The 71,345-nt window shown below is 40.7% G+C and overlaps 5 protein-coding genes across 11 annotated transcripts; 3 read left to right on the top strand and 2 right to left on the bottom strand.

The window, feature by feature from the left end:
• Window positions 1-7,002: 7,002 nt before the first annotated feature.
• On the bottom strand, window positions 7,003-14,398 carry LOC147851980 (ABC transporter C family member 8-like). Its single transcript, XM_087333847.1, has 11 exons — window positions 12,764-14,398; window positions 12,127-12,447; window positions 11,943-12,029; window positions 11,174-11,785; window positions 10,873-11,037; window positions 10,497-10,785; window positions 9,884-10,098; window positions 9,411-9,716; window positions 9,262-9,325; window positions 8,408-8,647; window positions 7,003-7,663 (listed from the first exon to the last, which is right to left on the bottom strand). Exons 1-11 carry the CDS (start codon window positions 14,198-14,200, stop codon window positions 7,545-7,547), a joined length of 3,855 nt encoding a protein of 1,284 aa, XP_087189973.1. The 5' UTR covers window positions 14,201-14,398; the 3' UTR covers window positions 7,003-7,544.
• Window positions 14,399-33,678: 19,280 nt separating this feature from the next.
• On the top strand, window positions 33,679-40,724 carry SRD2 (snRNA activating complex family protein). 3 transcript variants are annotated; one of them, XM_087333871.1, is made up of 11 exons: window positions 33,679-33,802; window positions 34,560-34,770; window positions 35,546-35,604; window positions 35,784-35,850; window positions 36,078-36,230; window positions 36,807-36,904; window positions 37,656-37,740; window positions 39,169-39,264; window positions 39,650-39,775; window positions 39,888-40,076; window positions 40,276-40,724. In XM_087333871.1, the coding sequence occupies exons 2-11, from the start codon at window positions 34,561-34,563 to the stop codon at window positions 40,552-40,554; spliced, it is 1,362 nt and encodes a 453-aa protein (XP_087189997.1). In that variant the 5' UTR covers window positions 33,679-33,802; window position 34,560; the 3' UTR covers window positions 40,555-40,724. The 3 variants fall into 3 exon arrangements, with proteins under 3 accessions (XP_087189997.1, XP_087189994.1, XP_087189996.1); XM_087333868.1 differs by lacking the exon at window positions 33,679-33,802 and adding an exon at window positions 33,816-33,859; XM_087333870.1 differs by lacking the exon at window positions 33,679-33,802 and adding an exon at window positions 33,816-33,859 and having other exon boundaries at window positions 36,816-36,904.
• On the top strand, window positions 34,195-47,456 carry LOC147851982 (zinc finger transcription factor YY1-like). 4 transcript variants are annotated; one of them, XM_087333872.1, is made up of 7 exons: window positions 34,195-34,218; window positions 42,549-42,656; window positions 44,396-44,454; window positions 45,265-45,458; window positions 45,549-45,638; window positions 45,723-45,866; window positions 46,442-47,456. In XM_087333872.1, exons 2-7 carry the CDS (start codon window positions 42,553-42,555, stop codon window positions 47,117-47,119), a joined length of 1,269 nt encoding a protein of 422 aa, XP_087189998.1. In that variant the 5' UTR covers window positions 34,195-34,218; window positions 42,549-42,552; the 3' UTR covers window positions 47,120-47,456. The 4 variants fall into 4 exon arrangements, with proteins under 4 accessions (XP_087189998.1, XP_087190000.1, XP_087189999.1 ...); XM_087333873.1 differs by lacking the exon at window positions 34,195-34,218 and adding an exon at window positions 43,514-43,647 and having other exon boundaries at window positions 42,543-42,656; XM_087333874.1 differs by lacking the exon at window positions 44,396-44,454.
• A 1,383-nt stretch (window positions 47,457-48,839) lies between these two features.
• On the bottom strand, window positions 48,840-51,521 carry LOC147851983 (Ribosome recycling factor). Of its 2 annotated transcripts, none has more exons than XR_015531412.1 (8): window positions 51,140-51,521; window positions 50,634-50,771; window positions 50,433-50,551; window positions 50,259-50,350; window positions 50,147-50,168; window positions 49,978-50,063; window positions 49,430-49,498; window positions 48,840-49,173 (listed from the first exon to the last, which is right to left on the bottom strand). XR_015531412.1 is itself a non-coding variant. In XM_087333737.1 (8 exons), the coding sequence occupies exons 1-8, from the start codon at window positions 51,381-51,383 to the stop codon at window positions 49,093-49,095; spliced, it is 834 nt and encodes a 277-aa protein (XP_087189863.1). In that variant the 5' UTR covers window positions 51,384-51,520; the 3' UTR covers window positions 48,840-49,092. The 2 variants fall into 2 exon arrangements, 1 of the variants encoding a protein (XP_087189863.1); XM_087333737.1 differs by having other exon boundaries at window positions 49,978-50,046; window positions 51,140-51,520.
• A 16,509-nt stretch (window positions 51,522-68,030) lies between these two features.
• On the top strand, window positions 68,031-69,014 carry LOC147851984 (uncharacterized). Its single transcript, XM_087334397.1, has 4 exons — window positions 68,031-68,179; window positions 68,257-68,523; window positions 68,624-68,901; window positions 68,956-69,014. The coding sequence occupies exons 1-4, from the start codon at window positions 68,031-68,033 to the stop codon at window positions 69,012-69,014; spliced, it is 753 nt and encodes a 250-aa protein (XP_087190523.1).
• Window positions 69,015-71,345: the final 2,331 nt, after the last annotated feature.

The following is a 71,345-nucleotide window of genomic DNA, read 5'->3' on the forward strand; positions in this document are numbered from 1 at the left end:
AGTCAAAAGTTCAAACCCAGAATTCGTCTTGTCCGTACCAATCTATCAATCTATCTTTAATACTTCTTGCATGCGCTAGTCCTTCCACCGTTCCACTGTCTTGAACGATCCTTTCGATCCATGACTAACTTCAAACAAACTATAGAACCCCTTCTATCTAGGGATCTAAAGAAAACTACGACACCAAACTCAATGCCACCCTACACACCAATTCAAAATGGCGAATATGATGATATGTGACTTTGCAGAGTTCTCTCTGCACAAGTCACCCAATTCATCCTCCTTGGTCAAAGACCTCGGTGGTCCTGTTCGACCAACCCGTAGGCGCAGATTTCCATGACAACACCATTATCTTTATGGAAATCGTTTTGTGCTAACTATAGACCACGAGTCCTTGAAATATTTTTGTGATCAAATCTCTATGATCACCTTCGAGGAAAGTTTAAACCAAAGTAAAAAAAGCCACAAGTCGGCATGTTTGATTCCTTCGATCAGATGTGGGCAAGGAATATTTCTTGGACGAATTTACAGCGTATCTCCGAAAGGAAGGAATTCGACGAGAATTCTCGTGCCGATACACACCTTAGCAAAATGGAGTAGCCGAAGGAAAGAATCGGCACATAGTAGAGGTGGCAAGGGCAATGATGAACGAGAAGAATCTACCAAAATCATATTGGGCAGAAGCAGCTAACGCAACCGTTTATCTTATGAACAAATGTACAACCTCTAGGGTACGCGACGTAACCCCTCACAAGAAGTTCTTTGAAAAGAGGTTGGACTTATCCCACGTCAAGATATTCGACTCAATCGCCTATGTACATATTCCCGACGAGAAGCGGCAAAAGCTTGATTCAAAATCAGAGAAATGTATCCTTGTAGGGTACTCACTCGAACAAAAGGGATACAAATGTTACAATCCTTCCAACTGAAAAGTTCGAGTAAGTCGAGACATGGTTTTTGACGAGTCGGCATCCTGGTACTAACCAAAGACGTCTCCGATTCCAACTCCAGTTGACCCGGAATCGACCGAACAAGAGATAGAAGACGAAGATCGACTTTGGCGCCTATTTGAAGAAAGTCCAATTACGACACAAATTAGTGGACACAAAAGCCCCCGAGTGACCAAAGCACATCTCGATCGAGTCTGAGGCTAGAAAAAGGGAAGGCCAAAATGCCAGAATACGAAGATCAGATCGACAACGATTCAACTCACTCCTTTGGCAGTGAGTTTGAAGGTTTAGACGTCCCAATCATCAAGATGAATGGAGCGAAGAAAGCCTTAGTCTCTGCAAACGAGAAGTTCTGTTGCTCCACCCAAGAGAAAATCCTGGTTAATTGATTCGGCTACGGTGAGTATATGGTATATCATTATGCTTTTATGATGAAGGTGGTGATAGTTCGAGAACCGGAAACTTTTTCTAAGGTAGCCAAGCACAATGGATCGAAGCCATGAACGAAGAAATGGCAGCTCTATGTAAAAACGAGACTTTGGATCTCGTCCCCCATTCACCACACAAGAAACCCATCAGATGTAGATGGATCTACAAGGTAAAATATAATGTTGACGGTTCGGTAAATCGCTACAAGACACAACTCGTTGCTAAGGGATATGCTCAAACACACAAAGTCGACTGTGAGGAAACCTTTGCCCCGATGGCAAAGATGACGACTGTTTGGACAATCGTTGCTATTGCAGCTGCAAAAGGGTGGCACCTCCACCAAATGGATGTAACGAACGCCTTCCTACAAGGCGAATTAGAAGAGGAGGTCTTCATAATTCAACCACCCGGTTTCGAATCGAGCAAACACCCGACAGTAGTTTGCCGACTCAAGAAGCCGTTGTACGGACTCAAGCAAGCACCGCTTGCTTGGCATTCAAAGATCACCTAGGATCTTCACCAAATCGACTTCTGAATGCTGCAATCGAACAACTCCCTGTACATCAGAAACGAGTCGAACAACCCGATTTTCATCATCTTGTACGTGGATGATCTGGTCACAGAGGAAAGAATTTAGCCGACATTAATAAGGTCAAATCGCTCCTATGCAGTAGATTCGAAATGAAAGATATGCACGAGCTCCATTTCTTCCTCGGTATCGAAGTAATTCGAACACCAGTTGGGATATTGATCTCTCAATGACACAACATTCTCAACTTGCTCTACAAGTTCGGGATGACTGAGTGCAAACCTTTGTTTACCCCTCTCGATCAAAACCTCAAACTTGGTGCCGATTCGGGGACTGAAGATTGCGAGCCAACTCAGTATCGTCAACTGATCGGTAGCTTAATCTACCTTACCATCACACGACCCAACCTCAGCTATTCAGTCGGTTTACTTAGCCTATTCATGTAGAACCCTCAAAATGTTATCTTGATTGCGCTAAGAACGTACTTAGGTACGTCCATGGGACGATGGATTTCGGCATCATGTATAAGTCAGATACGATTATTCGGCTTGACGGGTATACAGATGCATATTGGGCCGGCTATAAGGCCGATAGACGATCACAGGATTGGAGTGATCTCCAGGAGCAGCAAAAAGCAGCCGACAGTCACATTGTCGAACATAGAGGCCGAATACAAGGGCGCAGTAGTTGCCGCATGCAAAGCTGTTTGGCTCAAACGCATATAATTTGAAGGATCTGGGCGTTCCCATCAAGGATCTGATTTGCCTATACTGCGACAACATGAGCAATATTTATCTAGCTCGGAACCCAGTGTTTCACGCGTGCACGAAGCATATCGAAATGCATTACCACTTCATCTGAGAGTGTGTCCAGGTTGAGGATGTCGACCTACGACACATCAGCACAAACCTTTAGGTTGCTGACATCTTCACAAAAGCCTTAGGAATCGACAAGCTCAGGCAATTTACATCGAACCTTGGTCTCACGATATTTGCATTGCCAAGCTTCAGGGGGAGTACAGTTGCAACCGATAAGTTGAAAGTTGACCAGAGGAGTCAAAGGATGATGATGACAATCGAGCAAAACAAGGAGCATGAAGCAATCGAGCAATCCAAACTGTCCTGACTAACCATCCGAACACAGAGCCGAAAACCGAATCCAGTCGAACAACCGAGCCATTTACCCCATTTCACTACCTACCTACTTCATTATTGTTTATTTCAATCCACATGTGTCTTTGCATCACCTATGTTCGTCGAAGAGATCACTCTAGCTTTTTGGGGAAAAAATAAATCACTCTAGATTGTGTCTTTTATATTCAAGTGTTATCATATTAATCCCCAATACATTTCTTTAGAGACAATAATGTATCTTCAATGGAACCCATATGACAATACTCATACTTGGGATATGATTCACTTATATTTGCCCCTATTTACAACTAATTTATCAAGCTAGGAAAGAAAGATAAAGATGTATCCTAAAGATCGTGCATTCATCCTTGCCATTAAGAAGGAAATACATAAGCACTATCAACATGTAAGTTTAGAATGAATTGGGATGTAGAGGGTGAGAAAAACATTTCAAGAATTCACATAGATGCCCTTAACACTATCATCTATTCCTAATAAAGTGGTGTTATAATTCATATTTGTGTCTCTATAGAGGTTACTGTGATTGTCTATTAGTAATGAAGAGGTTACAATTTCAGTATGCATTTCTATGCAATCTAGGACTTCATAGGCCATGATTCATGAATACACATGGGACGTAAATGTCATGTAACTTGTGATGTTAATCGATAATTGTTAATCACCTGTGTCAATTTACAAAGAAAGCTTTTTATAATAAATGTAGGACATGAATTCTTTATGAAAGTCAATTTAATTTCGTGCTAGCGGTCTCAACAATAGTAGACATTTTCTGTAGGAATAGACATTAAATATGGATAGTGATTTATGTTATCTTATAGTTTAATTTCGTGCTTGTTGAAGCTCAATTATTTACATGCTATACACTTCAACTTTCCCTACATTTACATTTATGTTTGTCTATTAGTTGTCACCTTTTCTTCATAGTGAAACATATTATACTTGTCTTAGTTGAGAGCCAAGTCCCCTTTAATTTCCATTAGGGATAGGATGCCTATTGAGAGGATGTTCTCATTTGCACCATGGGACTCGTGGAATGTTTTAACACACTCTAAGCCCCGTGTATTTACCTTTGGTCCCGTTCAAATTATTGTAATTATATAGTTGGCTCTGTTTCTCCACACATGCATCACTAGTTTCCATGGCCCTTCTCACACTCTTATTGTTCACTTAGAGCCTAATTCTCTTTCTAAAGTAACTCACGGCATTGCAAAAACTCGGCAACTAGTTCCCATCTCATCTTTCATGTCCTAGAATGGAGATGTACAATTCCACAAACACCTCCAAAGAAGAAGTGACAACAAGACAAAACCTTCATTTGTGGATTCAACCAGGATACTTTCAATTCTCTTCACCAACTTCCAATTTTCATAGAGTCAAAGTCCACTAAATAATTGTTCTTATTGTTATTGGGAAACACCAATATGCCCTTAGTTTTTTGTTTTCAAAAGTTATGAAGACACACTTTAGCCTTCATAAGATTAAGAAGGGTTGCCCACACTAAAACTAGCCACAAAAATTGTTTTTGAAAAAGATGTTGTTTGTTAGTACCACATAAAAACTAACCTTTCGTAGCACATCATGGTCAGTGAAGGAAGAACGTTAATATGTTTCCAATAATAATAGTTTCTGTAGAATCACCATACAAGAGAATAGAATTAAGTTCCTAAATAAATAGCGAGTTTCATAGGATACTGCAAACTTTTACATAAATAATAGAACTTAGGTTAGTCCTACAATCTAATAAAAAATGGATAACATCAATGTCCAATGTTTAAACAAGTATGCTATGCTATGAATAGAATGAAATTTAAATCAATAACCACCATTACATGATTGAAAACAATGTATTCCTAGGTGAAAGAGAATAAGCATAACATGTTATTGTTCTTTGAATAATGACAAAAATGTCCACTTGTTTGAGGTACACCGTACATATTAAAAATCCAAGCTACGAGTTTATTTTCACTCTTCTTCACAAAAATGTTTTCGTAGAGCACATGCTTACAAACAAAGCGAAAAAAGCAGTTAAATGATATTTTGCTAGCCCATTCAAAGAATTATTAAAAGTGCTTCTTTTTTTCACCCCTCACGTTATGATCATGAAGTTGCTAGCTTTCCGTCCCAAATATGTATCGTTAACTAATGGAACTCTTTGATATCTCAAATGCATTGAATATAGTACATATAAAGGTGGTCCATCAATATTAGTTACATGCCCACATTCTCCTTATGTATGATGTGATACATCCTCCACGTATTTTAAAAGAGTAACATGTACATTTTTCCAATTTATAAAGGAATCAAAAGTAACCAAAGAAATCCATATCACATGTTGTACCGATAGGGTCCACATCAATATATATGTGTTCATATGGGCATGAACCAAAAAGAGGTTTAATGGTAGCCATTCGAGTCGTGATGTTTGGTGTGATTTAGTGTTGGGACCATAAAAAGGATTTGAGACCAAGTGTCTCATATTTTGATAAGTTTTAAATCTCATAGATTCGCAATGTCAAAGGTATATTCATGGGACACTTGTCATGTTGTACCATGTAGCATTATGCCTACCGCATATCAACATTTTCATGCAAAAGTTTGGGCTCCTCCAAAAGGCTATTATACATACTAAAATAGCAAATAACTTTTACCATGGAAATCATGTACATATAGAATAGACCAAAAGATATTCCCTTTCCTTTAATTTCATCAAAAACTATGTGCAATAATATATTAGAAAAGTCAACAACATAACAAAGTCTATTTTGATTGTATAGATAGAAACATATTGATGGGAAGTAAGATAGGTATAGAAAGAAAGAAAGATATACTAACGTCTTCGAAGGCCAAAAAAATTGGCCCATGAGACAATTGGTGTACAATAAAATAGGGTGTCTATCCAATCATCGAAATATAAATAAATAAATAAATAGAACTTAAGTTAAAAGAGTTCTAGTATTTGTACAAAACGTGTTATGGTGTAACATATTCGATAAAGGAAATGACTTTGTACTAGGCCTAGTTTCATTTCCATCCAAGCCTCTCGAAAAGAAGTGGGAGGTCGAAGGGTTTTGGTGTGGGTGTGACCCATGGTCCCGATGTAGAAGGTACCCCAACCATAGCTTCCAGGCGGCGTAGCTCACGTTCCCTTATTTTCTTAATTGCTTCTACACCACATCGAGTTGCTTTGAAACCCGGAATCCGAGGGCGTTTGGTTCTTCTTTGGTTTTCTGCTTCATCAAGGAAGAGGCCAAGTGGTGCAAGTGTGTCCACATTCGTCGTATCCCCGTCCCTGAAAAACTTCATTTGTTACATGTTGGTGAATATTAGAAACGTTATTGTCAACATTTTGAAGTATATTCTCTCTATGTTGTTTTAGCTCTCAGATATATGTATTAGAGACTTGACATGAGCTATTCAAATGAGCATTCATTCAATCTTTATTGTCAGAGTGTTTGTCTTTCATACACGGATTCTTAACATTGCTTGGTTATCTTTAGCTAGAAACATATGATACTAAAATTCCTATTCAAAGCTCAACAAAGTAGGCAATCTTCTAGGATAGGTGCACTTTTGTGAGAACAAACAATGGTTTAGCATGTAAAGGGCAAATGATGATTTAATTTACCCGACTCTACACAACAGAAGGATTGTCATAAAGCTTATGTTTTTTAATTTGTAACCTATACATCTCAAGTTAAAAATCAAAATCTCGAAAATAATAAAAGTTTAAACAATTCATTCTATGCAACTCAATTTTTTCATATTTTATGCCAAATTATGTATGATGTGTGAAAGTGAGGTTTAAATGAGTGTTGGATTCTAGATATTTAGAACTTTTGTCTCGAAATGCCTATCACAATCATTTGATATTTACACGTGTGTAAACTCAAGGCTACTCTTCAATATTCATTATCAAACATGTCTATTACCTTTCATAGTCTTGACTAAAACTATGTTATCATTATATTATTCAATATACACACATACATTCTAGTAATGTGGTAAGACGTGGCTTGGAAACATCACACGATGTTTCCCGTACTTGAAACACATTGCTTTTTTACCACAAGAATTGCACTTCGTTGAACAAAAAGTGAGGCAGTTTTTACACATCTTAAACTTCATTGTAAAGTTGTATAACATTTTCCTTAGTGATAAATGGCATCTTTGAAATGAAGATGGTAAGATGTGGCTTGGAAACATCACACGATGTTTCACGTACTTGAAACACATTGCCTTTGGCCGCAAGAATGGCACTTTGTTGAGCAAAAAATGAGGCAATTTTTACACATCTTAAACTTCATTGTAAAGCGATAACATCATGTCATGACATCTTTGAAATGAAGTCAATGGCGATTTCTTCTTCTATGAATGTTTGCCATAGACAAAAGAGATTTTTCTCTAGATTTATTCCATTATTCAAAATGAATAACAACACTTCACCAATTCTGTTGTTCAAGAGAAAATGTGACAAAGAGATCACTATTGCTTGTTAGCACTGTTCCGACCAGATTGAGCCCAATACTCGGCAACCAAGAGTGCGAATAATGATGTTTTTTGCTCAATTAATTTCTTCGGAGAATCAAACTCCATAGCAACCCCTAAGCAGAGTAAGGAAAGGGAAAGAACAATTATCAACATGTCCATAATGGATCAAAATGAGCCCAGAGGCCTAGGATGGGGTTATGAATGTACAATGTATGTATGCATGGCATGTAAGCGTACGTACATCATATATGAGCATGTGTTGATACATGCATGCTCACATGTGTACATCATACATTCATGTATGTATGTATGCATGTATGTATGTATGTATGTATGTATGTATGTATGTATGTATGTATGTATACCAAATGTAGGTGTCTATGTGTATATGTATTTATGTGTGTATGTATGTATGTATACCAAATGTAGGTGTCTATGTGTATATGTATTTATGTGTGTATGTATGTATGTATACCAAATGTAGGTGTCTATGTGTATATGTATTTATGTGTGTATGTATGTATGTATACCAAATGTATGTGTCTGTATGTATATGTATGTATGTACACCATATGAATAATGTATGCATGTATTCATAATGTGTATGTATGTATACCAAATGTATGTGTCTGTATGTATATGTATGTATCTACATCATATGAATAATGTATGTGTGTGTATGTATGTATGTATGTGCATACATACATACACACCATATGAATAATGTGTGTATATGTATATGCATGTTATGTGTAAATGTATGTATGTATGTATGTATGTATGTATGTATGTATGCTGCATGCATGCATGGATGTATGTATGTATGTGAATGTATGTATGTATGTATGTATGCATACCATCTCGGAGAGCGAGCACCATGTCGCTATCAATGACAGTGGGGATGCGATGGGCCACAGTGATGACACTGCATGTACCAAACTCTTCTCTGATGACACCTTGGAGCAATGCATCAGTTGCAGAGTCAATGGAAGCAGTGGCCTCATCCAAGACCAACACTTTGCTCTGCTTCAATAGCACCCTCCCCAAACAGAACAACTGCCTTTGCCCAGCACTCCAGTTCTCTCCTTGATCGCTCACTGCAGGAAACGAACAAGAAAACCCATAGCCAAAACAAAACCAGATGCTATAAAAACAGAAGAAAAACAACGCAAGTGAGTTCTATTAGAAAAGAGGGTACATATGCTGATTATATCTTTTCAGTGGGTAGAGAGGTGAATTTCTCAGAGCTATTTCTTTTTCGGCACAAACTTTTCACATATGAATTAGAATTAGATAACCATTTTAGCCAATTCTGATAGATTAATTTTTTTAGCTGTGATTTCCGGTAATGAAAAATCATAAAGTTTGATGTCAGATTCTTCTCAAAGTGAAAAACTGAGAGATTAAATGTGCAAAACCAATGTCTATCTTTTCGAGAGACTTGGATGGAAATGGAACTAGGCCTAGTATAAAGCCATTTCCTTATAGAACATGTTTTTTACTAGAACTCCTTAGCTTAAGTTCTATTTATTTATTTTACTTTCAATGAATGGGTAAATACCCCATTTTTGTTGTAAACCAATTGTCTCATGGACCAATTTTGGTCTTAGAAGAAAGACGTTAATATATCTTTCTTTCTTTCTCAACACATGGAAGTGATTCAAAATAGGTGTATGGATTCAGGCAAGAAGTGAATATATATTATATATACCTGGAGACTCGAGGCCAAGGGGCAGCTTTTCTATAATATCTGCTAGCTGGGACCTCTTCAATGCCTGAATCATATAGATCTCTGTCTTTTAGTTTTTTGGGTGGAAACACATAATTAGATTCATGAACACACAAGTGTGAAGAATTCACCTCCCAAATGTTGATGTCTGAGTATTGGTTCAGTGGGTCTAGGTTGGTTCTCACCGTCCCTTGGAACAAGACTGGCTCTTGAGGTATGATCCCTAGTTTAAATCTAAGATCATGCAGGCCGATCGAACAAATGTCGATGCCATCAATGAGAATCCTGCCATTACAAGGCTCCACGAGTCGGAAAAGCGCACTGATGAGTGTTGTCTTCCCGCTCCCTGTCCGACCCACCACTCCTACTTTCTGACCTCCGCGGAAAGTGCACGTTATGCCTTTGAGCACCAAAGGAGAGTTTGGTCGATACCGAATCTACAACCAGTCAATATCAGTTTTAAGTACCAAATGGAGAAGACCTTACTCGTTTCAATTCTAAAATAATGTAATGTGACTTCTACAGAGTTCTTCATCATACTCTAGAAGCATTAACCGGATACTTTGGGTCAGTTAATTTGAGCATACAAATAGCAAACACCTACTTCTAGATGATCAAGGCAAACTTCTCCATTGGACGGCCATTCAGGTGGAGGCCTGTTGGATTCGATCACTGCCGGAGCCTCCCTTGGAAGATCTAAATATTGTTTAATTCTTTCCACCGATAAAACATAAATTGCCAGAAAGCATCGCCAGATCGAGAACACGGCTAACGAGCTGCCCAATGCAAGGGCGTAGGTGACTGCTAATCCTGCAAGCCCTGCACAATTCAAAAGGCAATTAAGGTTTCTCGAAAAAGGCATTCCATTTTCCATGATCCAAGAGGAACACAATATCCTTGCATTTTTGAGCAATCAGATTTTCAATTCAAGATCATAACGCTAAATATTTCACCTGACTTCATGAATACAAGGGTTGAAAACAATAGCATTAATTTTCCACACCTCGCTCAAATGCCCAAACTAAGGAACCCATGTTAAAACATCATTGCCATAAAATTCTAGTTTGAAGAGAGGTATCAGAAACATTACATTCAAGAATATTGACTCCTCAGAATTCATTTTCCACAACCCAAGAGTTGAAAACCATAGCACCACGTAGATGAGTGCACCGGAAGCATCGTGTTCATAGAGGTGATTCATGGTTATTAGAAATTACCTCCTGAGATGCTCCTTTGGAATAGGACCAGAGATGATGCCGCAATGAGGACACATGTACAGCCCAGCTCGATTCGGAGAACCATCCATTCTAGAGCTGCAAATTTGTAGATGTATGCACTCACATCTCGATCGATGAGCTCTAAATTGCGCTTCCGAAACCTCTCTGTCTGCTTGAACGCCCTTATGGTTGCACTCCCTGAAATTGTCTCAGCAGAGTTATTGATGATAGGCGCTTTTGTTACAGAGTTAATCCTGTTTAGCTCTCGGGCAGCCATTCCATAATATCTCTGCAAAAACCAACAAATTAACACAAATCTTGTCATTGGGAAAAAAAGGAAGAAGGGACAGGAGTAAACTAATTTTTATGGCCTTACCTGGAGAAAATGAGTTATAACAATCAATGGTAGTAGTATCAGTATGATTTGCCATGTGACAATGCATGTGACAACAATGATGCATAAAACATCAAACGCAGTGCCCAAAAGTGCTGAATTTGCAAAGGGTATGTCGAGGTCGATCACACTCATATCCACCGCTGCCTGTATCAATACATTACGAACAGTTTATGTAGTGTTCATTGACCTCAATCTGGATGAGCTAGAGTTGTTTAAGCATTCACTAGAACAATCTTTATGTAGTCACTTAATCTATTCGCAGATAGTAGAGATCATGTACCCGGTTGAGGATTCTCCCTGATGGAGTGGCATCGAAGAAGGACATGGGAGCTTTCATGATGCATGACATCAATTTTTGGAAGAACAATTTGGATGCTCGCAAGCCAAGCTGCACAATCATCTCGCTACGTAGCACGAAAGCAAGCACACAAATGGCAGAGATCCCTGAGTATACACCCACAACAACCTCTGACGAAATACTCGAGTTCGAGACTCCTTGTGCTAACCATAGATTGCTATAAACCTGAGCCCCAGAGAATAGAACTTGTGATAAAAGCATGATGACCACAAAACCATACCCTTTCGAAATTCGAACATAGTTAAGGTATGGTGCCAACCCTTCATTTCCCGTCTCCACAGATTCATTCTGCACTAGTTGTGTGGATTGTGTTGGCTGCACAATCTCAGTTAACGATTCCTCTCGACTTAACCTCTTTTGTATCTTCTTGAATTGATCTTCGTTTCCGCGAGTTTTGTCCTCGTGGTCTTTGTTTTCGGTCATTACGGTTTGCAGCGCCTCTTCATGTGCCGAGACAAGCTCCCGAAAAACATCACCAGCTGAAAACAAATCGTTGTAGGTTCCGGCCTGCTTTATCTTCCCCTCATGCATCACCTTTATGCACAAAATTTGGCTACAGGATCAGAAAATGTACAAAACAACTATTTTTACCCCTGCATTATTTTGACATACAAAGTTACTGTAACGTTTGCATTGCTAAGATTGGCAAAAATGGAATTTAGAGCAGATTAGAAGGGTGATAGTTACTCACCAAAATGGTATCCACAGAGGGCAAAAACTCAACTTGATGTGTGACTAGCACTACTGTTTTGTCTCTAAGCGCTCCCATCACACAATCCTGTCACATGAAGCAAAATGGATCTTCACTAAAAGCAATATATAGGGGAACAAATCACAAACTCTAACCCCAAATGTTCCCAGAAGAGAGTTTTTACATGGAACAAGATTGATGCTGTTTGTGCATCAACAGCACTGAAGGGATCATCAAGCAAGTAAATATCAGCATCATTGTAAACAGCTCTTGCGAGCTGAATTCGCTGCTTCTGCCCGCCACTCAGATTGACCCCCCTCTCTCCAATTTCAGTTAGATCCCCATGACTGAAGTTCTTTACATCTTCCTCGAGCGCGCATGCTTTCATTACTCTCTTATAACGAGCCTTATCATACGGTTTCCCGAACAAGATGTTGTCTTGAACCGTCAATGTTTGAATCCATGCAGTCTGAGATACATAGGCAACGCGACCAGACATTTGTACCTGTGACATTGGTCTCAAAATATGAGCACATACTTGACACACATCATGTACACATGCTGAAACCATAACAGTGACATATTCTCGTCGGTCATGGTTATCCAAAGGAGTCATCATGAGCGTACATAACCATAACTTAGCACTAAATATGCACTTGCGGAGCCAAATTAAGGCCAGACTATGCTATATGCAAACCTAGGTCTATGTCTACCCAGACAGCCAATGCTTGAATTGAAGAGATGGATCGACCTCATCCGCCTAGCCTATAGACTGGGGTTATGCATATGCTCACAATACTTACAAGAGAAATCTCACTTACCGAACCAGATAACTTGGGAATCTCGCCGAGAAGTGCAAGTAGGAGCGATGTCTTGCCCGCACCTACAGCTCCACAGACAGCAACCTTTTCCCCCTGCTTTACCACCAGGTTAAGATCCTCAAGAGAAGGCTTAACAAGGCCTTCAGGATCCCAGCTGAGAGTAGCATTATCCACTCGGATTCTATATAAATCCAGTGTTGAATAAGCCCCATTTGTAGAGTCGGTGATAAGAGATTCATCAACAGGCAGTTCGTCCTCTTGCAAGAACTTCTGGAGACGATCAAATGAGATTTGAGCTTGTATGAAAGTGGCCAACACTTCTGGTGCCATTCTCACAGGATCTTGAATGATCCGAAAAGTCGCTAAAATCGTGAACACTATTGTGGATGTGAGAGTTTTCCCCAGCAAAAGGCTTGAGATCAACACCGCACATGTGAGAACTGTAGGCATAAGCCAATAGATGTTAGTGGTATAGTTCCTCTTATGTTGTGTATCGGCAAGGTAATCATACTCGGAATGTCTTTTAAGCTGGATGAAGGCATCGAATTTTTCCTCCCAAGCTTGCAATTTGATGATTTTCATGCCTTGCAGGACCTCAGTGGTGGTCCTTAATCTCTCGTCTTGGGTAGACATAAACTTCAGTTGGGCGATTTGCATTGATTTAATGAGGGGAGAGACAGCCCCCATAATGACCACCACAAGGATAGCAGCTGGGAGAGTGGACATGCCCACCACAGAGAATGAGATTGACATGGCACCAATGAATATCACTATGACTACCCAAGACCAATGAAAACGCCAAGCAAACTCCAACAATCTATGCACATCTACAGATATATAGTTCACTATCTCACCAACTCCATGGTTTCTCCTACCTTTGCTAGATAGTTTTAGCTCCTTTTGATACACCGCCCCCATGATAATGGATTGTATTTTCCCTCCCAAAACCCTAACTCCAAAATACCAATGCCTCTGGCCTAAATTCTCAATTAATTTCAAGAAAGCTAAGGAGACCACAAGGATTGGACCTTCATTCTTGAATAGCTCATTTCCAGAAGCATAATCTACAAAGAAATAGAGGAAAATGGGGCCTGAGAGGACGCCCACACCTTTAAGAATAGCAAAGAACCCTGTTTTAAGTATGTCTTTCCATAGGCATTTCCAAAGAGCCTTCACAATAGAGCGTTCTCCATTGCTCTGCTCTTCCCAGGCTTGAAGAAACAGTTCAACAAGAACCTCTGACTTGCAAGAAGATGGGGCAGGAGGGAGGTCCTGGAGATCAAGGACTTTGCTGTTCCCCAACTTTAGAACAGGAAATGGGAAATAGAAAAAGAGGAAGCTGAACCAGCTACAATTAGTGAAGTAATCAGGGGTAGCGCTAGAATTGTGCCGCTGAAGTAGGGGTTCTTTTATCTGTGACGTTGAGGGCGGTGCCATTGGTTTTCTTGCCGGATCTTACTCTGTGTCTGTCGTGCAGAGAGGAACGGCTATGGCTATGGCTATGGCTGTGGTGGTTAAGCTTTGTCGGTTCCAGAGCTATACTGGCTCTGTTTCTGATGGTGGAAAGATTAATGACGATGGATGGCTATGGAGGAGAAGCTGCAAATGAGATAAAAAGTGTTGGGGTGTGTGTGAGTGGTACTGGTTGCATTGCAGAAAGGAGAGGAGGGGTTCCATCTTCTTCATCATCATCATCATCATCTTCTTCTTCTTATAGGAAGCTCGGTAGGTAGTGATTGATTGCCATAGCTTTGACTTGAATGGCGGTTTTAAAGGTGATTCTGCTGTTTCCTCAGTACACTGAAGCAGAAGCAGGAAGAAGAAGAAGAGATGGTGAAGAAGAAGAAGAAGAAGAAGAAGAAGCAAGGATTGCATGCAGATGTCTTAATCTCATCATTTCATTTCATTTCATTTGCATTTCATTTCATTTCATTTGCATTTATTGGAAGCAAAGGATTTCACAGGATGAATGGATGGTTGGATGCATTGCATTGCATGTATGGATGGGTACAGTGAAAATTTCAGAGTTTCATTGGATGGATGGATGCATATATGCATAGTATGAACCATACGCACCATACGAGCATTCGCATTCGCGAATGTTTCTATCATTGAAGTATGGTTATCACCCTCAAAGTAGGGCAAATACCATACTTTGGTATTCATTATTTTATTATAAGGTAAATTTTCTTTTAAGGCATGAAAGTTAAGGTAAAAAGTGTAATAAATATAAAAAAAACATAAGAATGTTTTGATTACATATGCATGGATGGATACGTGGATACCTGGATGGGATGGATACATGTATAACTGGATGGGATGGATGCATACATGAATGGATGGATACAATGAAAACATTCGGAATTTCATTGCATTGCATGGATGGGATGGATGCATGCATGCATGCATGCATGGAACACATGATGGGCAATCCTTCATCACGTGGATAAAGAATTTACATGGGATGGATGGGATACATACATGCTTAGATGGATGGATCACATGATGGGCAATCGATCCTCCATCATGTGGATAAAGAATTTGTTGGTTCTCCTTTTTCCATACTATTGACCAACCACCCCCCACCCCCCTTCCCTTTGTCTTCTCAATCTCAATCTCAATCACAATCACAATCACTCCTGCTCATAATGGTTAATGAACAGTGGTTAATGAACGGGAATGCGACAAGAGGTTTGTAAAAAAGCATACCCATTATAATGGACAAAGGGATTAAGCCACATTCATTAAATATAGAAGTTCTACTCTTTGCTTCTCTCTCTCTCTCTCTCTCTTTCTCTCTCTCTCTCTTTTTGTAAATAATGGCTTTCATTACGAAACAAAAAACACCATCATGACTAACTTACTACAAAGTATAGAACCCTTCTATCTTGGGATCTAAAGAATACTACGACACCAAACTCAATGCCACCCTACACACCAATTCAAATGGCGAGTATGATGATATGTGACCTTGCAAAGTTCTCTCTCTTCCTGGTTGAGATTTCGTGACTTCTCTCTCTCTCTCTCTCTCTCTCTCTCTCTCTCTCTCTACTTGTATAAATTGCTCTCTCAGAGTCATTATGTGCACTCTAAATTCCATGAATTAGTAAAGTTTAAAACATGAAGAGTCGTCACCAACTTTTACATGTATTATGTGAAAATAAATGTTTTATCAAATAAAATGAAAATTCAAAAAAGTGGAACATAGTGGCCCTTTGGATAGACCTACATCTCCGAAAACATACTTTCCCTCTTTGTTGGTATGGTGTGCCTTACCCCTCCTCAAGGTGCCACGTTTGTCTTCAATTGAATTTTACAATAATTGGCATTCTAAATTGCCACTTCGAACAAAGGGCTTCATTTGGAGAGTATTGATTACGGATTTTTTTATTTTTTCCAATAAAATTTTATTCTTCATTCATAGAAATTTTGCATACATGACGAAATGATTAAGCTGAAAACATTACAATAGTTCTAGCCATGATGATTTTACATTGGGATAAACTCTAAAGAGACGAAGAGACGTGCATTAGCAACATGCAATTAATTCTTTTGCATTTTTCAAACAGAAAATAATTCTCGTCGTTTCATACAATGTCTAATTGCTCATTAGATTTGGGTTTGCATTTTTGGCACGTTTATGTTGCATTCTTATTTGACATCAATGGAATGGGTGTTCAAACAATTCACATTGATTGACGTGAAACCACAATATGGGGGATTTTATCATGATTGGCATGTACACAATTTGTACATGATGATAGGGATGGAGTTAGAGCAAATATACAAAAGTTAAAGGGAGTACAAAGGTGGTACTTTTGGTTTTTGGAGCAAGTTCAATATACTGCAACGAGTCTATCATGGACATTAAAAAATCAATCAATCTTTTATCGTTTGTAATTACCTTCCCCTATTGGCAAGTTATTAGACCATTGATCCTAGTTTCTACTTCAAGGCTCAACTTTCACACCTCTCAATTACTTCCTAGATGATAGTGAAATGTAGGGGTTGAACGCACAAGGTTCAATGCTCAACTTTCACACCTCTTTATTGCATTATGCATAATACATCTTTTTCTTAATTACTAGATACCAACCACTATGGACTCTAAGGGTGAATGCATAACCTCCTCCTAGTCTTGTTGAAGAAAGACAACTTTACCAACTAAGCTTTATCCATTTGGGCCTTCACAAAACATGGTTCTCTACGGAAACATATGAATGTTCATGGAGAGAAGCAATTCATTTGTCATTTGTGAAGGTTGTGCAAAGGTAGTTTCCAATAAAAACTTGTTGTGCATTTACTACTATTGATGTTTTTAGCATGTGAAATTATGTAAATGTAGAATTGTACATCCAACTATTTCTTTCGATGTGCAGATATTGTGGCAGTCACATGGACCACACCCAATTTAGGCCTCTACCAAGCCCTCATAATTAGATGAGCTAATTGGAGCTGGGGAACACCCTCCACGCTAAGAGTAGTCTATAAAATGTAACTTGGAACGTAATGGAAAAGGAGGCTATTCTTGAGAGCATTTCACATCTTGAGCATTTCACATCTTGATGGAGAAGACGGGCAAAGCAACCCCAACAGCACACGCCCTGATGCAACACGGCAACAACGGCGGCAACGCAAACTCAATGAATCCGGAATTCCTACAACAACAAATTCAAGAACATCAACCCACATCGCCAATCGACCAACTAGTTCAAGCCCTATCCAACATTATTTTACAAGTTAACCATACTAACCAAGCCATGTTGTCATTTCTTTCAGCACGATCCAAGCGACAACAGAATCTCCAGGACCCTCGAGTTCGCCAAAAACCATTCTCCGGCCTACCATCGGAAGACATCCTCTCTTGGCTGGATCATTTCGAAATGGTGGCTAGTTACCACCAGTGGCCACACCCCCAGAAGGCAATGGAAATGAAGACACTCCTTGAGAATATCGCAACAACATGGCTCGTCCAACAACCCGAAGAGACACGCAACGACTGGGATCTGTTACAGGCAGCCATGATTCGGAATTTTGCTCATCAAGACTCTCGCCAAACGGCCCTACAACAGCTCGAGTCACTTGCCCAACAACCACGTGAACCCATCACCCAGTTCGTGGTTCGGTTTGTGTAGATCCTACGTCGGGTTGACGCCAACATGTCGGAAGACATGAAATTGTTTTCCTTTTGGCCGCGTATACGACATGACCTCCGTCGTCGTGTACGCGATCAAGGCCCAACGACACTACACGAAGCCATCCTCACCGCCCAACGCATCGAAGCTGCAAACGCGCACGACATGCACACACCAAGTAATCTCAGTCACGATCATACAAACACTATGCCAGTGCCACTCCCATGGACATCGACGTCCAAAACGCGCAATTACGCGCCAAGCGTGCATTGCCCGAACGAGACAGCCAAGGACGCCCCTGTTAAGGATTAGGTAATTAATTAGCGGCCGGTCGTGTTGACAGCGAACATTTTCTTTAAGTTCTCCCACGCCTCTTTAGGCGTCTTGAATGTGGCTAAGCATATGGTCGTGGACACATGTTGCCAAGAAATACATTACCCGACTCGCTCCTTGCTCCCACGTTGGGTAGTTGGCGTTTGTGTTGTCGGGCTTGTTCTCGAGTGCGCCGTTGATGTAGCTCCAATACCCTTGGCCGACAAGGTATTGGGTCATCTTGTACTCCCAAGATGAATAATTGCTCCGGTCTAGCTTTTCGCTAGGGAGCGAGCTACCCATTTGTGTGTTGTTTTGTGTCTTCCTTGTTGGCTCTTCTTTCTTTGATCACGTACTTGTGCTACGTAGCGGCACTACGGTAGCAGATGACCGAAATTTGTCATCGGCGTTTTGAACACACAATCACGGAGTGTCGGGTGGGCTTAGTGGATATGCTAAACCACATGCTCTGATGCCATGTTAAAGATTAGGTAATTAATTAAGGATTAATTATTACCTAATTATGTGATTAAGTTAAGCGATTATGTAGCGGAAGATTAAGTGATATGTGTGTGTATGTATGTGTGAGAGGAAGAGAGAGAGAAGTACACTTATGAACACAAAAACAAGATGGGGGATGATAAAGTATATTAAAAGGTAAATATCATCAACTATCATCAAATACAAAAATACCTTCAATGAGGTATATATAGGTTTCATGTGCAAGGGTGCACATGTGGTAGGAGAATATAGGTACAACGTGTATGTCCTATATTCAATGAGCATGGAGTGGTGGATCTACAATGTATCCCACTCGAGTACAAAATCCTATTTAAGGCTTTATGATCAACACACTAACTAGATTCTATCTAGGTAACTACTAAGTTACATGTGTTGATTAACTAACTAAACTAAGTTGAGCTTGATCTCTCAACAACCCCAAATGTTTCTACTGCAACAACTATGGCCACATTTGGCGTCACTACCGAAAATGGCAAAATCACCAACAGAAGCAGAAAGTCCAATTAGCCGACGCTGCCTCCCTCTTTGAGCTCCCGAAAAACTAATGCGCAGGGTGCCGCAGGGAGAGCCGCCCCCGCACGTCCATGCCTCCACGCCATCAACTTCTCCTGTTTCTCCCACGATCGAGCCACCCCTGCACGTCCACGCCTCCACGTCATCAACTTCTCCCGTTTATACCACGATTGAGCCGACCTCGCATGTCCACGCCTCCACATCATCAACTTCGCCCGTTTGTACACGTCCACGCCTCCACGCCATCAACTTCTCCCGTTTCTCCCATGATCGAGCCACCCCCGCACGTCCACGCCTCCATGTCATCAACTTCTCCTGTTTATACCACGATCGAGCCGACCCCGCATGTCCACGCCTCCACGTCATCAACTTCGCCCGTTTGTACCACAATCGCCAGCCTCCAACACACGCCCTAAGAAGTTCTCCTCGACTCCGGCAACAACATCTCTTCCATCAGCGTAGATTTAGTCACCCAATTACAACTTCACACGAGCCACGCACCGCCCATTAAAATCCTCTTCGGCGACCAACAACGGTTGTACCACTCACATACGCAAGTCATGTGCATGCTCACCATCAGTTCCACCCAGATCCAACATCGTTTCTACGTTGTCGTGGAGAAAACCGTCCCTAGTCAGAAACCGGGTATAACGTGCGTAAACCAGCCCTTACACATGGGCACAAGTTTTGTTGTATAGTACGTAGATAGGTACAAGTCGGCTGAGGTGAAATCCTAGGTAGCACGCATTCCTTAGGGGGAAAATCGAGGTGTATCCCTATCCGAAAGGACAGGGAATAAACATGATGTAATGGGTGGTAACGACCTCCCTCCTTGGGCTATAAAAGAGAGGGAGAGGTATTGTAAAAGGGGGATCACGTTTTGTGGAGGACGAAGTGCTACTGGACTGGAATCGAGCTCTTCTCCTTTGTCTTCTCCATAGTCGTTCTGTGCAGGTTTTCGGGAGGCTGACTCTACTCCGCGGAACGCCCGAGTGCTTCCGGCAGAGTCTCCATCTCGCGTTCTTTGCACGCGTGCGCGCGTGTGTGTGCAGGCATCGGAGCCTATCACTCGCTGGCTTGACGGTTGTAACTCCTTGATTTAAATATACATATATGTTCGTTATGTCTCCATTGTTCAGAGTTAGTTGCAACTCCTGCGAATCTATGTGTCTGTGTGCGTGTGAAATACATCGGTAGTTTCCTTCCCCTCTTCTCATTCGGTTATTTCTCGGTCCAAGGCCCCCGTGGTCACGCCTCATTCTCCACGCACGCGCGTAACAACGTGACATATTTGGTGAACCCAACGTGAACAGGCGGCAGAGGAATAGAAAGATGAGAGGGTCGGATCTTGTAGAAGCCATGGCTTCGGCTGTGGATCGGATAGTGAGTGCGCGCGAAGGCACAGGCGCCCTCGATAGGGCTATTGAAGCAGTTGTCGGCACGGTAAGCCGGTTCGGTGGGAAGGACGCCAAAAGCTATTTGGAGGCTTACTGAGCCGAAATGGTGATGAGGGACATCCCGGAGGACAGGCAACTGGCCGGATTCCCTTGGGCGGCGATGCCGAGCATCCACGCGGAGGTGCTTGAGGTACGGGCTGAGAGTCAGACCTGGGAAGAGTTTGAAGGTCGGCTCCTTGAAAAATACGGGCTTGATGATGCGCTTCAGCTATCGAAACGGGACTTCATGGAATGGGTGGAAACCCCCGAAAAGGGGAGAAACACGTCGGTGCTCCTTCGGGAGTTTGAAGAACGCTTCGTACATATTTCGGCGTTGGAACGGACCGTACTAGACACAAGTCGTGTCCTATTGTTCATTAAATCAGTGGACGTAAGGGACCGGGAGCAAGTGGGCTTCCTGTTGGAGACCGATGACGGCCTAACAACTGACTGGGCCGTGGTAAAGAGAGTTTGCGGCCATTTTGACAAACGGCGTGAGTGGGTCGATAAAGGCTTGACGAGGGTGGGTTCTATTGCGACAAGGACGGTCGAGGTACCCCCACCGGCGCGAAGGGAAGAGACCCGAGACTGGCTCGAGACCGGCTCAACTTCGACCAGCATGGTCAAAGGCTCGTCCGGAGGAGCGGCTTTGGAGGAGCTGACTCAGATGGTGAGGGACCTCCAGATTGCACAAGCATGGAGGGACGACGGCGAACAAGTCCGTGATCGAACGCCTCCGGTTGGGAACCGATGCTTGTGGTGCGACGCGGTCGGCCATGCCCGAAAGGACTGCGGGGACTTCGCCAAGCGATAAGAGGGAACGTGGTGTACCTATGGAACAGTCGAGTGCACGCTAGCGAGACCCGAAGGGCCTTGGATCTGAATGTCAGACGAGGAGGTATGAAACGGCTGATGGAAGAAGCGGCGGCTCGCCACGCGGAGACCGTCCACTACTCGGCGTCGGCTAGAATCCGGGTCGGAAGTGATGAAGTACAGAGGACGAAGGAAGCCGGATTCTGGCCGTTGATGCTGGAAGGCCTCGCTAGCGTACGGCTGAGGAAAGAGGAAACGGACCGCGCGGAAAGATGTGTCCGGGAGGCAACCGAGTGGAGTGACCCAGTCGAAGAGAAGACGGACTTCATTGAAGCCGCTTGCCAAAACTACGAGGTTCTGGTGGAGGACAAGCGTGCAGGTAAGACCGGAGGGGCCGGACCCTCACAACAGTATGAGACCCGGTTCGGGCAAAAGCAGAATGATGCCGGTGCGACCGACGCACCAGATAAAGCCAAGATGGCCAGGTACCGATTGAGCACGAAGATCGAGAGGACCATGAACCTGCGAAAGGTCCTCAAGGAACGTATCCTCGACAACAAAGTGGAGTTGTCATTGAGGGAAGTGCTAGGAATCACCAAGAAGGAGTTCCACGACTCCATCGTGAACTTGGTGAAGCGGAAAAGGCTTTCGACAAAGCCGGAGCCGGAGAAGCCGGTGGAGGTGCGAACGACGCACCTAGAAGACATGGCTCTAGAAGACGAGTTGGCAGAGAGCCACTATTCAAGGCCACATTGGGCCAGAGCAACCACGGAGACCCCCGTTAAGATCGGTGATGTTCAGGAGCCGGTGGTGGCGTTGGTGGACCACGGTTCAGAAATCAACTTGATTTCCATGGACTTCTACAAGAAGGGGAAGTGGCTGATCAACACCAAGCACGGGTGGAAAATACGGGCAGCAACGCGCGCCACGGAAGAGCTGCATGGAGCTTGCCCGAATGTACGAGTGAAAATCGGCGATGTCGGCAGGACACGTCCTCACATCCGATTATACTCGGGGAACCGTACATCACGGCGGCATAGATGGAGACCAAGGTGTTGGACAACGGTTCCACATATGCTCGAGTCAAGAGCCAGGATGGGCGTCACTCAGTCCAGTTCCTGACGATGCGACCGAACCATGAGCGTAACCACGAGACCCTCGGTGGCGAAAACTGAGGGGATTTTTAGAGAGGGCTATCAAGGCGTGGGGCCGCGATAGTCCGGACACCCCGGGAAAACCCCACAGATGTACTATAGGCAAAAAGACATGTACCATAGGTAGGAAATTTTGGTTGTCTGATAGTGGAGGTTGTACAATAACCGACGTAGTTGGCCGGGAAAAGAAGCGAGTGGAGGAGCGACTTCAGGCATGCGGAGTCCTTGGCCCTGAAGAGGAAATCAACGGAGCCGTGGAGGCGGTCTCTTTCGACAACACCTTGGGGAAGTTATGGGAGGTGTTCGGAGAAGGCCTTAATGAGGTCTCGAGTCGGATCGGACGGCTCGAGTGGATACGAAGTCATCGCCGACTTCAGTAATGGACTCGAGTCAAATCGGATGGATCGAGTGTATACAAAGTCATCGCCGACTTCAGTAATGGACTCGAGTAAGATCGGACGGCTCGAGTGGATACGAAGTACAAGATTGTGGACCAGAAGGTGAGGCCAGTTGTTGCACCCTTGCCAGAGGGCAACGAGTTACGGATAAAGGGGGTCGCGTCGGACCCAAGTTTACAAGATCCGACCAGCATAGGACACACATTCACCGACATAATGGTACGGAAGTTCAAGATCGGTGGGGGTGGCTTTCTACTGTCGGCGGAAGAGGACCAGTTTCGGAGAATGCTCGGGAGGCACGGGAAGGCTTTCGCATTCTCACCGGAGGAGATTGGGTGCATAGACCCGATGGTTGTGGAACCAATGGTGATCTTCATGGTACCGCATATGCCGTGGAATCTCAAACCGATTCCGGTACCCAGAGCTCACATTCCAAGGCTGATGGAGTTGCTGAAACATAAGGTGGAGATGGGCATCCTCAAACCGTCAAGTGCCCCATACTCGAATCGGTGGTTTATCATGCCAAAGAAGAACGACGCGTTGCACTTTATTCAAGACTTGCAGCCAGTCAACAAGGTGACCATTCGGAATGCAGGAATCGGACCGACCATAGAAGAGTTCACAGAGGCCTAGGGGTACAATCAGTTCCAACTAGCCGTGGAGAGCAGGGACATTATGATGATGCGGACTCCTCTCGGCCTAGTGCGGATGTGTACCCTCCTGCAAGGAGGGACAAACTCAGTAGCCCACATGGTGAACGCAATGAACAAAGTGTTGAGGGATTGTATCCTGGGCATCACCATGCCATTCTTAGACGACATCCTGATCAAAGGATGCTCGGTGGAGGAAAAGGACGAGACAATCGGACCGGACAGATGTCGGAAATTCGTGGCGACACACGTCGATGACTGCGAAAAGGTGCTGCAAAGACTAGAAGGAACGAGGCTCACCTTCTCCGGTGAAAAATCGGCCTTCGGGCAATCAGAGATCATGGTCGTCGGGCACCTATGCGGGCCATATGGTCGGAAACCGTCTCTGTCCAAGGTGGAGGCCATCTCCGCGATGAAGCAAGACTGCAATTCGGTTACGGAGGTTTGGAGATTCCTGGGAGCATGTGCGTTCTACCATATCTAGATCCCACATCACGCCCACGTCGCGGAGCCGCTCTATGGGTTGCTGAAGAAAGGGCGTAAATTCAAGTGGAGAGACGAGCATACGGAGTCGGTTCGAAAGATGAAAGAAGCACTTGCCGCGGCACCAACACTCCGAAAGGCTGTCTACAGCAAAGACACTCTGATTTACGTGACCGTAGACACGAGTCCCACCGGGATTGGATGGGTGATCAACCAAGAAGATGACGATGGCGCGAGGTTCCCCATCCGGTTCGGTGCGAAAGTCCTCAGTGAGCGACAACGAGGATACGCCCAGGTTAAACGCGAACTCTAAGGTATCGTTTCGGCGGTCAAGGCCGATAAAGATTACCTGATCAGCACACAGGTGATAATCGAGACGGACTGCCTGCCGATTCTCCACATGGTTTCCGGATGCGCGACGCCGGACTTGGCAATGCTCAAGTGGATAGCATACATCAAGTCCCTGAATCCAGAAATACGACACATTTCCGGAAAAGGCAATGCCATGGCTGACATGCTTTCGAGAGCGAGGTTTGATGACGAGGACAGCATGGTTTCGGAGGACGAGGAAGTCGGCGTGGACTTCTTCGAGGTGGCTTACGTAACAACAAGAAAGGGGAGCACTCCGGTGCTTAACGACGAGAGCAAGTACGACGGGGAGTGGCTCCAGATCAGTGGGTTCCTAAAGACAATGACACCGAACGCGGCGTGGACGAAGGAAGAGACCAATCGGATTCAGAAGAAAGCATATCAATTCTTCCTACGGGACGAGAGCATATGGAAGCACCCGAAGAAAAGAAACAACATCCCGCTCTGAGTGGTGGCAAAGAAAGAGGAACAGGAAGAATTGCTGACGGCATACCACGAGAGTCCCTAGGCCGGACACCACGGGACGTGGGCCACATTCGAGAAGCTAAAGGGGAAGTACTGGTGGCCAGGACTATACTGGGATGTGCATCGGTTCGTGACAACTTGCGAAAGCTGTCAGGTGCACTCCATAGTCCGACATCGAGACGAGTTTCACCCGACCTACCCTCCGACCGTCCACTTCAAGTGGATGATGGATCTAGTAACGATGCGGATGGGGGTAGGGCAGATGCGGTATCTGGTGCTAGCTCGAGAGGACCTTACGAACCAAGTGGAAGTTCGATTGTTGTAGAACAAAATGACCGCGGCCGTGTGCCGATTTCTGATCGAAGAAGTGGTATGTCGGTACGGGTGCATAGGTAAGATCGTGGCTGACCGCAGAGAATTGGACGCGCAAGAGGCGGAAGAGTTGTTTGACCGACTAGGGATTAAACTCTCGCTTACCACAACATACAATCCGGAGGCTAACGGGAAGGTGGAACGTGGACACGGGCCGATCGTCAAAGCATTAGTACGGGCGTGTGGAGGCCAAGTCGGGAACTGGCCGCGGCTCTTACCCTATGCGTTGTGGGCGGATCGAACTACGCATAGTTTGGTAACTAGGTTCATGCCGACAGAGCTAATGTACGGGCAGAAGCTGATCATGCCAACGGAGCAGAAAATCTCCTCATGGACCACGGTGGACTGGAAATACGAGATGAGTTGGGAGGAGCTGTTAGCGGCACGAATTCGACAGCTGGAGCAAAGATCGAAGGACGTGGACCGAGCCGCGGAGAAGCTACAGGTGGCGAGGGTAAAGAACAAAGGACGGTTCAACCGGACTCACCAACTGAGACCGAAGAAGATCAAGGAAGGCGACTGGGTTCTAGTGTATGACAGCAACCTCGACAACCAGCACAGGGCAATGCGGAAGTTTGCAAGAAGGTGGTTCGAGCCTTATGTGGTGACAAGCGCGAATGACAATGGGACCTACCATCTCACGGAGCTCGACGGGACAAGGATGGCGGTACCGGTGGCGGGGAAAAGGATCAAAGCATTCAAAAAGCGGCACGAGGCTGAACCAGACCCGAATGACCTGGATAGCAACAGTGACCGGCTCGGAACGGATGTCGATCCGGAAGACAAAGGATAAGCGTGGGCCGATCTTCTCCGGCAAGAGTCTAATTTTGGCGCATACCGATGGATGCGTGGTTAGGTGGGGGCGGATGTCGTGAAGAAAACATGATGTAACGGGTGGTAACGACCTCCCTCCTTGGGCTATAAAAGAGAGGGAGAGGTATTGTAAAAGGGGGATCGCATTTTGTGGAGGACGAAGTGCTGCCAGACTAGAACCGAGCTCTTCTCCTTTGTCTTCTCCATAATCGTTCTGTGCAGGTTTTCGGGAGGCTGACTCTGCTCCGCGGAACGCCCAAGTGCTTTTGGTAGAGTCTCCATCTCATGTTCTATGTGTGTGCACGCGCGTGTGTGTGCAGGCGTCGGAGCCTATCACTCGCCGGCTTGCCGGTTGTAACTCCTTGATTTAAATATACATATACATTCGTTTTGTCTACATTGTTCGGAGTTAATTGCAACTCCTACGAATCTGTGTGTCTGTGTGCGTGTGAAGTACATCGGTAGTTTCCTTCCCCTCTTCTCATTCGGTTATTTCTTGGTCCAAGGCCCCCGTGGTCCCGCCTCGTTCTCCATGCATGCGTGTAACAACTCAACTACGTCCTCCCGCGCTAGTTGTTCCCAATCACCCTGGGCTATGATTGGTTCCCCCATAGTCAAGCCTGTCTCGATTTCTCCTCACAATAGCTCATCCTCCCCAATCACCTTCCGATCGTGGTCTTCACTACTCCACGAGATACCACCCACATCAACAACACACAGTACCTGGTATCACCGACAGAGCGCATCCACGACATTCAACGGCTCCTAGCCACCTTTCCATCGCTGTCTACACCACCTGCAAAACCCCCCTCGGCCCGTTTTCCGATCCACCACACGATTCCTACAAGCAACGCCCGCCCCATCAACGCAACTCCCCGACGTCGCTCGCCTCTTGACCACGAGCGCATCGACAACGCCGTCAAAACTATGTTACAACAGGGGATTATCACACCTTCCAAAAGCGAGTAGATCTCGAAGCCTCACATGGTAAAGAAAGGGGATGGCTCTTACCGTTTTTGTGTCTACTTCCGACAACTAAACCATGTCAGCACCCATGACCGATATCCTCTCCCTTGTATCGACAACCTCCTCGACCAACTTGGCAAATCAAAGTAATTCACCTCCCTCGATTTGGCCTTGGGATATTGGCAGATCCCTATGAATCCTAAAGATGCCCACAAAACTGCATTCCGCACTAGGAAAGGCATTTTTCAGTTCACACGAATGCCCTTTGGCCTATCTAATGCTGGGAACACATTCCAACGAATGGCTAACGCCCTCTTCGATGATCTCATCACCCGCCGCGTCGTCATCATCTATCTAAACGATATTCTGATACATACAAGCACTTGGGTGGAACACCTTCAAGTCCTTCGGGAGGTCCTCACTTGTGTTCAACGCTATTGATTGCAACTGCAATGGAAGAAGTGTTGATGGGGTAGTACATGCCTCCACTTCCTCAGGTACGTCATCTCCTCCGACGGAGTACAAATGGACCTAGAGAAGACGGAAGCAGTCCAAAAATTCCCACGCCCCACCACAGTCAAGCAACTTCAACGCTTCCTCGGCCTCCTCACGTTCTCTCTCCGCTTCATCCCACAACTAGTCGACCTGTCAACTAGGGATCGGCAACGGCTCGGCTCAAGCCTAAACCGTTTGGCTTAGTCGGCTTGAAAACGGCTTAGCGGCTCGGCTCGGCTCAGTTTAGGCTTAAACTTGCCTTAACAGTTTGAGCTCGGCTCGGCTTGGCTTGAGCCTCGCCAAACCGGCTCAAGCTGGCTAAGCCGTTTATAAACTTTAGAGAGACAGGGAGAGAGACAACAGACAAGGGGAAAGAGAGATAGAGAGAGAGAGAGAGAAAGAGAGAGAGAGAGAGGAACTACATAGAGGGGAGAGAGAGAGAGAGACTACACAGAGGGGGGGGGGGGGAGAGAGAGGGAGAGAGTCGAGACCACAGACGTGAGAGAGAGTGGGAGGGAGAGCTTGTACAATGTATACTATATAATATATAGTATATAGTGGATCATTTGAGAGAGAGAGAGAGAGAGGGAGGTTTCTAAACCAGTTTCCAAGCCGTTTACCAAACTGGTTCACAAACCGGTTTAGCCTAAACCGGTTTGTGAACTGGCTCGACTCGGCTCGGCTCAGGTTTGAGATCCCATAAACGGTTTAGGCTTAGCCGGTTTGGCTTGGATCAGGCCAAACCGGCTAAGCCTAAACCGAACCATTGCCGATCCCTACTATCAGCCCCACTACGCGCGCTCCTGCAAAAAGACGCACCCTTCCTATGGACCGAAGCCTGCGAATCCAGCGTCCTGCAGCTCAAGCGAACACTCCAAGCCTCTGACCTCCTGGCCCACCCTGATTTCACGAAGCCTTTCCATCTGTAGACGGATGCCTCCAATGTTGGCCTTGGTGCGGTCTTGTTCCAATCCAACAACAACAACCAACTCCGCCCGATTGCCTACATAAGTTGGTCACTTACCAAAGCCGAACAAAATTACTCGACAACCGAAAAAGAGTTGTTCACCATCGTCTGGGCATTCCATCGTTTCCACCCATACCTACACGGATCAAATACATCAGTTGAAACCGACCATCAGCCATTGCTCTCCCTCATAAAGAAGGCTTATCCACCCGGTCGCTTACTCCGTTGGGCTTTGGCGCTACAGGATTACATATTCACTCTGCACTATCGCCGTGGTCCCCAGAACATCGTCGCCGATGGATTATCCCGCATATCCTTTCAGGCAAACTAGATCACCTCTGACACAAATCGATTTCCCCATATCCTCGTCCCAAATGGCCAACATGCAACAACACAACAAAAAAATCTAAGACATCTGCCACCACCTACGAGCCGAGCCCACATCATCCCTCACCAAGCAATTCATGATCCAGGATAATGTCCTGCTTTTTTGCCATGCAGGCAAGGAACCCTGGGTCTACGTGCCTAAGCAATTGCGCCTATCTTACCTTCGTTTCTTCCACGATGACCCGTTGTCTAGCCACTTGGGTTTTCATAAGGCACTAAACAAAATCCGTTGCAAATTCTATTGGCCAGGGCTACGCCACGAGGTCGCCTCCTACATCACAGCATGCAACTTATGTTAGGCCATCAAATCACCTCAAGTTGCTCAAGGCCTCTTACATCTGATACAAGTTCAAGCTCCATTTGAAATCGTCGAATGGGACATTATGGGCCCCTTTTCCAAGTCACAAGAAGGGAACAAATTCATCCTCGTCATAACCGAGTACTTGATGTGTTGGGTTGAGACAACCGCTATCCCAGATGCGAAGGCTATGACCATCGCCTTCAAACTATTGGAGAAAATCATCTTCTCCCATGGTTGCCCACTCCAAATCTTGTCCGATCGAGGACCCTAGTTCAACAACGAGCTCCTACGCCTCGTTTCTACACAATTAGGAATCCAACATTATTCACGTCATCCTACCATCTGTAGACGAATGGATTGACGGAGCGCCTCAATCGAACCTTAAAACATCAAATCTCGGCCTACATCGATCCGCTGCACTCAACCTGAGACCAGATCTTGCCCTTCGTTACGCATGCCTACAACACAATTGTGCAAGCCTCCACCCGCATTAGCCCATTTCGGGCCCTTTACGGAAGGGACCCGCGCTTACCCCCAGAAGTGGCAGTCCCGCAACCAATCACACGACTCCACTCTGATGCAGTGTCCTGGTGGTCCCACCTGCAGCAACTCCAGCCTCTCCTCCGCAAAGCCATCACGAGCAACCTGCACCAAGCACAACTACGCCAAAAATGACAACACGATGCAGGCCGCACCGACCATCGATACCACGTCGGCGACAAAGTCCTTGTCTATTTCCCCATCCGTCGTCGCAACTTCAGCAAGTCGCTCATGCACCGATGGATCGGTCCCTTCGAAGTTCAAAAGCAAATACGCAACACTACATATCTGCTCTGCCGCGCCTCCAACAACTGCTCTACCATTTGCCCACTAGTCTCGCATGAAGCCCTTCCATTAGCTACCATCACCCCCGCCCACGCCCACGCCCACGCCCGTGTCATCCCCCCGCCTAGAACCGTCGTCCATGCCCCGTCGCGATCCGACCGCACAATAACTTTTTTTTACAAGGGGGAACTGTGGCGGTCACATGGACCACACCCAAATTAGGCGTCTACCAAGCCCCCATAATTAGAAGAGCTAATTGGAGTGGGAGAACACCCTCCACGCTAAGAGTAGTCTATAAAATGTAACTTGGAACGTAATGGAAAAGGAGGCTATTCTTGAGAGCATTTCACAGTACATCTTTGTGTTTTTTTTTCTAAAAATATGTCCTTTCATCGGTATAAAGTTTAAACAATTTACAAGCTTTTGATTCCTATGTGATCGGTGAAGGAAACAACCATTTTGGTGGTTGAAAGTACCAATAAGGAGTGCCATTCTTGGAGGTGATAAGTGGTATAGTTGTCCACAAAGTAAGAAACGGATGGCATTGAGCAGCTTTATTGTCATAATCTCCAACAATACAATCCCATTGACCCTTCAAAGTAAGAACCATGTCTAACCAAATACTTTTTACCAATTCAATTGGTGAGGCTCTAACTTGATGAAACATACATGTTTGTGTTTTTATGCCTATATCTATATGTACATATATATTACGTGTGTATGTGTGTTTTTTTTTGTTTTGGTGAGGGAAATGTGGGTTGAATATTAAGATATAAGGGAGGACTTAAGAGATAAGAGAAAATAATAAATTGAGGGATAGTTAAATTTTTTAAGGATGCATGCAAGTTTGTTTGGGGGTACAAGATGTGTGAATGAACCCAAGGCTCGAACATTAAGCCTAGGATCAAGTGATCGAGTCTGAGTTGAGCCGAGATTTTGGTAGTGGAACCATCTTAGGTAGGGTAAATGACAAGGGGGCCTAGCGCAAGAGCATTGCATGATGCTCGTAAGCTCCTCATATCATGCAACTACTTCACATTGCTTGTAGCCATAAAACGTAATATTCGTGTTCGTGCAAGCATTCAAACGTTTGGAAACGAACACGTTAGAAATGGGAAAAATATGTGCTCCCATTATAATCATTACAATTCAGTTCACACTAGTGGTAAGGAGTCATGTTATTGCTATCTATGTCTTGGGTTCGTTTCCCAATGTTCTCATCTCTTTCTCTCATTAGTATCGTGTCATAACAAAATTTTATCTTATTATTATTATTATTATTATTATAACTAAGCACAACCTAGTGGTAAGTTGTTGTGCTATTATTACTTGTGTCTTGGGCTCAATTCCCAACTTTCTCATATCCTTTTGTTAGTGTCATGGGAAAATTTTATGTTATTGTCATGTTCCTTTTTCTTCTTTTTCTTCCTTTCTTTGTTATTAGAAATTAGTTCACCCTAGCGGCAAGTTGTTATGCTACTACTACCTATGTCATGGCAAAATTTTATGTTAGTGTCATGTTCCTTTTTCTTTCTTTCTTTCTTATTAGAAATTAGGTCACCCTAGTGGTAAGTTGTTATGCTACTATTGCCTATGTCATGTTTTCTTCATATTCTCGAATATACGTTTTATGAGTTTTTGAACGTTTGATTATAATTTATAATGACATATTTTGATTCAATCTCTATAGTTCATACTCATTTTTTTATAAAGTTATAAAGTGAGGATAATAGAGATGTCTTGATTCGCATCCCAAAAGTATGCATGTGATACAATGCAAATATTGCAACCATACTTATGTTGGTGGTTCACAATGGATTAGAGTCCACTTATTAGGATTGAGAGTGAATCAATATATAATATAGACCCTAGTCAATCCAATCCAACTTGTCAATCCAATCCAACTTTGAGATGATTTACCATACACGTTTGATTGAATCATTCTCGAATGCGAATGCACGTATGATACATACGGTTCATTGTATGTATACATGTGTTTCACGATTTTCTTCTATCTCTCTTCCCATCTATTGAAAGATTTGGATTGATTCTTGGATTCTTAATAATAATTATTCTAATTCACTATACTCATGAAATTCATGAAATTCTTACCTTCCTCTTTCATATTCTTATTAGCCTTAAACTTCTCCTCCTCCCAGTCCAAAACCTCGGCAGTTCCCACCCAACTCACATAACGACCCGACGCCGAAAGGCACGACACAATTGGTGAACCCGATTTGAACGCAAGCGGCAAGGAGATGGAGAATCAACAAGAGGCTAACAACATGATGACGATTTTCAAGCGGATGCTACAAGAACAACACGCGATGTCGGAGATTGTGGCGGCAATAGAGCAGCTCGTGCAACGAAACGGGCAATTCAATGGGAAGGATGTGTCACGTTATCTACGAGACTACAAGGCGGAGATGCTGCGATGCGGGATATCAGAAGGATTGCAAGTGACATCCACATCCGGATTCGACCTCGGCCGAGTTGCTCATCAACACTGTTCTTCTCACTTCCCATCCGGAGGGACCTATTTCCTAACACCTAGTGGTAAGTTGTTATGCTACTATTGCCTATGTCATGTTTTCCTCATATTCTCGTATATACGTTTTATGAGTTTTTGAACGTTTGATTATAATTTATAATGACACATTTTGATTCAATCTCTATAGTTCTTACTCATTTTTTTGTAAAGTTCTAAAGTGAGGATGATAGAGATGTCTTGATTCGCATCCCAAAAGTATGCATGTGATACAATGCAAATATTGCAACCATACTTATGTTGGTAGTTCACAATGGATTAGAGTTCACTTATTGGGTTTGAGAGTGAATCAATATATAATATGGACCCTAGTCAATCAAATCCAACTTCGAGATGATTTACCATACATGTTTGATTGAATCATTCTTGAATGCGAGTGCGTGTATGATACGTATGCTTCATTCTATGCCTGTAGCCATAAAACACATTATGCAATAGCTATGCCTGATGGGTTTCGGCACACCACAAAAGGAACATGTCAGTTTCTTTGTGTGAACGTCTATATATAGTGGATGACCACATGATGCCCAGCCAAGAGGAAAGCTCTCCACAAACAAAGGAATGGTCTTTCATAGGGAGGTGTTCAAAAGCGGCGAAAGAACTCGAGTTATCAGTGCTTGCAGTCCGGCACATTGCCCTACAGAAAGGGCACCAAATATATGCAAAGATTTTATGATGTAAGTTCATATACAATAGTAGCTCACCAAGCTTAAGATTATTATGATTCAAAAATTTTCCCCTGTTTTCATGTTGATCCAAAGTCAAGCACAATAAGTGTGTGAGGATCTCCGATCTAGTATATCATGTTAAAGGGTTTAAACTTTAGGGTTTAGGGTATAACCGTATATGTATGTATGCATGTATGTATAATATATGTATATGTTTGTAAACCCTATATCCTAAATATATGTACTGTGTACATACAGTATATGTTTGTACAGTATGTTGTATATAGCTATCTGATCTAGTCGGCCATGGTGATGGGAAGCTCCCCGTATCGTCGACCTGCGCAACCAGGAGATCATACGTCCTCGCCTGATCGCCCTGCGCTCTGGCTCCTCCCTCGCCTTGCAGCCTGATTTTGAATACCCACCCTAAAACGGAGCTCATCCAGAGTAAGGATTCTTTGCCATTCATTCTCTCATGACATGCGTAGATGTGTATGCACATATGTATTGTATTGTCCACTCATACCCGTAAATAACTAACTATGCGGTGCACACATTTGTATGTGTAGAAGCATGCATGTACATACAGTATGCATATTGTATTTGCTTGGACATGGTCCCTACGCTTAAAGGAACAGTGGGGATGGTTTTATTAGGGATTCCGATGCTAAAATTGCTGAATTTCTCTAGTTTATTACTTAACTCTCTGGAAAGATTCTCCACTTCTGTCCTTAAAAGGTAGTAACCATTTTTGGCATTTTCAACCATCTCGATGGTTGTTCCCTCTGCCGATCACTTGAGAATCACGTCTAATAAAAACAAACTATATGGACACACACATAGATAGATAGATAGATAGATAGATACAAACATACACACACACACACTCACATACATACATACATACACATATACATATACATATACATACATACATTCATTCATATACATACATACATTCATTCATATACATACATACATTTATTCATATACATACATACATTCATTCATACATACATACATACATACATACATACATACATATACTTTCACACACACATACACACATACACACATACACACATATGCACATACACACATACGCACATACGCACATACGCACATACACACATACACACATACACACATACATATATAATATATATTGTTGTAGAAGTGAAACCATACTTATTGAACTACGTAGAATGGAAGAAGATACAATGGACATGGACAATTCCATGGAAGAGGAGGAGATGTTGAAGTCTTTTGTTGAAGGTTCGGACATTGGAATAGCTGCTCATTCAAGCAAAGAATTGATTTCCGGTGCCCTTGGCGGACCTCTATCCTTTCCAGATTTTGTATCTCCTCTTGTTCATATCAGAAGCTTTCAGGATTCCCACATCTCTATGTTGATGGTGAGTAAATCTTAAACATGTTTTACATTTTATGTATGTTATAATGAAATATAAATCATCATTATTAGTATGGAAAATATAATTTACAAATGGATGCAACCATGGCATGAAAGAGATGTGATGCATATGCATATTTAGGCCTTAATCAGATTTTCGACATAGTTACATTAAATGTATGTCCATATGGTTAAAATTGATGTTTTCTTAACATAAAATATATAGAAAAGGTTGCAATGATGGCCTGAAATAGACGTTATGCACTCACACATCGTGGTTTTGAGACACCTGTGTGAAAACATTGTTAGATATTTAACATATTAACATAATATGTAACACTAACGAGAAATAATATTTTTAAACGTAAAAATGGCTGCAACTATGGACTAAAAAGATGCTATGCAATTGTGCATGTATATATTGCATTCCCATAAAGACAAAAATGGACACCAGGATTACAAGAACTGCTCTTGGTGGTACATTGGCATATTATCTAGCTACTAAATCTACAGGAAAGAATGTAGAAATGGATACAAGCATGGCCTGAATGAGATGTTAGTTTACCATAAAATTCATCTGGAATGTGATTTCCTTTCTTAAATAATGCATGTTTTCAATGATTAAATAGTAAAAACTCGAGAAAAGAATCTGGAAATGGATGTAATCATCTATGTTATTTTGTACAATTTATAAGCTCAAATACAAAATGGAGAAACAAGTACATTTGCGTTTGTAAATGAAAATGTTGTCTGAGCAGTGTGTAATGCATAACATGCAGGCCCTTCAAGCTGAGCTGAATAATCCATCCATACAACTTGCTGAGGACTCTGATATTTCGTAAGTACTAACAGCTTCATTCTATATGGCAATTTCTATTGTGTTCATAAACTTTCAAGGCAAGAGGACTACATTCATTTTGTCATAACATTTGTTTTTAATGTTACTTGATGATGGTCCATATTCTCAGTCTTTTCAGAGAGATTTAAGAAAACTGTAACTGATTATTTTTATTCTAGGGTGGATGATCTCAAAATTATTTCACAAGAGGAGTTTTTAAACCGTGCTTTGAAGACCATCATAGAGGTGATTTTTCTGATATTTTTTCCTCTTTTAAAAAAACTAGGCACGAGTTCTCTTATGCTCTAGGCATAACCCAGTAGTTATTGCTCTGTCTTTATTCCACTGTTAAATAGCTATTAATAAAATGTACATATCTCAGAGCACGACCTAAATAAACATTTATGAACACATGATGTGGTACTTCTGTTTAAAGCTTTTCCTTTTTAAGTTTTCCTTGTAATGAAATTCAGGACAATGCAAAAGAAGCAATTGATGGTGTTTCAGAGGCCCAAACAGAACAGGACAGCTCATCAAATCCAGAGACTTCCAAAAAGCGTGCTAAATTGAAGTTAAAGAAAGGGAGGCCTTCTGATAGGTGTCAACGAGCTGATGCGTGGGATATAGTAAGATATTTGTTTAGTCCTTGTGTCATATAAGAAGTCTCTAGAAGCCCGGAAATGTTTGGGGGCTATTTATCAAGCTACTGCCATTTTCTAAGGATTCTGGAAACTTTTTTTAATTTTATGATGGAGATTTTTCAAATATTGTCACACTTTCACCATAAATTAAGGAAGTATTAGTAATTTTCACCAAAAATAAGCTAAATATTGGGAAATTCTGAAAGATTGGTCTTATTTTCTACATTTTCAGGATTTCATTATCTATCAATTTGCCATGCTACCTATAAATCTTATGAAGAAGGATTTAGTGGTTTCGCTATCCTAGGTAGAACATCTTCCATTCATTTAATACATTATAATTGTAGAGGGGTTCCATATGTCAGCATCATTGTAGAGGTGTCTAAGTGCTTATGCATGTAGAAACGATAGTGCCATGATTGATAGCACACATGTGTGTCCCTTGTTAGAATGGGGAATCACTAGAAAAGAGTGTAAATTATAGTCATGTATCAAATATATTGCTGGTTCTATGCTTGTTTATCCACTCAAAATTACTAATTATAATTATCCGAAGAACAGCATGTGCAGAATAGCTGTTATTCTGAAGGATCTCTGCATGAAAGATTAAGAACTGAACATGAGGCTGCAAAAGCAAATTGCCGACTTCTTTCTTTAAGGTGTGAGCTGATATGATACCGAAATATGTTTTTTTTTTACCTAAGTTAATTTTACTGGTAAATTGGCTTTATCTTACATTATGTACTTGGAGAATACAAGTTTCATGCTCAATGTTTTTCTTCCCAACATTGTCTATATTTGAGAGAAATGTCGAAGGAGACAGGAAGCTGTATTAACATTTGTACTAGGCCTGAATGGCTTATGAGATCAAAAAGAGATTACATTTGAAAACTTCTTTTATACATGTGAGTAACCAAAGAAATAAGAAGGAATTAATTTAAATATCTTCAATATTCTTTTTTCCAACCATCATATCTCCGATGTGAGAGATGCTGAAGAAGAAAGAAAGCAGTGTGAACATATGAGACAAAAATTGCTTATGAGACTAAAAGAGATTATGCTTGAAAACTTCATGTATATACGAGAATAAGGAAAGAAATAATAAACACTGAGAGGGGAAGGGAGGAAGGGTGAAGGAATACAGTTATGAGATTGTACTTTGAAAACCATGATCAGGAGCTGGATGTTTTTGTATGCTGTGTATGTCTTCCAGTAATATAATGTTTCACTAAAGAAGTGTGTACCTGGTAATCATAGACGTTGTGTTGCATGCGTGCTTACACACACACACACCCAGATTAAAAGTAATTGGGGAGGAATCTGGATTTCTCAAATGTTCTCTTACACACATAATTAGCAGAGGATAGACAAGGATCATAGTCTCACCATCATATATGCTTATATATGCAGTATCAAGAAGCCAGGAGCAGCAGAAGTTTGTTTGGAAAGTAGTGACCGAATCCAAACTTCAAATTTCTTTGCTTATCCTGTCATGGTATGTGTTAGTTTTCTGATATTGAGAAAATGTTAATGACATTTATTTCTTTGTTTTATTTTGTTTGGTATTGAAGAAACACAGATGAAGACTTAATATCCTTCAATTGTGGTAAGGTTTAGTGTGGGATTCAAACTATAATGCCCTCAAGAAAACTTGATACAAATTCTGGAAAGGTTACTTGTGGGAAATCTGAGGAGATTCATCAAAATAGCAGTTTAGAAGACAGAGGTTGAAGAGATGCAGACAAAGTTCAATATGAGTTCCCTATCTATAATGTCCTTGATGTCTTTGAAGATATCTGACAGAGATTTTAGTATTTTCTATCTCAGTTTTGTTGTGTCTGAGCTAGATAATTAAATGTTATGGTAAGCACAGTTTCAAACAAAGAGTAATTTTAAGGAAAGACGAGCAAAAATAGAAATGTGTAATCATCAAGGAATACGAGAGGAAAGCCTTTACGTTTGTATAGTTACTATTTAAGTTCAGATGTAAGAAACTTAACTAGGTGATAGTATATGAGGCAAAATAGAGGTGACATGAAGACCTCGTTGGAGAAGAGCCAAACAAGAATCAAGGAAAAATTTAAGCAAAGATCAAAGTCCTCATCTCTCCAAAAGAAGTTCGCCTATTGTCGTCTGTGTATATAAGAACCCTTATAAGTAGTTTCATCCGAGAATCTGCTATATCTGTTATGAATCTTGCTGTAAAGGTGCAGCAAAGTCGATTGACTTGATATTGGGAGAGGCTGGAATTAATTTCATCCGAGAATCTGTTATATCTCTTACTAATCTCTTGGGAGAGGGTGCAATATATCTACAGTGAATTTATGTGGAATGGCATACCAGAATAGTAACAATTGGAAAAATAAAACTGTGGATCATACATGCAGACATTGGGCAATGATTGCATTTTTGTTTGGTTTACTGTGAATTCAGATATAATGTGAAATAAGTTATAAATCATTCAGTTGTAATAGTAGATTTGTATTTCAGATATAATTAGTGTTAGGAAGCTCTTTATTATTCTTCCTGCTTTTTCTCCGGTTAGTGATTAATCTCTATGTTTGTATACTTTACTTTTCATAATATCCGTTTGCTTTTTGTTCAAAGTAGGCAAAGAATCTTATATTATGTATGCCATATAATTTCACTTTATTTTGCACCAATAAACTGTTAATATTTTCGGTATGCTGCATCATAAATGGAATTTGCTGAGCATTCGTATTTCATCAGAAATGCAAGTATCTATGAAGAGATGTGAGAAATATGTGATGGTGGAAGCAGTTATCCATATTTACATCCATGTTTATAATTCTTGCTGAGAACTGCTTTTGCTGTTCCATATTTCCCTTCTCCCTCTTGGTAATCAGTGTTTTAACTTTGTAAATTGGAAGTGATTCTCTTAACTATCTTATCATTCCTGCAGATTGATAAAACAGCAATAGGAAATGCTATTGAGCAAGTTTCACCATTTGAAATGGTCTTGTGGATCGATGTTCGAGGACGAACGAAAAGGCAAAAGGTGCTCCAACATTGAAACTGTTTGAAATTGAGATAAGAGTTCGAATTTAAATCAATAGTGGAAATTAATGTAAAAGCATGTGGATTAATGTAGAAGGTTTTCCTTTCGCTTTCTGCTAGTTCTGCCTTTCATTAGAGGATTGAAGTTCATTGACTGTCTTTTTAGTTACCTTTGTATATGTTTATATATTTTACTAATTCTAGCATTGTTATATATTTTAGTTACCTTTGTATATGTTCATTAAGTTCCAATGTAGGATACGTTGCATCCTTAAAGTTTTAATGCAATGTATATTATACTATCAATCTGTTGACTAGCATAAACAAAAGCTTTGAATTGCTACATTCCTGAGTGAACCTGTTCTCTTTGTTTGATATTAATACAGGATCAAGGTTTCCTAGTCCTGGGAAGTCAGATGCTAACTATTCTGAGAGACAAGATTTACTGTCTGGCAGATGAGCTAATGAGGAAAGCAAATTTCTATGTTCCATCAGGGTATTTCTACATTGAGGTCTGTGATCCATTTTTTCACTTATCAGTACGCTTCAAAAGTGAAGTAGAACTCTCAATAATCTTCTTTGGTTGTAACGTCAAGCTTTGTTTTGCATATATGATCGAAAAAGAATACATTCTACAATGATCTAAGAGACCCATCAGCAATAGATTATAGTGTTACGATCTTGGACTGGTTGAAAAAAGGGCCAGCTAGAACTGGCATTTATGCACCGAATTCGTGTGCTGTGAAAATGGAATACACAAAGTTTTTGGATCTCAAGTGCCGTATTGGGAAACGTTATCTTTACTGCCACCAGGTAAAAGCAGCATGGGTGTAATTTTTCTGGAGTATGAAACTTTTACAAGTTCATTTATACTTGCATGTTTACTGGGTCTTTGTATTTTTTTATTTAGTTCAAAGAAAATCCATACCTGGCATCTTAATGGAAATTGTCTTTACCTCACACCTGAGAGGTAACATTCTGATCTATTTTTTTGTTTGTATTTTTGATTCAGGGTAACTGTAAACATGTCCTTGTGATTCGAGATATGCGGATCATACACAAGGACGACATTCACAATGCACTTTTTTATCCATTAATACGAACACAATTTCGCCTACGACACAATAAATGCAGTATATGTCAAATACATCGTGCAAGGAAAGTTACTTACGAGGACAAGAAGTGTCCCCAAAGTCCTTGCTTCTTCTGTGAGTATTGTTACTATTTGCTGCATTATTCGGAGGATGGGAGACTTCTGTATGATGACTTCCATGTATATGACTATCCTTGAGACTCATCAGTGGTAATAAAGAACTGTGAAGGTTGTAAATGATGGTGTATCTTAAATTCATTACTTGAAATTGATGGATGTTGGTTAAACAAAAAGGTTTAACCCTTTGTTTGGGGATAATGTTTCATAGAGAATACTTCATTTATATGCATTGAACTTGTTTTAAAGTATGTACATTCAACTGCTACATCCGCTGGACGAGCGAACAACCATTCAAAGAAAGCAAAGCCCTCTCCTGCTTGATAGAAAGATTTTACGCTAATGTGTGCCATGAAGTTTTGGATATGCGTAGTCATTAGCTAGTGAGCTTATTTAAGTAAACCAAAAACGTTCAACATTTTAGGTTTGCCCTCATACAAGGACCTGTATACACATCAAAGGGGACACTCCTATTGCATACATTACACCTAATATGCATCTAATACTGTGTTAATCCTTACCTAATGTTCCATTGCGTAAGCTTTAGCAATTTCTGTTTAAGTCTTTAGATGTGTTCATGTACTTGCAGTTTTGAATATATAATTCATGAAATTGTGATGGTTGCACCAGGACTTTTATGTGCATTAAAGGGAAACACACACCTATTACATCTATTATGTGGTCGGTACTATGTGCTAATCCTTATGCATTTTGATCGAGTAATGTTTCCATTGTTTAAGGGTTAGCACTTTCTATATAAGATCCTTTAGATGTGCTCGTATTAGTGTTTGTGGTATTAAAGTTTGTAATTGAAAGGTTAAGTTTTTGGGTTGTAGCATTGAGTGATGGGGTCAATGTTTTGCTTATGTCTAAACATTTGATCAGATTCATTTCAAGTCTTGGTGAGATTCTATTTTCGATTGCTAACAATTTATGCATGATGGAGCATGCATTAACTACTTTGGTTAGGAAGTGCACAAAATAAGGTTGTAAGGTCAAATATATGGAGCATGCATTAACTACTTTGGTTAGGAAGTGCACAAAATAAGGTTGTAAGGTCAAATATATAGAGCATGCATTATCTCATCTATTGGATGTGTTGTTGTAAGTAATACATTCAAAATGTTTTTTTGTTTGATGTACATTCTCCCTTTTGAGACTTTTCTTCATTTGACGAATCAAGGGGCACTCTCTTATGCTAGGTCTTTATCCCACAATGAGATGCCTTTGTGTCGATTAATGTTGTTGCATGTGTAGAATATAGATTCCACACTACACACAACAAAGATTCTTATATTTGCAATGTCATCATTTGTTTGTACAATATCATTATAACATAATACAATGAAAAGAAGAAGAAAAACAAAAGTGTGTGAATGTGCTTGAGCTCACTCTCCTTGGTTCCCATGTATAAAACTCTTGAACAATCTTGAACCAAGGGTGCATACATTTACACACTCAGAGTACAATATCTGGTTACAACCTTTTTCCAACAAGGAGGGAAATTGAGGCAAACTGAAGACCATTGTATGACAATCCATGTTTAGTGATGGGAAACTAGCATGACTATTCATATGGTCAATTCGTTGTCATTTATGTTGTCCATGAGATTGTGTGCATCTCAATGAAGTGGGCTCATCTAGAAGAACATGTTACTCCAAAATACTCATCATGCGGTTGCTTGGGGGGGAGCAACTGTGGTGCCTGTGCGTTTCCAGGCTTGCGAGGCCATGCGTGATTTCCGATTCCTTAGGAACTAGAAAGAGAAGTGTAGAGGCGGGTAGGTGGTCCCATCTATATAGAATGTAGAGACACTCGAGATGACATTCATATCTGTAGTTACAGTTTACGAGAATAACCCTACGCCCTTGAGCTTTCAAAAAAGTTAACGAAAATACCCTTCTCTGTCTCCAATATACACACAAAGAGAGTGTGGGTAAAAAAACCTCCTGCAGGGGTATGCTTTGTGAATATCTAGAACCACAAGCCTATTTGTGTAATTTCCATTATCTTCTTCCTTCCTTCCTTCATACACACAGGACACACAAACGTGGATCAATCCTTCTCTGAGAGATAGAGATGGCACTCTGCAGCGAGAGCAGACAAACCGGAGATCTGGGCCCTTCTCTTGGAACTTCCACAGCTTCTCTCCAGAAATCTGGCTCAAAGTGGTTTCAGCAATGGTAATGCTCTCCTTGCTTTCTCTCTTATTCTTCAAAGAAACCCTTCCTTTTCCTCGCTTAGGATATGTCCGTTCTTCACATATATCAAATGCTTCATCAGAAATTCTACATTCCTTTGTTGGCTTATGCGCCTGTGCATGCTCTCATTCCTTTGTGTTTTTCTGGAAAAGCTTGCTTTGCATGTCTGTGTTGATTCTTTGGCCCATTCCTTTATCTCATATCGGAAATGGGGGATTTGGGAGTTATAAATAAGCTCCTCTTCTTCTTAGTTTTCTTATCCCAATCTTGTATTCTTTTATCCCACTTTTAATAGAGCAGGCTGATTTGGAAGATTTAGGCTTAATTGGCCAAACTTCGATAAATTCTGGTTTGTTTTTCTTTTTTTACTCTATTTAATAGCTTTATTTTTGTTATATTTAGTTAGTTATTTTGCTATAAATAACTAAGAATATTTTGACACTTCTGCAACAGTCCATACATGTATTCAGGTTTTGGTGCATGGGATTTTAGACGGGAATTACACATATAGATGCATTCAAGTGTTGATGAATGAACTTTTGATACTATATAGGGGGGAATTGTACATATAGATATGTGTGCGTTGTATAGGCATACATGTGGTCAAGCTTTTAGACATTAATGTCTAAGTGAGAATGTGAAGACATCATACAGAGAGACGTCTTTCCATGCAGCCTTCGTCCATGTCATCAAACAAACAAACACCAGACAGAAAAAAACATTTGAGTTTCATGCTTTCTATCACCCCACTACATAAGGAAAAGTGGTACAAAGCATGGAGACCGCACATATTCATCCAGATTGTTTCGGGACTTAAGAAATGATCTCAATCTTTGTAGGGGCCTCTAATCGTGATAGCTTTCTAGAACATTTTCTAAGGAGATTCACAAAGGGGGATATCGTGATGGTTCAGATAATTATAACTATACAACAATAAGTTGAAAGTTCAACGCGTATCTCTCCATACCCAAAGGTAAAGGGTCCCCTCCATCAAAGCCTTCGTTGGGTATAAATTTGAGTGCCAAATATTGAATTCCAGCAATGTAAATTTTATTTCTTTTTATAACTTGCATCAATTGAAGGCACATTTATGCCATTTCCCCGAATTGCATTTTGCTGCTTCCAAACATTCAAACTAGTGTCTCTCAAACTATACTTAGCAATTTTTTTCAGAAATAGGCCATTTTCCCATAAAATGTTTCATCTTTTTGTAAGGACCAAGTGAAGGTTGTATTTGAAAAGTAAACATAATGCAGCATAGGCAAGATGCCATGTATTCATCTAGGCAAATGTATCTTTTCAAAGACATTTTAGAATGCATATCCAGAGAGATGGAGATGAGCTTCTTTGTGTTTTGTTGTCGATAGTGGTCATTTGAGCTGGTGCTATATACCATTTTTAACATAATTAACAAGATATTATGAGAGAGAGCGAAAGTTAGCAACCCTTTCAATGAAAAAACAAGAGATATTACAGTAACTCAAATAGTAGCCTACGTTTTAGCCCATTGAAGTAGGTTGTGACTGTTTTTTTCCCATTACTTTCACACGAAGGTGTTTTTGAGCTTAGTGTTTTACCAAGAAGGTGAACTGGTTTTAGCACGAAAGCTACTCCCAAGTGAATCCCGTTTCACCCTAACATTGGTTTTTATGGGTTTGAAACAATATATTAAAGAATGCGGTTTCCAATATTGAACATGCATGTTTTCTATGTTCTTGCAGGGTGCCTCATGACACTGTTTTGAACTCGGGAAAATTGTCTCTTTTAAAGTGGGTTAATGGTGAGCTCACATATGCTCTTAACTTTGCTATGTGATTATTTTAGCTCAGAAGTAATTGGGTATATGCGCTTAAAACGTTTCTTATAGGGTCAAGTTCACTTGATTTCAGACACGGATTCCATCAACTTTCATAGTATGGGTCATATTCCAGAAAAAATAGTTTGACACTCATCTTTCAGTTTTGCTCTGTAAATGACATGTATGGGCTATTGCATATGGTTCTGATCTTATTTTAGGGTTTATTAGATTACGAAAGAATTTAATTTTAGTTCTTTCAATAGAAAGACGATTAATCCTTTGAAGAGACCAGAAATATTTTGAAATTGGTGAGGATAATCCTTGAATAACTATCTGAAGTTTAAATGGCAAAAAGATAGTGGCCATGAGACAGATAAACAGTGTACTTCTTAGTATCTTTGCAAAGTACCAAATATACGGTTGTGAAAAATATTTGAAAGATATGATAAAAACTGACCATAAATTGGTCATTTTTCGGAGCAAAGAAAAATATACATTTGCTCGAATATTTTGGGAACTTTGCCAGAGGTCTGTAGCTTACACTGAAGTTTTTGAAAATGATCTCCCCATTCAACCAGTGTATGCTGACAATTGAGTCATGGGTGTCTTGATATACATGAGTAAATTTATTTATTAAAAGATTTTAGACTTTGCTTTACTCTTGCTATGCATACCCATTTGCATTGAAAAATCTCAAACTGCCATTAGATTTCCACTGTTCACAGCATTTAAGATTAGTGGCAGACAGCTAATTATTGCTACTAATCCTGATTTCTTTGTGTGACTAATCAGATGATATGCTAAAATCCATGAAAGAAAAAAGTGTTGAGATTGAAGAAGAAATTGAGGAAGAAGAGTATGAAGTTTTGTATTTGTGCACCTTTGAAGGCTGTGGAAAGGCCTTCACAGAACAGGGTTCTCTACGGAAACATATGAATGTTCATGGAGAGAAGCAATTCATCTGTCATTATGAAGGCTGTGGAAAGGTAGTTTTCAATAAAAACTTCTTGTGCATTTACTATTCTTGATCTTGTTTTTCGCATAACATGAGTGAATTGCATACGGTCTTTCTCCAGAGGTTTATGGATAGCTCGAAATTGAAGAGACACTTTCTGATCCATACAGGAGAAAGGCACTTTGTGTGCCCTGTTGATGGGTGTGGCAAGGTATACTCTCAACCAATGCATTTCCTATTAATGACTAAGAATTAAGAGTGAACAAGGATATCATTTGGCATTTGAGTTTTACAGGCTTTCTCGCTGGATTTCAATCTACGCTCGCATATGCGTACTCATACTCAGGAAAATTATCATGTCTGCCCTTTCGAGGACTGCAGGAAACGCTATGCCCATGAGTACAAGCTAAGAGCGCACCTTCGAACATATCATGAAAAGGTAAAGGATGATTATAGGGATAGCATGACAAATATTTTTTTTAGTTAAACACATACCATAGCTAAATACAGCTTGGTATAGATAATGAATTATTTTTGCTTAATGGTGGCCCAATAGAGCAGTGATCCACCAGAGATTAAGGATAACAAGGGATGCAACAACCTGCAGGTTATAGTGTAATGTTGGAACCACTAGACCAAACCATTTGTACTGTTCGTCTTGGATATAGTGTATATTTCTTGTACTTGTAAAGAGTGTACAAATAAAATCCAAAACTTACAGAGCTATAAGCATTGGCCAAAGCTCCAAAAACCCATGCATCCAATTAATAGTGTATGTGAAATGAATATGCATATTCATTTTTACTGATTCAAACACTACGCGTGTAATTATGATTTTGAATGAACCTATAAAGGTAATGCTTTCTTCACCATGAAGTTCAGCTTTTAATGTCTGTTTATTGGAAAGCTCTTTAAATGTGAGTTCCATCATATAGTATCTGCGAGTAAGCTGAATATGATAGTATATGTGAGTAAGCTGAATATGCATATTCATTACTATGGTGTTCTTTGCAGGTACTTCCTCCCGATGTGAAACTTGCTCCTCCTGCTCCACTACCAGCATCACTAGAGAAGGAGATCAGGAACCAGAAGTCGGCGGCGGCGGCAGCGGCTGCGGCTGCAGCTGCAGCTGCATCAGCAGTGGCAGTGGCAGCTGCATCAGCTGCTGCTTCAACTAATCATGAAAGGCCATTTGCATGCCATCACAAGGGCTGCGACAAGCGGTACATCCATGAATACAAACTGAACCTTCACCTACGCAAAGAGCATGCTAATGAAAATCTGGTGGAAGCTAGGCAACCACGATGGTATGGTGATAGAGAAGATGATGTGGATGAAAGTAGGGTTCATCGTGATCGCACTAAGGCTCGTGGCACTGGACGAGAAAAAGCACCGATTCTCAAAGTGCCTACCGCAAAGGCAACAAAGAGGAAATCTCCTAATCAAGTATCTGTAGATGTGAGCCGAAAGATGAGCGGTTCTCGGAATGCACCATCACGTTCAGCTATGATGAAGCCTGACCCCCGTATAGTGAGGCAGAATAGACAGGTTGTGAAAAGGCAGCTTCCAGGAGAGATTGAGACGGATGACGAGGAAGGCCAAGAGGACATGGAGAATGAGAACATTGGAAGAAGGATAAATGTGCAAACTCCATTTGAAGATGATTATGAAACCGAGGATGATATGGACTAGATTGTTAATAGGGGTTCTCACCTTCGATTTCTTCTCTCTTTCCCTTCCCCCTAATGTGCTAATAGTTGGAAAGTGGTTAATTTAGCATGTTGCCATCATATGGTTAATTTACGAAGCTGATGATATGAGGTTCTTATAGCATATTGGTGAAATATTGATCTAAATCCTCAAACGTCATCATTCCAGGAGATCTAATTCATATAGCAAAGAATGTCAAGTGTCAAAAGTTGCCTTCGTTTTTGGTGCCCTGAAATTTTTTCAATTTTTTGCGATTCCAATAGAATCTCTTTGTTCATTGTACTGTTGTGTACTCAAAATAGATTTAAGATGCTGGATACCCGGTTTGTCAGCCTTTTTAGTTTTTTTATTGAGTAGGTAAATTGTCCAGTTTGCAATTTCACTGATTCTTGCGATCAATTTTGGCTCAGATGCTTGGCTTGGATGTGTGCTTTCTTTGATTGGCTTATATGTGACTTGATGATGCTCTTTGTAGGCTGACCTGTAGAAATCTTGCTATAATTTGCCCTTCCCTTGCAATTTCACTGATTCCTGTGGTCAACGTTGGCTCAGATGCTTGGTTTGGATGTGTGCTTTCTTTGATTGGCTCATATGTGAGTCAATGATGCTCTTTGTAGGCTGACCTGTAGAAATCTTGCTATAATTTGCCCTTCCCTTGCAATTTCACTGATTCCTGTGGTCAACGTTGGCTCAGATGCTTGGCTTGGATGTGTGCTTTCTTTGATTGGCTCATATGTGAGTCAATGATGCTCTTTGTAGGCTCACCTTTAGAACTCTTGATATAATTTGCCCTTCTCTTGAACAATAAGGTTGAATGTATTTCTCGTCAGTGTGGATGATGCTTTCTGTAGGTTAATGTGTATAGATCATGTTACAACCTGTCCCACTTTTTTTGTGATTAATGACATCATGGATTGAATGTGACTAGACGAGCCATAATTCAAGCTGATGTTTGGAAACTTCACATTATTGTGCTTACTCTTTTCTTTCGAGCTTAGGAGGCAATTCTATTTTCATATCTATTGACTATTTGCACATAACCTTATCTGCTTTCCTTTTGGAGATAAACTTTCACTATTTTTAATCCTTCATTTGTTTTAATGATGATTACGATCAACATATATTTAAACATAGCAACCATAATTAACAAGGACAAATGGTGTAATCTCATCAAGGTCAAGACAATAGCCATCAGCAATCATTGCATGGTAGCTATGATGCATTGCAGTTTCCTAATGATAACCACAAATGACAGCTCCAATGATTTGTAGCTTTTTCCTAATGATAACCACCACATGGTAGATCCAATGCTTTGTTGTTTTCATAGTGATAGAGCATATGGTACCTTTAATTATCCACTTATTTTGACACCCAAGGATTGATTAGGTTGAGTTCCTGCCATGACATGCTCTATTTTCCTCCCACCATTCTCTGAGGTTGTAATTCCCCAGTGTCCTAGAACAAAAGCAGTATATACCCACAAAATCTCCATATTAGTGTAACCTTATCATCTGATGCCCTAGCTTGTATAGATATATATCTGCATCTGCAGATTCCTACATTTTGAGAGCTTTTATGTCTTTCATATTGCTGTCCTCAATACTAACAAACCTTTTGTGCCACTTCAAGAAACTCATTACTGGAAGACAAAACATCCAAATGACATCAGCGAAAAAGGGCTTTTTTATTATTGCACAAAAAAAATCTCTATTTCAGTGTATGTCCTCAATAGACCAATGCATCCCAATCCAAAATACAAAATGTTCTTGACACTTAAAAAATGTTACTACCACTGTATTTTATATTTCCTGACACAATATAATGAACTCTTTCCTGGTCTCAACTCTTCCTATGTCGTCTTGAGTGAAGACCAGTACAATTAGGTCAATTCAATTCCTTTCAAAATGGCGTTCAAATGAAGAATGAGACATTTGACAGTTGAATGTGATTTTTCTTTAACCAGGTAACATTTCTTTCTCTTTTGCCTTACAACTGTCATCCACAAGCTTCACGAATTTCTTTGTCAATTCATCAATCTGCATTACGCCACAAAGACGATGATTTTTGACTCTCAAAGATTAGGCATTTAAACTAGGGACTTCACACTCACTTAAAAGAAATAACATGTTCAACATTTCAATAAATAATTAAACTAGTCCTCTTAACATATAACTGATGGTTTTTTAATAATTGATCCAACCACTTGAATCAGCATATAGAGGAGTAGCATTAAACTCAAGTTAATATATAAACCAGTGGGTAATTCAATTCTTGATGCTAAAACAGCATTACCTCTTTCTCTCGACGTTTGATATCATCTTTTGATATATGTCCAGTAGATTTCTTTATTGCATCCATTGCCTGACATTCAGAGATCGTTAGCTTTCTTTTCACCATGAATCACTCATAGAACTACAGTGGGGAGTAACTAGCATTAGCAAAGAATGTGGCATAAAGCAATCGAAAGATCACGAGAATAGTGACACCTGGGGGGAAATATAAGCTATTTATAACCCAATAGCTATTTTTCAAAGGATTTTGGCTGTATTTACGCTAATGTAAAAATTACCTCAGTTTTAGCTTAAAATAATGAATTTCAAGTAATACTCACAAAAAATATGGCTAAATATTGTGTAATTTTTAAATATAAGCCCAAATACTAATGCCTTTCAGAGTTTTATATCCTATAAATTTGCACAACCATTTATATTACGTCCACGTCATTCCTTATTTTTTAGCATGAGTAACACTCCAAAAAATACATCATTTTAAGTAGGTTAATATATAGCATATGGCTTCTTAGATAAAGATATAACTTTAGGAGAGGATCGGTATCCTACAGTCTGTCTTGCTCTTCGTATGCTCGTCTTTGCTGTCTCTCCAGCCTTCCCAACAACTTTGACCATTGTCTGCATATCATCATATGCTGGAGTTGGTAAGAGAAAGTGAGTAATTTGACAATGAAGGAATTTCGTAGACAGTGACATGCAGAAATTCTTGAGATTTTACCTCAATGTATTCCTTCGTTGGTCTGCAAGAATTATGAGAATTTTAGCAAAGTTATGCCAAGGAATATGGTAATGAAACATAACAAATAAGAGCAAAGTATAAGAACTGATACTTGGGTATCGGGACCGTAATTATTTCTCCTTCAGTAGAAGGATTAAGTTTCAATGGAGAGGTTCGAATCCCTCGTTCCACACACTTAACAATCTACAAAAAGCAAACAACAGATGAGAAAGATTTCATTTTTTTCTACATTTTCCATTTCGAACATAATATAATAGAAGCTTACAGCAGAATCAAATGGTGTGACTCGTAGCTTCTCATTGTCAATAACTGTAACTGCTGCAACATGTGTTAATGGAGACCTAATCCCATTATTATCCACTACGGTGACATGATCCAGAGTTCCTGGAAATTAAAAAATATCTTTATATTTTATGGTTAGTTATCAATATTTGCCTTGACTATAGTAGCATTTAAAAACATTTACCTGAAGAAACCCTTCCTGTTCGAAGTTTACTAAGCTCTCGTGCCAGAGAATCTAATGAAGACTCCATTTGCTTCACTGTATTGTCCTTAACACTTGGATAGACATCTTCATAAACAGCCGTCGATTCCTCATCTCCTTCTACACATGCGGTGTGAATCAATCAAAACAACCGAATAAAAATCAGGTTACATGCATATCACGGGCATTACGCAAGCATATCTACAGACAGCCAGCAAGAGCTATGGCTGAGGTTCACTTGTAAGTGTATATAGTACGCTTCTTGAGAATATAGCCTCGGGATTTTCAAACAATTCAATACGTCAAATCTATCTGGTTTCCTTCCTAACCCTAACTTTAATCTCCCCACCCTTTCTCTCTCTATGCTTGGATGAGACGAAGGCAAAACTTTGTGTTACTGTGAATGACATAAAAGAAAAGAATTTATGCATTCTCTCTCTAAATCCCCCAAAACATAAACCCTAAATAGAGGTCAGTAGCATACTAACTTGATTTCTTGGCTTTGGCATAGGTTCTTCGGTTTTCTGCGAAGGAGCCCTGGATCCTCATCATCAACGGTGAACAACGATTCATCTGGGAAGGAAAACCTTCGGATGGAGAGGCCGAAGGAGAATGATCGAGGTTGCGGGGAATGGCGGCGGGGTAACTTTGTGGTCCTCGAAGAAGATGAGAGGAGGAGGAGGAGACGCGGCGGAGGAGAGGGTGGGTCCTCCTGAAGCTCGACATCGCCATGAGAGCGACCACCACGGTTGCAGAAGCAGGAATCAGAGCAAGGTGGGGTTGGGGTCGAGATTAGGGTTAGGGTTAGGGTTTAAGCCAACATCATCATTATTATCCCCATTGGAGTGTGGTGTGGGTAGTAGTAAGTATATGTACATAGACAAAAGTACTCTGTTTCTAGGTTCTTTCTTTTCTTTCGGTTTCAGGAACTATCATAGAGAGAGAGAGAGAGAGAGAGGTATGCTGCTTAATTAGCTGCTGAAGCAATTATCTCCGAAGACAGGAGGAAACTTGGTTGCCTTCTTTGAAATGGATGTTCTTCACAGATGTACAAACACCGAGACGGAATCTAACATCCAATACATTTCTCCTGCGAATCTTCAGAGCATTGGGATGTATGTAATCAAGATTTTTTTACACAAGCAGATGCGTAACACGTGGGATGGTTGGATGAATCCGTTGCCTTTGGATGATTCTCTCGTCCGAGATTCTATTGGAAACGTATTGGGCCTTAGACCTTGTCTGGCATCGGGAAAACTTGACAATGGGCCAACAACATCAATAGGATCCTGGATTCATTTTCGACAGATGCCAGAAGTGGATCGGCTTAAGCAATTACACTCGATATATGGGACGAAAACAATGACAATGGATATTTCCGCGGCCTTCTCACATGTCTCAATGCGACTTCAACCAATGCAGTAGCATATGTGGTTTGGTTGCCTTACGAATGGCATGATGCTCTTTGTTAAAGGAATTTCTATAGACGGGTGTATTTTTTATTTCCATATTCAACAAGATAATAAATTGCAGCCTTATACACCCTCAGATAATTTACTACAAAACCTACTGGTTGTTCCAATTAGGGTGATTGCCAAAACTAGTAAGAAATGGCTCTTGGATCCACAACCATCAATAGCTCATATGTGGGATATGCTTTGGTTATATGCACAACAACCAGGTAATAGGCTGATGTGGGACCCAGGGGGATAGTTCTAATTTTCTAAACTAGTCCCATGATGGATCCAATGCAGAAACTTCTGTTCTTTCAGTATACTGTAAAATTTGGTAGAACCTTACTCATGTCTAAGAATATTCCAACTCCTACGGCTCAAAAGCACTGGAGTAAGTGGGGTGTTTCGAGCAACCATTTAAAGGCTTATTGGAAATGGATTTGGTTTTTTACGGGACCAACAAAATTCATTCTCTTTAGATGGCTTTTACTACATGCAACAATACCAGTAGGTCAGTCATTGAAAGGAAATGCGGCAACCATTCTTAGACAATGTAGTTATTGTTGTGATTGGTCCTGTTCACTAGTCTAGCAGGTATGGAATAAAGTTCTTTCTTTATTCTTAACAATTAATGCAGGTTGCCTCTTCTCCTGGGGATCAACGGTATGGGGGTTGTCCATTCCAGTCTCTTATTGTATGAGACAGATGATGCTCTAGAGGCTAAGATAGTCATCAATAGGCATTTAATATCAGTCTCCCCTTTTTAGCAACCTTGAAAGCAAATGCATGCAACCCATGTATGGAAAACAATATCTACAATTACACTATGGACCTTATGGAAGTATCATTGTAAAAGACGATATGGTTCCATAATCCCCCTTCTCTTAGATATATTGCCAAAATTATGGGAGAGCTTATTGGTGGTAGTGTGTGGGCAATATGACAATTTGTTGGGCTCTTCAGAGGTTGTTCTTAAGAAAAGGAAAAAATTACTATAGTTATGGAGGAAGTTGCCTCTATTCATGATCTCCTCTCAAGGACCAATCTAGAAATATCATCACCCCTGACCCTTGTCATGATCATCCTTTTTGTATATAACACTCTCTAATTGTACATTTTGTAGCCTTCTAGCGTTTTTTCTTAATATTAATGAAGGAAATCTTTTTGGAAAAAAAGAAAGAATTAGAATTAGATTTTTTTATCGTCCATAAAGAGGCTAGTTTTGACCTATGGGTCGCAATGGGCCCGGTTTCGGCTCGAACCGAACCGAACCCTTAAGCCATGGTTAAAAGGTTTATAAGTTCCAAAATAATTGAATGGTTTGGTTTGGTTTTAATTATTAATAAACGGTTTGGTTTGGTTCTGAAACTGAGATTTATTGGTTTATATGTTTAAGTGGTTTGGTTTAAAGGTTTATAGGCTTTTGGACTAACTTTTTTTATCCCTTGTTTATTTAATTTAATAGTTTAATTAATGTTTTTATTGATTTAATTCACTTAACTTAAATGTTTATTTAATCTAATGACTTAATTAATGCTTTTTTATTTAATTTAGTGTATTCTTATTTAATTAATTTTTAAACTAGTTTGGCTTAAATGTGGTTAGGTTTAAACTTTTTATTAAATGGCTCGGTTTGGTTTCAACTTTTCCCTAAAAGGTTTTGGTTTAAATAGTTTAGTTTACCTTTTCTTAAATGGTTTGGTTTAATGGCTTGAAAGTTCATAAACGGTTTAGTTTGGTTTTTGTTTAATGGTTTGGTTTCAAGGCAAAGAAACCGAACCGGGCCCATTGCTACCTATGGGACCAAAGTATACATGTGTTCTTGATATGTGTCTCCTTCCTACAAAGGGGTATTCATACATTGAAGCACAAAGTCTCTATGCATGAATAAAGCATACACATAATAGGGCAAATATTTGACGTGTGTCATCATGCCCGTCAAAGGTCATTTTGCTCGTAAAAAACATACACCCATTGAAAATGTTCATCAAGTGACATATAAAGTTTAAATTTCTATTTTCATGTGAAAGGTCCCTAAATTTTATATATGTCAAATGACATGCTAAAATTCTATTTTCCATGTCATGACTCATATATGTATATATATACATTGTAATACACATATAAATGCATGTATGTACTATGGTGTGTATAATAATATATTATGTATATGTTTTTATATAACACTATAAAAATAATATCACATAATAAGGCTATATATTCTTAAATCTTTATTCTCTTACTAAGAATGTTAGTTGAAACTTATTTTTGGAAAACAAGAAACTTAAAATTTAATTTACAGAAAAACCTTTATTAAATATTCTAAGAGTTTAGGTTTAATTTTAATCTTTTTAGTTTTAACTATTAAACCTGTTTTTTTCATACTTATTACTATCTTTTATTTAAAAAATTAGGTTAATAACAAAATGTGGATAGTAAATATCATAGTGTAAACTTACATATGTAATTTTACACTATAATTTTTGGAAAAAAATTTACACTATAATATATAAGTTTACACTACCCTAAAAATAGTTACATATCTTGTTTGTGCTTTGGCTTAAAAAACATTAACATGATATTTAACATTTGCAATGTATTATTCTAGCTTTGTCCTCTTAGCATCTTCCCACTTCATCCTTAATGATTTCACCAACCTTTCCTCAATCATTACATAATGCATAACATCGCCCGAAAGCTCTAAAAGATCATCTAGACCCCATCTTCTAAACCATTTCCTTATGTCAACAACCCAATCGAATGAGAGAATCTTACTCTTATGATTCTTTTGTAGCTTATATCCAACATTCCAAGCAAGATGTGGTAATCGATAATTCGACATATTCTTGACTTTTGTAATGTATTTATATACTCAATCTCTTTGGAGTGCCAATATTTCTATGGGTCGAACACCTGTTTCCAAGAGCATAACATGGTAAGAGGTAGTGCATTTAACTCCTAATTGCCTCCTTAAAAACATCTTTTGAATTTTCTCAATCTCATTCCATGCATTAACAAGGATGGTACCACCCCATACTTCTACTCCATAAAGCAATACTTGAGTTACCATGGCATTGAACAACATTAGTTTTACTTCCCATTCACAGTATCACTTTGGTTGCATTGGTTCTCCAAAAGGTAATATGATTTCCAATAGGCTTGGAGCCTAGAATCAAAGCATGCACTCCATTTATTTGTGGCGCGTACATCAATACCAAGATATTTAAAGCTTTGAACAAATTGTATACGTTCACCTCTATATGTGTGCATAGAGTAATGATGAGGTTGGATGGTTTGCACTACCATCATTTTTGTTTTCTCCACATTCATTGCTAGTCCACTACTATGGCAAAATTCGTCTAATACCCCAAGTAAAAGTTGCATACTATCAACATCATATGAGAAGAGTACCACATCATCTGTGTTGTGACTCATGAGTAGGAGAGAGAGGGAGAGAGAGAGGGAGAGAGAGAAGACAAGAAATGGAAATGATCTTATATTATGAGAAAACAAGGTTACAAAGAGTAGGCTAAGGGTTAAAAACTAGTGTTGAACCGAATGAGTTGTGATGAATGTATAGACACCTATTTATAGATCCTTATGGAGTATTCTAGAATGTTCTAGAATATTTTAGATATTTATGATAATAAATATAATCATGAAATATTCAAGAATGTTTTAGAATAATCTAAAATGTTCTAGAATATTCCAAATATCTTGTAATAGCTAAAAATATAATTATTATAACTCACATCATACATGTTATTACAATGGTTAAAGGTTCAACACATAGACCAAGAAGTTGTGGGTTCGACTCTAGATAAGCCAAAATGTATGTCTTCATGACATTATCCCCCCTCTTTGACAACGAGTTCCACGAGTAAGAAGACAAGAGTTCAGACTTGGTTTATGGGGATATTTGTTGTGAATGGGAGCAACTATGTCGGAGGCATTAACAAGATGCTCGGTAGGCTCCCATGTTTGATCATTAGGTGTATAACCTAACCAATCAACCAAATAATATAGTTTGTAGCGGATGATCTTGGAGTCGAGAATGGCAACAACCTCATATTCAGAGCCATTGGAATCTTCAATTGGAGGTGGGGGTGGTGTAACACGACCCGAAATAGAGCTTGGTGTGTAGGGCTCCAAAAATGAAACATGGAAGACCGGGTGACGCATATGAGGAAGAAGATCAAGGAAAAATGTCATATCATTGATCTTACCAGAGATCACATATGGGCCGAAACATTGATAATCCAGTTTGTAGCAAGGTCGGGTGGTTTTACTGCTACCCTGTAAGAGCCATACCCGATCGCCTACTTGAAACGTAGTCGTTGAATCACGTTGATGACGGTCAACAACCTTCTTGTGAGTGGTTTGAGCATCACATAAATGGTGCAAAAGTATATCCTGAACTTCTTGAAGTCGGGTGAGCCGATCTTCAGTAGCCGGGTTTGATGGAAGTTCGAGATGTTCAAGCATTGTCCAACGAGGATGGTCCCCAATGTTTGCAAAAAATGGGGAATATCTAGTAGAAGAATGTTCGGAGTTGTTGTAAGCAAATTCTGCAAAATGTAATAGATCAACCCAATCATCTTGTTGATAGTTGACAAAACAATGAAGATATTGTTCGACTATTTGGTTGGTGTGCTCACTCTGCCCATTAGTCTCTAGATGGTAGCTAGAAGAGAGTTTACAAGAAGTATGTAAGAGTTTGAACATGTGCCGCCAAAATTTTGAGATGAATTGGGGACCTCGATCACTGATAATATCATATGGAAGACCGTGATGGCAAAAGACCTCCCACATGAGTAAATCGACTATCTCTTGGCTAATAATGGTCTTCGTGCATGGAAGGAAATGCTCCATCTTTGTAAAACGATCTACTACCGTGAGAATAGAATCAAAACCCTTTGAAGGTGGAAGATATGTAATAAAGTCCAAGGAAATAGATTTCCATGGGCTCTCGAGAATAGGCATTGGCTGTAATAAGCCATATGGATGATGTCGAGGATTTTTTGATCAGCAACATGTATCACAACTACGAACATAATCCGTAACAAAATGGCGAGGTTATGGCCACCAATATCAGCGAGAAATCAATTCAAAAGTCTTGTGGATGCCGAAATGTCTAGCCATTGGTGTGTCATGACATTGTCGCATGACTTCGAGTCGAGAAGGACCGTTCGACACATACAAGAGAGTTTGTCAAAAAAGTAAACCATCATGCCAACTGAACTTGGTGTAGTCTAGAGTCCAGACGAGGATTTTGAGATTGGGAGCTGGAAGCACGATCTGGGATAATATGATTCAAAATCTTTTGTGCAAATGCATCGATTTTGTGGAAGTTAATATGCAGAAGCGTATGGCAAACCAGCTCAACTGGATACCAACAAAACATAGAGAAGAAGGTTTAATGGAGACCTTACACAGAGAATACACGGGAGAGACAGAGAGAGCAGAACATGAACTCGATTCAAAATGATAATACACTCTATACATAGAATGTGCTTAGAGAGCACTTTTATACAAGTCCATAAAGGACTGACAGGTACTTCAATGCTCATACAAGCGACTGGCACTGACTCCCAAAACTATGGCTACGTACTAGGCTAGATCCGTACACCTCTAACGACCTACCGGTTTCAATCCGATTCGGCTCTTCGATCCGGATACCGATTCGGATCCAGTTGACCTTGCTTGCTCAACTTGAGGTCGGATCGTAGTGTTAGTGTCTACATTAGCCGGTACTTTCCTCCGGCTCCTTCTGGCGTCCTCCCGCCTTGCTTGCGCTCCTTGGTCGGTCTGATTCCGCTTCTCGCGACCCATCTGGTTCTGCGCACCCTGACCTCCTTGGTCGGCTTGTCTGCTCAGCAGGCCCATCTCAGCTCCTTTGCTACTATGACTCTGACACTTGTTGACCCATTGGTTCCTCCATATCGGTGTCGACTTCCAATGCCTTCTCGTCCGCTTGGCCTTTAGTTTATCTGACTCCTCCGAATCAAATTGTTGAACCGAATCAGCTTCCTCCGATTCATTCCAACTCTTGTCCGTATCGGTTGCCTGCGATTCATTTCGGCTCTTGTCTAAGTTGGTAGTCTCCAACTCATCTTCTGTTTTCAAGCCCTTCACCACATCAGACCACGTCCGGGTCTTGGCCTTCTTCCGGTTGGCTCTGTCCTTCATGAGTCTGCTATTGTTGCCGCTTGCACCAACTTGTTCGGATGTACCGACTCCTTCGGTCGGCTCGAATTCCTTTTTCTGCTCATCTTCCCCCTTGGTTCTTACTTCCTTTCTAGCTCCGTGTCTGGTGCCATCCGTTCTCCCCCTCAAGTGCGGCACGCCAAGATGTTGTAGACCAAGCATCTCGAAAAGTGTTGCAACTTGTCCAATCCAAGCGGCTTGGTGAAGATATTGGCGACCTGCCGATCTGTGTGAACATACCGAAGTTCAACTTCACCACTCAGGCCTCGCTCACGGACAAAGTGATAATGCACTTCTATGTGCTTTGTTCGGGCATGGAATATAGGGTTCTTGGCAAGCTGTATACTGCTTACGTTGTCACAATAAATCAGGATCGGGGTCGGCACCTCAATCTGGAGGTCGTGCAGTAGTCGCTGAAGCCAGATGGCTTCACAGGTGGCAACAGTAGCGCCCCAATATTCAGCCTCAGTGCTCGATAGAACCACTATTGGCTGCTTTTTGTTGCTCCATGCAACAGTCGTACTACCAAGAGAAAACATGTAACAGGAGGTGGATCGGTGATCCGATGCATCACCAACCGAGTCATCATCGGTATATCTGACTATACCGTGTTGGTATAACAATCCTCGGTCCTTCGTGCCACTCACATATCGCAATAGTCGATGCGCGCACTGAAGGTGCTCCGTTGTCGGGTTCTGCATAAACTGGTTGATCACTCCGACCGGATAACTAATGTCGGGTCGGGTGATTGTCAAGTAGATAAGGCTTCCAAAAATTTGTTGAAACCGTTTCTCATTGCAGGCCGGTTTGGAGTTGGGACGTAGCTTCAAGTTCCGGTCCAAGGGTGTGGAGATCGGTCGGCATTCTGTCATGTCGAACTTGTACAACATATTCAACGCATAATGGCGTTGTGAGAGCAATATACCGTTGGGGGTCCAGATCACCTCGATCCCAAGAAAATAATGAAGATCCCCCAGATCCTTCATTTCAAAAGCGTCTGAGGGACTTCACACGACCGATTTCATCGAGTCCGGGTCTGGTGATGACTATATCATTTACATATAGTAGGATACAAACCGGACCGTCCGGACTTTTCTGGATGAACAGTGAAGAGTCAGAATTTGAGGCCACAAACCCCATCTTACATGACCGGTGCGTGATTTTCGCATTCCAAGCTCATGGGGCTTGCTTCATACCATAAAGTGACTTTTTGAGTCGGCACACCGCTGACCTATTCAACTCCGATTGAAAACCGGGGGGTTGGATCATATAGACCCGTTCTTGAAGAAACACTTTTTTCACATCCATTTGGTTAAGATGCCATCCCCTTGCCACAACAGCAATCAATACCACACAGATCGTCTCGTCGTAGTCGATTTTGTGCATATCCCTTTCCCACTAACCGAGCCTTGTACCGGTTGACCGAACCATCGACATTGTACTTTACCTTGTACACCCACTTGCAACCAATCAGTTTACATTGTCGAGGAGGGTCAACTAGGTCGCAAGTGTCGTTGACATCGAGTGCCCACATTTCTTCTTCCATAGTAGCACAAACCGATTTGCGGCATTCGCTGCTTCTGCATAGCTCTCCGGCTCACGTACTTCCGTTGTCATGATATGGCAAGACTCGAACCCATGACCTTATGTTACATGGGTCGAGCTCTTACCATTAACCTATGTATTGTAATACGAACGTTATTATTTTCATTTAAGTTTTACTATAGAAAATTGATCTATATTCCAGATTTCTCTGGAACATTGTAGAAACTTCAGGAGTACTCCTGAGAACACTATAAAAGGAGGCACAAGGCATTATTTCAAACCAAATCGGTTCAACGCCAGTCTTAAGCCTCCTAACTACTATTGTATATTCCCTTAACATAATATATCTTTTGTTATTCTCATTCTCTCTCTCTCACTCACTCTTTCCTTCCCTTGAGAGTTCTACACCTCCCTTAGTACTAATCCTCATCTTTTAGTACTAATTCCTTCTCTGTCTTAGTACTATTCCTGACGGTTTGAACCGATTTTGGTCTCCTTCCTTCTCTTCATTTATCTTGTTACTTCTCCCTCCCTTCATACTAATCTCTTATTCCTCTTTTCTCTCATATTATGGCCACTGTTAGCGCTCAAGAATATCAATCCGTTTTTTCAGAGTTGCAATGCTTGAAAGAGAAGTTTCTCGCATTGGAACAAGAAAATCAACGATTGTTGGGGGAGCTTCAACAAATCTCCTTAGAGAAGCAGCAGATACAACAACAACACAAGGAACTAGCGTTACCCGTGCAATAGCTCGAAGCAACCATAGTAGCAATGCAACAACAAGGACCTAGTACGCAAGGGGTTCATAAAGAACCCAAGATCAACCTTCCCATGAAATTCGATGGAACGCGATCGTAGTTTAGAGGATTCCTTAATCAAGTACGATTAGTCATTCAAATGCATCCTTCTCGATATCCCACCGATGCATCACGAGTGGGACTAGTAGGCACTCTACTTAGTGGCACGACATTGGCATGGTTCACCCCCCTGTTAGAAAAAAGCTCTCCCTTGTTAAATAATTTTGAAGAGTTTATTACTGAGTTTAAAGCCTGTTTTGGAGATACCGATAGTGTTAGAACAACAATCAACAAAATCCGAAGATTGCGCCAAGGTGAGCGGCCGGCCTCGGCTTATGTTGTAGAATTCTGTCTTCTTGTCACTGATATTCCCTGGGATGACCAGGCAGTAATGGAGCAATTTCGTTTTGGCCTACGTAATGATGTTAAATATTTACTCTTAACTTTCCCTGAGGAGCCAAAGTCATTGACGGAAGCAATCAATTGTGCAATGCGATGTGATGCGATAATCGCCTCTTCGAACGACATTCGGAACGTCAATTTCAAATGCCATGGACAAGATCGGAGCCCACCTACGTTTCAATTGTAGCAAAGCCTTTCCCAAGGGAGTCATTCAATATGTCTCCAACAAATACTCCGACTCCAATGGAAATCGACACGACACGTCGTCGTGGACCACTATCGGAAGAAGAAAAGCAGTGACACATGGCAAATCGATTATGTCTTTATTGCGGTGGACTAGGGCATATTGCAATGAACTGCCCCCATCGGCTGAAAAGGCAGGTAAATCAAATAACTGCTAGTACTAATAGTACTAAACCCGAGTTTATTTCTCTAGGCGTGTCTGATAGTCCTAATAGCCTAAGCCTTTCATACAAATTTGAAATCCTTAGTCAACTAGAAGAAGAGTTAAACGATTAAGTCCAGCCAAAATAGGAGTCGTTTGGTTGGACAACCCTAGATCTGTGCAGCCCATTAGTTGTTCCATTTCCTTTAAGCAAGTTAGCCATGTGTTCTTAGCTCAAGTAATGGTTAGTACTAAAAGTACTCCTCCAGTACATGGCTTAACACTCTTAGATTCCAGAGCCAACTCTTGCTTCATGGATAGGAATTTTGCCCAAGCTCATCAGATATCCCTTAAAAAACTCCCGTGTCCAGCCTCTGTAGTACTCATTGATGGTCGTCCCACTGCTTCCGGAAATATTATAGAACAGTCTGAACCCGTTAATATTGTCCTAGATAACTTAGCGTGTGTAGTATCATTTAATATAATTAGTATCCCAGAACATCCCATTGTTTTAGGATTACCATGGTTCGAATTACATAACCCAACCATAGATTGGAGAACAAGAGAAATACGGTGTCGACAAACCCGAGGATCTACTCATAAGATTGCAACCATTTCGCTACATCAATTGCGTGAGGAAGGATGCAAGGAAGAAACGTTTCTCTTCGCAATATCAGTAAACCCCTACAGTATCAACAAAGAGGAGTCCACCGTTCAACTTCCAGAGAAGTATTGTCATTATGCCGACGTGTTCGATAAAGTACAAGACAATACGCTTCCTCACCATCGACAGTATGATTGCCCCATTGATTTACAACCGGGAAAAGAGACACCATGGGGACCGATCTACAATTTGTCACCAACCGAGCTAGAAGTCCTTTGAACCTATATAGAGGAGAATTTGGCAAATGGTTTCATTCGACATTCAAAATCTCTACCAGCATGGTATAACCTGTTGGGAGACAGGTTCCTCCGGATGGTGCAGACCCAGTTAGGAGTGCTCACCGGATGAAGAGACATATTCGTAAATATGTTTCCTAAGAGTCCATCGGGGCTATATTTGTAAATAGCCAGAAAGTCATATTAGTATAAATATGACTTAGGGCAAACTTATGGTAATGTTGTTATTCTTGTTTGCGCAAGATCAGAGTGTGTAACTGTGTACAGAGAGAGAGAGAGAGGAAGAGGTCGTTGCCTTTGTTGTAACCGCCGCCTGTGGCGAAGATAGAAAGCTCGAGGTTGTTGCCTCGGTGCTTTACTGTTGTACACTGTAACATAGTGATAGTTTGCAGCCTGTGGGCTGCCGTGGTTTTTCCCTAGTTTGGGTTTTCCACGTAAACATCCTGTGTACTCTTCTCTCACTCTTGTGTCGTGCATTCATTCCCGTTTTCTGAGTTTGATCCTAGCTCGGTTGTGGCCGAGCGTTGTTCATAGGGGAGCGTATAGTTCCTGTCATAACCGAAGGACTAGTCGGATATACAGATGCTGACTGGCCCGATGATGCATCGGATCGCCGATCCACCTCTGGTTACATGTTTTCTCTAGGTAGCGCGGTTGTTGCGTGGAGCAGCAAAAAGCAGCCAACAGTGGCTCTGTCGAGCATTGAGGCTAAATACCGGGGCGCTACCAATGCCACCTGTGAAGCCATCTGGCTTCGGCGACTACTACAAGACCTGCGGTTTGAGGTCCCGACCCCAATCCTGCTCTATTGTGACGACATGAGCAGCATTCAGCTTGCCAAGAACCCCGTGTTCCATGCTCGGATGAAGCACATAGAAGTCCACTATCACTTTGTGCGTGAGCGGTGAAGTAGAACTTCGGTATGTTCAGACGGATCGGCAAATTGCCGATATCTTCACCAAACCGCTCGGATCGGACAAATTGCAGCACTTCACTAAAATGCTTGGTGTTTAGCATCTCGACGTGCCGCACTTGAGGGGGAGAAAAGGAAAGGGAACGGATGGCACTAGACAAGGAGTCGGAGAGGAAGAAAGAACCAACAAAGGGGGAGACAAGAGAAAAAGGAAGTCGACCCGACCGAAGGAGTCGGCACATCCGAAAAGGTCGGAACAAGTGGCCACGGCAAGAAGGACAGAGCCAATCAGAAGAAACAACCAAGACCCGAATTTGGTCCGGTGTGGTGAAGGGCCTGAAACCGGAAGACGAGTTGGAGAACACTGACTCGGACAGGAGTTGGAACAAATCGAAGGAAACCGATTCGGAGAAGCCAGATAAACTAAAGGCCAAGCGGACACAGACGCAGCGGAAGTCGACGCCAGCACGAAGGAACCGACAGGTCGACAAGCATCGGAGTCGTCGCAACGAGGGAGCTAAAATGGGCTTGTTGAGTAGACAAACCGACTGAGGACATCAAGGTGCGCAGAACCAGAAGGGTCGCGGCAAACAAGACCGGACCGGACGAGGAACGCAAGCAAGGCGGAGCAATGCCAGAAGAAGTCGGGTAGAAGAATCAGTTGTCACGAACATTGACACCACGATTCGACCTAAAGTTGAGCTTGAGGGGGAGTGTTGAGCGAGCAAGCTCAACCGGATCCGGATTGGCTGAATAAGCCTGAGCCGGATCGGCATTTGGAAGGATGAGCCGGATTGGTATCCGGAAACAACCAACCAGATCGGAGAGCCGAATTCGAGCGGGAACCGGAAGCCTAGTAGTAGCCTAGACTACTAGGTAATCATTGTCTCGTAGTTAGTGTCAGTCGCACGTGTGAGAATTGAAGTACCTGTCAATCCTTTATGGACTTGTATAAATAGTGTTGTTTAGCACATTGTATGTACAGAGTTTTAAGGTTAATTTTTTAATATAGTTTTATGTTCTGCTCTCTCTGTCTCCTCTGTGTTTGAAGCTTTTCCATTAAACCTTCATCTCATTTTTTGTTGCTATCCGGCTGATCCGGTTCAATCTGACGCTTCCGCACATTAACATTCACAATCATGTTAATTGGTCTTTCCTCTCAAGTGTGATGTGGGGTTTGGTCCTCGTATGTGTCGACTTATCTTTTAGCTAGGGAAAAATGCAACCTCCCGTGTGATGTTTAATGGCGGAATCACTCCGAAAGTGTTTCTTACATGATTCGTGCGGCAAGGATGTCCACGAAGCTCATTGTTATTTGCTATTGGTACACATCCTTTGTTAGTAATGTTGTCAAATCTTGCGGCCAGTGGTGATATTGTGGGTTTGCATCTTCCTTCTGGTGGACAATTGGTGGCACAAGCATTGGCAGATGATTCTTTTATGTTTTTACAAGCCTCAAAAGAAAATCTTAAAAGGAGTATGCAAGTTTGGAATCAATTTGCTTTGGCTTCAGGGTTGTATATAAATTGGAGGAAGTCTCGCCTTATTTCTTGTACGGAGAGTGATTTGGAATGTTTGGGATGGCGAGGGTCAGTGATTACTCGAGCTTCAATTTATCGACATTTGGGTTATCCATTGGGCATTCATGTTACAAATATTCAATTGATTGATTGGATTGGTAGTAAATTGAGGGACAAATTTATGTATTGGAAGTCTCAATTATGGCCCTTTCATGTACGACTCAAAGTGGTGCAATGTATATTGATACCCATGTTTTTATATTTTTTGCCTTTACTTCCTTGGACTAAGAAGGCATTACAAAGCATGTTACAACCTATTTGGTTCATGTTGTGGTAGAAGGGAGAAATGATGGGAGTTACATGGATTTCAAGGGACCATTTGGCTACTCCTAAAAGGTTAGGTGGTGCAGCAATATTGGATTTGGGAAGACATTTGATGGCTTGTAGATTTACATTATTACGAGATATAGGTCAACAAGATCAACCACGGATATTTATGATGCAATATTAAATTGAGCATGAAGGATTGGTGCATGGGAATACAAAGATTCAAGCATCATGGTGGTCACTACTGAATGGAAGTATTCCTCTAAAGATTCGACATTCTGTATGTGGACAACATTTGGTAAGATTGTGACAAGATGCATTATCTCTTTTTGAATGGGGACCATCAAGTGATCGAGAATATTGTAATTCATTACAAAACAAATTGCTTGTTTCTTCTCGAGTGTTGTTTTGGCATGGGAAAGAGAAGTTGAGATCTCAATTCAATCGTTTATTTCGATTGGGGATTGTACCTTTGGAAGATGTGGTTGATATGAATCTCAACGGTTGTCAGATTTTGAAGATGCCAAGAGATGGTTATGTATTCCCCCAAATTATGGATTTATTTGGGAGAAATTACATGATATACCATTGTTGCAAGGATGTTTGCCATTGAAAACCAATTTTGCACCTTGGGTAGATTGGCGGTTACAAGATGGTACACGCTTGTTACAGGTCACTACAAATATATTGTATCTAAGAGGGGACTAAGAAGTGTTTTAACTAAGTGGATTTTACATACAATTAATATATATTGTGTGCTTTTACCCAAGAGAGAGAGAGAGAGAGAGAGAGAGAGAGAGAAGTTTGCTGCATAGTAGAAAGTGGAAGACGAAGACCTGTTGTTGTCGCATGTGTGTGTCGTTCAGCCCTGAGCCTACACAGTGCATACCTCCATCCTTCAACTTTTCAAGTAAGATTCACAATGCACATATATGATATAGTCAATTACTTTACCTCATACATTACCCACAATGTAATAAGTCATGATTAGAGTAGGACATTTATATTGTTGGAAAAGATAGGATGAGCTTTTAATACAAAGGAAGAACTAACAATAATATACATAAAGGTAGGTTTTTACTAGCAACATGAGCTTGACATATTCATATGCAACCCAGTAAAACTAATAATCCATAATGGATTTTAAGTTAACTTTTTCATATAACAACATTTTATTGTCACACACACAGACACAAACACCCACCATTATCTCTTTTGCTGAATAACTCAATTAACACATACACGCACTAAGAACCATATGATCAAATGAAAAGAAGTAAATGAATATTGAAAATGACCTTCGAAGGCCAATCATTGTTAGAAGATAGTATGAGCTACAAATCGGTACTTTATTCTCCTAAAAGTTGTATAATGCTCTCTCCCATTTTCATATTATTTGGAAGTAATTGATTATCAAATTGTGGGTAATGTAATAAGTTACCTCGAATATACTATACTTTTCATTTTGGTGATGTAGGAACTTCCTACATTACCAAAATGTAGATGCTTACAAATGGGGCTTACACATGTAGTGTATGGATGGATGTAGTTGCTTGCATGTAGGTATGTACTTGTATCAGCCCCTAGAGGCAAAACAATATCTTTTATGACCAAAATTTTATTTTATTTTGGTTATAGGTACATACATTTATATGGAAGAGGCGACATCAATATCAACCCCTAGAGGCAAAACAAAGGCAAGAAAAAGAACTTCATGGACCGAGCAACACATGATCTCCATTAAGGACGGAGATGCATATAAGCATCGATGTGCCTATTGTCGCTTGTTGTGGGCAACCTCTACATCTACAGGTTCTATTGCCAAGAATTTATTAGATAAGCATAATATTAATAGCACATCACAACCACAAACTTCTGGCAATGTTCTTGTCCAAAGTAACATAGATGCTACTTCATCTACATTAGTTATATCTCGTACTCTAGAGAAGAAGTTTGATAGTACTATTACTAGATACATAGTCACATCAATGCTACCTCATGCACATATTGAGTCTTCTAGTTTTAAGAGATTATAGGATGAAGTCTTGCCCACTTATCAACTTAAATCAGCTCATACACTTAAGAGATTAGTGTTACGAATGTATGTTGTTCTTCGCCATTTAGTTATTACTTATTTGTCCTCACAAAATTTTAGATATGCTATAACATTTTATGGGTGGACAAATGATAGTTTGAAAGGATTTTATCCCGTGACTTTACATTGGGTTTGTTTCGAGTCTACTAAGCAGGCTAGTGTGCTTTTAGACTTCCTAGATGTCTTTCCAGGAGATGGGATACGAAAACGTGTCGAAAAAGCTTTATTCTCCCGTCTAAAATCATTTAGTATCTCTTCGCGTATTCTATCTACAACTTCTGACGGTGCTAGTGAATCTCTAGTTGCATCAAAAGAATTAGCTAGGTTATTACTTAGTCATCATGGACAAGACATTTTACAATCATCACATATGTTAAGATGCACGGGGCATACATATCAACTAGGTGTAAAGTCTGCATTAGAAGTTATTACTCCTTCTACTATGAAGTTAAGGAAGACATTACATTCTATACACACAATTAAAGTGAGTAGAGCTATATTTAAAAAATATTCAAAAATCATGCATGAGAATGGAGAACAAGAACCACCATGTGTAGATTGCATTACTAGATAAAATTCAACTATAATAATGTATCAACAATCCCTAAAGTTAAGAGATGTCTTGATTTGTACCACAAGTGACAAGGCATTGCTAATGAGTTTGTGGACCATACACTCTCCATAGAAGATTGGAGTCATATACAAAGTATGGAACAATGGTTGCTTGTGCATGCTAAAATTTGTAATTACTTGAGTGGGTCAAAGTATCCTACCCTCTCAATAGCAGCGCTTGCATTCAACAACTTATTAGCACATTGTAATAAATATATTTCTATGGATATGAACTCGGTTAATTCACCCTCCGAGAATATTACTCTTCAAGTGCAACAAGAGGCTAGTACCAAATGCTTACAATATCTAATCAAGTACCAAGAATACCTTAAATCCATTCCATCTCGAATCGCAATGTTTGTTGACCCAAGGTACTAATGTTTTTAATTGAAATTTTCCCTTTTTTAATATTTCTTTCTTACTAATAATGTTTTTTGTTTGAATGTAGAGTTCTGAAACCAACTAATCCAATTGAGAGAGACCCCGATATAGAATTGGTGCAAAGTTTCTTGACAACCCAATATCATGATCCTAATGTCGAAGATTCTCTATCCGAAGATGCATATGAAGGATCTCCGTTTGAATTTTTGGAATTTTGGGGTATGAACAATGAGAAATCTCATGAATCATCAGCTCGGATAGAAATTGACGGTTTCTTGAAGGTTCCACGAGTGAAGAGTACCGTAGACCCTCTACATTGGTGGTCTACCAACATGTTTCAAGCTATATTGCATCATGTTTTATTAAACAAATTTGTTATTGTTAGTAATTAATGAACACATTTTGATAGTATCTTTTTTTATGATTTGAAACAGATCCATTTTTCCAAGGATGTATAAAATGGCATGCGATTATTTGGCTATTCCAACTTCATCAATGCCTTCAGAGGAAGCTAACTCCGAAGCTCGTGATAACTTCGAAGATAGGCAACTGTTGCATTCATGCACTTTCAAGGCAGAGATGTGCATACGATCTTGGATAGATCTACTTGATAGTGTAAACATTCCAATTCCTAAAGATATTAATGATGCATATGATACTTTAGATATCAATTTAGAAGAGATTATCACAGGGATGGTGTTATTGAATACTTGTACTTGGACAAGTGTTTTTTTTTGGAATATTATGACTTGGACAATTATGACAGTTGATTTTTGGAATAGTAGATTTTTTCTCGTTGTTTTTCTCCAAGTATCTATTAGTTAAATTTGCCTTGCATTTCTCATTTTATGTTTTCTTGTTGATTTTCTCTAAGCCTTGTAACCATTCTACATTTGGGGCATATTGGAGGGGGATTGTTCAATGATAAATTGTAATGGAATTGTGTTATGAAGTTCAATATTCAATGTATAGTATTGTTGTTTTCTCCCAAACCGGTTTCCAAGCCGGTTTAGGGATCGGTTTGGTTTGGTTTGGTTCAGGTTTGAAAACCCCTAAACGGTTTAGGCTTAACCGGTTTGGCTTGGATAGGCCAAACCGGCTAAGCCTAAACCGAACCGTTGCCGATCCCTACATGGGCCATAAAACGATAAAAGCACATTTTTCAAAGCTCATGCGACCTTGCCAAAAGCTTGTTATCGTGGAAAAGCTCATCTCTAAATTAAGAAGCTTGTCTATTAATTGCTCACAAATGAGCATACCCCTCAATGAAAGATCATTCGTGCAATTTTACTTAAGCCACAATTGGAATGGAGCATGTGGAGACCAATCAAACCCAATTAGATCCTTTGGGTTCTAACACCTTTGAAGTGTTTGCTACAACATTCATGGATGGCATTTTCATTAGGCTTTCTTTCATGTGTATCATGTCCCTCTTATTTAAAGTGTAGAGTTTTGCCATTTCACATGCATGCACCTCATGTATGACTATGACATGATCCCTACAAGGGTCATCTACGAAAAATGCTATTTTGAAAGGGTAATTGGTGGCACAGGCTAGAGAATTGTTGGCCAAACTCCAACGACTCACCTTTGCTAGTTTGAGAATTTATTATTCTTGTTTATGCTATTTATTGGAATACATGCTTAGGGGTAGATTTGGATCGCGTTGCAAAACAATGTCATGTTATGGTTGATACCATCCTTTCTTTATAAGAGATCATTTTCATGCATAGATAAGCTGGGTTATTCTAGGTACTAACCTGTGCAAACAACATCACAAACAAATGCATTTGCGTGGACTTTCTTGTTATATAATTATGCAACTATGTTTTAGGTACTACACAATATTTGTTATGTGATTACTAGCATTGCATATGATAAAGCTAGTTGCATAAGTTATATGCTTTTGGGAATTCCTTGTGCAAATTGTCAAAGCTCAACTCAAATGACAAGCACCATATGGGACCCTAAACATGGGTTCTTCCATTTGATTACTTCTAATATCCACAAATGTATTGACTTTTACTTGGTTTTATTTCAAGATTTATATGAAATAAAGTTGGTCCGCACAAAATGTATGCTTTTGGGAGTTCCTTGTGCAAATTGTCTGATGTCAATTTAAATGGTAATAAGAACCTTTAAAATGGATGCTCCCATGCAATTTCTTCTAGATTTGTCATTGTATCATTTCTTTACACGTTGATCCACAAAGGCATTGACTTTCACTTTGTTTTCTTTCAAGAACCATATGAAACAAAGTTGGTTAAACAAATCATATACCTTTGGGAGCTCCTTGCACAAAAATCTAAGAGCTCCGTTTAAATGATAAACATTGTATGTGAACTTAAACATGGATGCTTCCATGTCATTTCCTCGAGATCAGTCAGTGTATTGTTTCCGTACACCAAAATGCTTCTAGGTGTACCTTCTGCAACTTGTTAAAACTCAACTTAAATGATAAGCATCATATGTGTTCCGTACACCAACATCCACGGAAGTGTTGACTTTTACTTTGTTTTCTTTCGAGGAGCATATGAAGTTGAATATCCTTCAAGTACAATCAATTGACTTGTTGAAATGTTTGTTTGCAAAATTAGCAAAAACACATTATGGGCAATACTTGTCATTGGCTTTATAGTTGTGCATGTTAATACATATATATCTCTAAAATTAATATCATAAAGTAAAATCCAATGTTGTTTTCAAGAACTATGTTTTTATACTTGTATATAATTTGTGGTTTTTAATAATTTCATAGCAAATTGGTTATTCTATCAACATTCATAACTATCAATGTTTGCAAAGCACTAGTTTACCTCGAGACATTGTATGTGAACTTAAATTGGTTAAGCTCGGCCTAAATGATAAACATTGTATGTGAACTTAAACATGGATGCTTCCATGTCATTTCCTCGAGATCCGTTAGTGTATTGTTTCCGTACACCAATATGCTTCTAGGTGTACCTTCTGCAAATTGTTAAAACTCAACTTAAATTATAAGCATCGTATGTGTTCCGTACACTAACATCCACGAAAGTCTTGACTTTCATTTGTTTTCTTTCAAGGAGCATATAAAGTTGAATATCCTTCAAGTACAATCAATTGACTTTGTTGAAATGTTTGTTTGCAAAATTAGCAAAAACACATTATGGGCAA

Source organism: Azolla caroliniana, unplaced genomic scaffold, assembly GCF_043228905.1.
Source record: "Azolla caroliniana isolate FFs.n. ecotype wild unplaced genomic scaffold, voAzoCaro1.0.p SCAF_18, whole genome shotgun sequence".
NCBI classification, from domain to species: domain Eukaryota; kingdom Viridiplantae; phylum Streptophyta; class Polypodiopsida; order Salviniales; family Salviniaceae; genus Azolla; species Azolla caroliniana.

Excerpts from the sequence above, each read along its gene's own strand:
- LOC147851980 (XM_087333847.1), bottom strand. The coding sequence starts at position 14,200 with ATGGCACCGCCCTCAACGTCACAGATAAAAGAACCCCTACTTCAGCGG. Across the intron at positions 11,038-11,173 it reads CAGGGAGAATCCTCAACCGG|GCAGCGGTGGATATGAGTGT; the intron begins GTACATGATCTC and ends GTATTGATACAG. Across the intron at positions 9,326-9,410 it reads CAGACATCAACATTTGGGAG|GCATTGAAGAGGTCCCAGCT; the intron begins GTGAATTCTTCA and ends TATATGATTCAG.
- LOC147851982 (XM_087333872.1), top strand. The coding sequence starts at position 42,553 with ATGGCACTCTGCAGCGAGAGCAGACAAACCGGAGATCTGGGCCCTTCT. Across the intron at positions 45,639-45,722 it reads CTGTTGATGGGTGTGGCAAG|GCTTTCTCGCTGGATTTCAA; the intron begins GTATACTCTCAA and ends TGAGTTTTACAG. Across the intron at positions 45,867-46,441 it reads TTCGAACATATCATGAAAAG|GTACTTCCTCCCGATGTGAA; the intron begins GTAAAGGATGAT and ends TGTTCTTTGCAG.
- LOC147851984 (XM_087334397.1), top strand. The coding sequence starts at position 68,031 with ATGGATATGAACTCGGTTAATTCACCCTCCGAGAATATTACTCTTCAA. Across the intron at positions 68,180-68,256 it reads GCAATGTTTGTTGACCCAAG|AGTTCTGAAACCAACTAATC; the intron begins GTACTAATGTTT and ends GTTTGAATGTAG. Across the intron at positions 68,524-68,623 it reads CATTGGTGGTCTACCAACAT|ATCCATTTTTCCAAGGATGT; the intron begins GTTTCAAGCTAT and ends GATTTGAAACAG.
- SRD2 (XM_087333868.1), top strand. The coding sequence starts at position 33,831 with ATGACATGCGTAGATGTGTATGCACATAT. Across the intron at positions 39,776-39,887 it reads CAGGGTATTTCTACATTGAG|AATACATTCTACAATGATCT; the intron begins GTCTGTGATCCA and ends TGATCGAAAAAG. Across the intron at positions 40,077-40,275 it reads GTTATCTTTACTGCCACCAG|GGTAACTGTAAACATGTCCT; the intron begins GTAAAAGCAGCA and ends TTTTTGATTCAG.
- LOC147851983 (XM_087333737.1), bottom strand. The coding sequence starts at position 51,383 with ATGGCGATGTCGAGCTTCAGGAGGACCCACCCTCTCCTCCGCCGCGTC. Across the intron at positions 50,772-51,139 it reads TGCCAAAGCCAAGAAATCAA|AAGGAGATGAGGAATCGACG; the intron begins GTTAGTATGCTA and ends CCGCATGTGTAG. Across the intron at positions 49,499-49,977 it reads TACGAAGAGCAAGACAGACT|GCAATGGATGCAATAAAGAA; the intron begins GTAGGATACCGA and ends TCTGAATGTCAG.